We start from the raw sequence: 70293 nt of genomic DNA, 5'->3' as shown, positions 1-70293 counted from the left end.
ACTTGAAAGGGCTCCACTCTGCAAAGATGAATGGTTTGCTGAGCCTGCTCCGGGCTCCGTCCGAGGGGCTTCGGCATGAGTAATTGGGTGTGAGAAGCACTTGCTCACCGGGGCCGGAGCAGGCGAGCTCCAAGGAGGGGGAACGCGTAATGATCGCTGGGGTTATTTATTGTTTCGTTTCCTCATTAGCTTGGCATCACCTTAAGTCTCCAGCCGCAGCACGTGATGGCTTTGAACTGGCGCCCCGGGTGTCGCGGACGCTGTGACATGCAGTTTTGATGTGTGCCCCGCAGCTCCCGTAGGATTTCCGCTCTCCGCTCCGCTCAGCCCAGCCGTCCGGCTGGGGATAAATCACCCTCCCCTCCCCAGAGCAGCTCAGGGGTTTATTGGTATTATCTATCATTGTAGAGTCCTCGTCGGGACGCGTGCAAGCTTACTGTCTCTCAACAGTGAGGGCAGGATTTCAGTGTGCCGGGAGAGCTAAAACATGGGGAGCTAAAGCCTCGCGGGCTTCCCCAGGCTTGCTATTCATCACAGGCAGCCTGCGCAACTGGAGACAGGCCGTGGGATACAGCACGCCCGGCTCTCGCTGAAGGCTCTGGCCGGCAGAGGGGCAGCTCTGCCGCCAGCCTGCGCGCTGCGCCCCGGGGGCGGGGAGCGCGGCGGGGCCAGCTCAGCTCCCTGCGGCTTTTGGCCGGAGGCCGGCTGAACTCGCGCTCCTTTTACCTCCTCGCAAAGGGAAACGTCCCTTGCAGGCATTGCCTGGCCTCAGCGGCGCTGGGGAAGATGCAATGATGGAAGACAAGCCCAAGGAGAAAAGAGGAACTTGTAGAGCAATTACCACTTCGGGGACACCAGCACCAGTCCAAAACAGCTGGACAAATGCCAGCCCACTGCTTGCAAAGTCCCGTAACAGAGGACTTTGTCCAACGCGTTATGGACTTCAGCAGGCCATCTGCACAAAGGAAGAATGTCAGTGTCAACACCTCATGCCATTAGCCACTTTCATTCCTTTAATTTGGCACCAATGGTTCCCTTACCTAAAGAAAGCCTGAGCTGCAAGTGACAGAGACCACAGTCTGCCTTAAGCCACCCTGATGTCACTCATGATCATGACATGTGTCATGCGACTGCCATGATAAAATATAAGCTCAGCAAAACTACATTGGCAGGAGGATGCCAAGAAAACACCTCTGTGACTTGAGAAAAATGAGTAAGATCCCAAACTGCATTGCAGTAGCATTTACACTGTCCTTGCTCTTCTCCTAGCAGATCTGGTCTGCTTGAATTTTCCTTTTTATTAAGTAGAGTTTGACCATGTTCTGTGTTAATGGCTTGCTAGAGCATACTGCTTAGGGTGAGCCTTGGGAAAGTACCTACCAGCAGGAACGGGCACATCATCAAACCTGTCGGTAGACAGATCCATTGCCCAACCTCCTATACCCTAGCGATGATTATAAAACAATGGAATGAGAACTCAGTGGTAAAAGAAACATGGGAACTCCTCTCTTCCTCCTTTCAGAAAAACCAGCTAGTTAGCAAAAGCCAATGCAAAGAACTAAACATTTCAACACACAGTAAAAGGCAGCAGGCTTTGAGTTCGAAAGTCCTCTGCTGAGAAATTCGTATGCTCAGACACGGAAAACTGGGGACTGGAGGCAAGAACCTTTTAGAAGCTCCTAGGTGTTGGGAGAGAGCTCATGTCCTTAGCTTGTATCCAGCACGAGGGATCTAACACAGAGAACAGCAATAAGCACTTGGCTTGGCCATAAGGGCAAACACAATGTCAATGATGTGTCCAGGGTGATGGATGTAAGGGGCATTAGAAGGCAAAAAGGTGTTTTTAAAGCTGTGGACCCACTGGCAAATATCAGGTAGGTTTTCTGTGAGTGCCCACCCAGGAGGCATCACCCCGGCTTCTCTGGAGACAGCCAGAATTACAATGCTCCCAGACATTGTTCTGAGCATCCACCCTGGCACAACCATCCTGCAAATGCCTCTGTACTCTCTCCAGCAGTTTGCAAGCTCCAGATAATGCTGACACTTAGACTTTTCCCCCGACCTCTCCCTGACTCCCTTCCCACCTTCCCATCCCAGCTCCATGCAACACGAGCAGCAGATCTCCCCTCTCAGGGCTGTTTTCCCATTTTTTCCTGCGACGCTCTGTTCTGTCATATACCCCACATACGTGCCAGACTTTGGCTCCCTGGGGCTGCAGGCAGGGGGGCTGCATGGCATGGGTGCTACCCTTATCACCACACTTTCTCCCTGGGCCCCAAACCTGGATGTCTCTGAAATGCTCTGGGCGGCAGTCCCGGTTCTCTGCAGTCCCTCCTGCACCAGCAGAGCGGATCGCAGGGAGGAGCAAAGCCAGGTTTTGCAAAGGCGGCTCCGTTCCCTTCTCACTAGCCGTGAACACGCGCAGCAGGTCCGTGTCCAGGCTTCCTCTGTTGCCCCACCTGGAGCCACCCCGGCGAGTGCAGATGCAGTGCCCAGGTAACTGGGCCCTGGAGGGGGATGAAGAGGCCCTGGAAGCCTGCAGGAAGAGAGCGCTCCAGCTGAAATACCCAAGTGCACCTCTGATGCTGGATGACGGACACATGAAAGGCATCTATTTCAGCTCCTTGGAGCCAGATGCCTCCTCCTTCCTCCGCTGGGCAGAGAGCTGGCTCAGCATGGAGTTTTCTCTCCCATTTCCTAGGGATGTCAGTCAAAGCCAGGCTCTTGGAAGTTCAAGCGTGGCCAAAAGGAAGCAGATTTCAAAACACACCCCTCCCTCCATTCCCCCCTTCCTAGGCCTTTTGTTTCCAGTTCCCCCTCCTCCCATCAAAGAAAGAAACAAGAAAAGATTCTGGAGTCACCAAGCCATGATCTATCATTCTTTCAGGGGAGTTTCTTCTAATATTAATCAACACAAGCCTCTCTCCCCGCCTCCCCCGCCCCAAGGGAGCAGCGGGCTTGGAAAGCTCAAGCGGGTTTCGGATGGGTCTTGCGGCAAAATTCCTTAGTTCTCAGTTGGAGCGAGATGGTGTCGGGGCAGTTGCCAGGCTTTCTGAGATTCTTGGAAGATAAATGAGATTCACTGCCTATTGCCTAGCGCCGTGAAGGCATAGGACACCCAGAAACTCCACTGTTTTCTGCAAAGCAACTGGCGGCTTCATCCTGCAAATTAGGGCCAGAGTCCCCGCTTCGCTGCAATTGTCCCCAGCGAAGAAGGTGAGGCTCCAGCCGGCAGCTGATGACACCTTCTATATTTTGCTTTTCAACCCTGGACCGGATTGCAGAAGCATAAAGATTATCCTAAATATGTCAGCTGCTGACAGACCTCCGGGGTGGCCTCCCAGTGACACAGAGTGAGAGCACAATTTCTCAGGCCACTTTTTCCCCTTCGGGTCCCTCCCCTCGGTCTCTCGGGGGGTGCCAGCAGAGCGGCACAGGAGTGAGCTGTTCCCTCCCTCTGCCCGGTGGTGACAGCTCTGCACTGGGACATGAGGCAAGTTTGGGCTGTTTGGAGGGTGCAGAGGGACTGAAGTGAGGCGGAGAAGTTGCCTCGTCCTGCAGCCTCTCCCCCCGCTACGGGATGAATGCCTCTGGTGTTAAGCTCTGCAGATGAGCCAAAGAATGTCCTCAGCGGCTGCCAAGCGGGACACTCCCGTCCACGCAGCTCAAGATGCCGGCTGGCCTCCCCTCAGGCCAGGGCAGATGGCGAGAGGCACACACGGAGCTCCCAGCTCCTCCTTACCAGGAGGCAAAGCAGGTGTCCAGTCGGTGTTCAGTCTCCCGGGGAAGAAGGAAGGACGCTTTCAGGTTTCCAAGTAATCTCCGAAGAGGCTCCTCTTCCTTCCTCTGTACCGGGCTCCCACGCCACAGTGGGATGGGAGGATGGGGATGAATCCATTTTCTGCTGTGCCCATCATTGCTGATTTGGCTCTTTTGCAGAACATCATTTGCAAAACCTCGCACCCATGCTGTTGATATAATTTTGCCACTAGATTGACTCTAGTCCATTAAAACCACAGTGAAGGTGCTCTAATCTTTCACGAATCCTTGCAGGCTCTGCTGACTTCATGGATCTTGCCATGATCTCTGCCCTCAACATCCCTTTGACTTTTACTTTCTTTTGTTATTTAATTAGTATCAACGGCCATCAACAGCAAAATAGTGTGACCTCCTGCACACTTTGGTTAAGACAGCTAATTAATCTGACAGATAAAGATGGTAACCTGAACCTCCTCCACTACCGAGAGTAGGGACTGCCTCTAAACCATGCCCATGCGAGTGCTCAAACTGACTTGCAGAAGTCTCCTGATCGCAGATGATCTTGTAGCAATCCCTTCGACATACATTACCAGCAATAAAGGTGTCCCCTCTGGATCCTGATCCCCAGAACACTCTTGCCATATTTTATTCGCTTTTCATCTCAGACTAGAGGGAGATGATTTCACACTCCCTGATTGCTGATTTTCACTCTCATTGCTTTATTATCTAACCCTGCAAGACATTCTTTTTTTTCTTTTTCTTTTTTGCAAATATCAGGCTAAAGAGCCATAAATATTGATACGATGTTGAGGACCAGGTTGTAATTATATGTGGCCCGTTCTTCTTCCAGAGATCAGGACTGCCAAGGAAAAAATGTAATACTTAATGTGCTTTTGGAATTCCTTTTTAAACTCAGCGTCAAAATCTGCTGTCTCTGGGTCAGGCCTCGGTCCCTGCCTTTACCCCCGTGGGACAGCCTGGGCAGTCGGCACAGAGCCCTAGCCAGGGCAGCACAGCCCTCCCCGCTGAGGATTTGCCAGAGAAAACCTCACTATATTCACTACATACAGTGAATATACTAGTATTTATTGTTTGCCTCATGGTCTCTGTCATGGCTCACGGATAACCACTGATACAGAATTCCCCATCTCGAGGATCTTACGGTTTGGCTGCACTAGACCCAAATGCCTTTCAAGCTAAGGTCCAACCCTGATCTAAATTTCCATGAAGACTCTTCTGTTGAGGCTCATCTCGGAAGATTTTTGGGTGGATGTTTGAAAGATTTTCGAAATAACTTTGGAGAAAAGTGCTGAAACTGCATTGATTTTGGTGAAAATTCCCACAGAAAAATACTTCATATTAGAATTTTTTCCAGCTATAGAAATTGTGCTGGAGTTTCAAAAATACTATTTGATTTGGCTTGGTTTATCTTATTTATTGGTATGTTCTTCTTGTTTCCACTGTTTCGTTGCACATCACCACAAGCACACGCCAGAGACACACTTGGAAGTAGCGTAAAAAGGATAGCAAATATAATGTGGAAAGGAAGGAAGACAAAATGGTATTTTGAAATTTGACACATTTCCAAAACTGGAAGCAGTATTTTTCTGAAACAAAAGCTTTTTTAAATGTCTGAAATGATCTTAAAATTCTGCTTCGCTGAAAATCATAAACATATTAGTTTTCATTTTTAGTTTAGACAGAAAGGAAACTCATCGGTGACGACATCGCCTGTACAAGTGGCGTTGGGAGGCCGAAGCAGCCCTCGGTCTGTGTCTTTAAGAAGGAGGGATGACAAGAGGCTGGCGTGCAGCGGCTGTTAGCATTTCCAAGATGCTTTGTATTATGGCAGGACAGAAGAGTTGACAGTCTCTTCTCAGTTCTGTGGTTAGCTGGCTACAGGCATGCAGTCATTACTTTATATTAATGTGAGATGTGAACATTGTTTTGCTGGTTATAATTATTCTCCAAATGGTACAACCTTAAAAATTACAGCTTTGGAGAATCTCTTTCTCTGTAGTTCTTCCTGGGAGTCCCTGCCTGGGTCGGTTCCCAATAATGAGGTTTTCTAAGGGGGCTGGGAACGTATTGATTGATTTATTTGCTTTTGGATGCTAATTAACTTTGATGTTCTGCAGCCACGCTCCTGGCTGCCATACTGCATGCAGGGGCCGGGCCTCCGTTTAGGAAAAAGACCACAGCGGGGGTCAGATGGGAGTGAGTATCGCTGGTTTGTGTTGCATTTTGCTCCTAAGCCAGAATTAGAAACCTTTCTGAAGAGCCCTCTTTTCCCAAGACCTCCCCCCCGGACAGGAGCAGGGACGTCCCTGTGCACCAGGCACTTCTAATACGGCCAAGGCAGACGGAGACCCCCCGGCGTGGGGCTGCCCACCAGCAAACCGGGAGTGGGCACTGCCCACGCCCCCAGAGGCGGCTGTGCCTTCTGGCAAAGGTTGTCCTGCAGCCCCCAGGGCCCCCGGCTTCCACCCTGACCGGAACAAAAGCAAGGCAAAGACATCTGAAACAATTGCTTAAGCAGTGATGAAAGGGATCAGCCTCCCTTTATCTCCACAAAAGACACTGTGTCATCAGTCTTTGCACCATATTTCAGCACCATCCTCTCCACCGAGCCTGCCAGCGAGGGGCTGTGCGGCTGCACAAGCAGATGTGGTGATGGGTTCAGCGCTGCTGAGTCTAAGGCTTGGACGAAAACCAAGCCGCTCCTCTCACACAGGCAAGAGCCATCAGCAGTGATGACCTCCAGTAACACTCCGCTCTCAGCGGGACCTTAACCAGCGCCGTCCCTCCCGCCACCGGAGCCCCTCAGCACACGTTGAAAGGAGGCTAGAAGCCCACCCAAGCCCTGCTAGGCCTTGGGCTCGTGTTGCTGTGGCACACCAATCCTCCGGCCACCGGCGGGAATCTAGGAAGGAATGTAGGTGGCTAATGCCATGCACTGACGTCCCCTCCTCAGCCCAAAGGACCGGGAGCCATTTGCAACCATACCAGAAGCGGCTGGCCTTCAGCTAGGGTCCAGAGTGCGCTTCGAGGTCCGAGTGAGGCTGCAACATCCAAACTGCTTGAATGATGGAAGTGTAAGGACTTATTTTTCTTCTTTCCTACCTCTCTCCTCACTCTCTTTTTGTTTTGTCTTAGTGCATGGCAGGGCAAAGCGAAATAGGAACAGAGGGATGTACTCATTTCTTCCGGCAATGGAGAAGAGAGATGGCCTCTTTTGCAGAGGAAACAACCCTGTGCTTAATACCATTTTAAGAGCCGTAGCATTAATGTTTACATGATGCTGCATCCACTAGAGCAACACATGTGATACCCACATTTATGGTAGCAGGCTCCTCAGCCATCGTTTGCCACACACATCATAAGTCAGCAAGACCTCCTGCGTGCTGCTCATGGAGCTCTGGCTCCGTGCCTCTCCTCCAACCAATTTGTACCATACTCTGAGTATTTAGCAGCTTGCCACAGTGCAGAGCCAAGCCATAAATCCGTGGGGGAACTGTGCTATAAATGTCCACTTGGACCTCCGCACTGCCAGGATGAAGCAGGCTGGCCCCTGAGGCCACTGGAAAGCAGCCCCGTCCCTGCTCCTGGTCACAGAGTCACCCTTCGAGCAGAAAGGGCCAGGTGCCTACTACCGCTGCTGCTTAGGAAGGACCCAATCTGCCTGGAGCATGGTGGTGTCAACCACAGGACACAACACGTTGCCTTTCCCTTCAGTTGTGTCCAAAACTCTCGGTAGCGGCCTGTTACAATAGGTGACATAAGGGTTTGAGACCCGGACACAGCTTGGTAGCTGTTTTTTGATCTCACATCTAAAAAGCCAGTCTATAAATGATGCCACAGGAGAAATGAGTGAGGAGAGCCCCAGTTAAGCTGGACAATTCACTCCTGAGCAGGATGCAGAGAGCCTCACTGAACTTAAAGTGAGACAACGGCAACTCTGTCCCGCTAGGATGGATCTAGCACAGATAGATGGTCCAACGGAGCAAAGTCAAACAGCTTTCATGCTGCAGCAAGAGGTGGATAGATGAGAAGGGGCAAGAAAAGCCATGGAGACACTCCTCTTCAGACACATACTTCCCATTAATGTTAACGAAAGGTTCCTAAATAGGATGCCGATGCCTAGATCCTTTAGAGGACCTGGGATCCCGGCAGTCACTGATTTCTGTCAATTAACTCATTTTTTCTGCTGGTAGAAATGAGAACAGAATTTAGGTCATTGCTGTCAGAGCACTCAGTGGGTACATGTGCCACTGTGCACTCAAAGAATAGATATCTCTAAATACTGGGATGGGTAAATTTTATTCTCAGCAGCAGCAACGAACCTGATTGCTTTCTGCAAATTACTTCGCAAATTACAAAGAATTACTTTAGAAATCTCTGACATAATTTCATCACCCTTTTTTGAGCACCCAGTTGGCGTCTTTCATTTTACTTCATTCTCCTTCCTCTTCCTCACAATTTCTATCTTGAGATGGCAGGTTGGAAAAGTCTAGCTATCACCAGACCCATTTGTCCTTTCTTTACCAGCTCCTCTGGCCAGCTGCGCATCCTTCCCCCTTTGCTTTGTATTTCCTGTTACACCTTTAGGATCTGCCTTTTCCCAACTCTGCATGATGTTGGGCCTCTTGATTTCTGGAGCATTTTAGTACTTTGAAACCCTTTGAGTATATTCCCTTCCTTGGGTGTCTCTGAAATCTGTTTGATCTGCTAGCCGTACTTCCCATTACCGACGGTAATAGCCAAACTTTGATTTCATGCAGGCCGATGCTTTCCGTGTTACGCTAATCAGGACACAGCAATACAAGCCACCTCTGTATGTTCAGTGGCACCTGGATGGTTGATGCATGGCCAAAGTGTCTTAGTATGGTTTGTGGTAACATGTAAAGGCCCATAGTTTGCATAAAGCCCAGGTTTCAGTGCTTGGGCTCCGGGAACACTGAGCTGGCTCTCAAAACTCTCGTCTTGACATTTCACATTGTGCTGAACGTCAAAAAGTAGCCAGGACTGAAGTCCTGAATAAGAGCAGCTCTTAACCCCTCCATGTTCAGAGGAAAGCAGCTCCTGGAAGCCAAACAGCTGCTGCATCCCCCCCACGCTTCCCTTGTCCAAATCTTACAAGTGACCAAAACTCTCAACTTTACTTCCAGAGATTTTCTGAATCTCTGCTGGCTCTTTGGGATTTTTCTATCTCCAGCTTTCTGTTGACTGATAACAGAACCTGAAACCATAAAGGTTATCAGTTTCCAAGTCCCTGTCTGCCCTGGCAGATCCATAAGCTCTCTCAAAGAAAACAAACAAGCCAGCAGAGCAGCACTCATTTTTATTCCTGCAAGGAGGACCAAGGAAATCAGTAGCCTTTTGTCCTCCTAAGCCTTCTAGAGCACCTCAGAGAAGCAAAAGACATTTACTCACAACACTCTCCCTTTCTCTCTGTATCTCTAATCCCACCCAATGGCTGAGGCAGGCGTGTGGGATGGGTGAATCCATACCTTATGGTACCCGTGGCAGAGTGCAAAACTGCCTCAGTGCCCGAGAGCAGCATGCTGACCCCCAAAGAAATGCAGAGATTTCCAGCAACGTGACACAAATGTTCCAAATCAAGCCTCAAGCATCATCCATCCAGTCTCCACCACAGTCCGAACTACGTGAGAGACTTTGTGAAACAGTGGCAGCTGAGCTGGACTTACTCTTTTAGCCGCCATAAACTGCACTAGAAATCCAGCTATTGGCCAACAATCTGAGCTGTCTGCAACGGATGACTGGGTGCTATGGGATCGTTCTCCGAGCTCTCAGACAATGAAAGGACTGGTTTTTTCCCAAGCCTCCTCACTGACTGCCACATTTAATGAAGATACATATTGGGACAGTCAGCACCTTAGGTGGTGAGACCATCAGTTGTCTTCTGCAATGAAAGGGGCTCTTTTTTTCACCCTTCTAGTTACTGAAGCTTATTGAGAGAGACTGCAAGAGATGAATTATCCCAGCTGAAAAGTCTGGGCCTGTTAAATCTTGTAGGGTGGCTAGCTGGGCAGCACTATTGCAACACGAAGATGACTCAGCCACATAGCATCTTTGTTGGCATCCCATTAGCTGCTGCGGAGACGATTATTTCTTTATTGCTAAACAGAGTCTGTCAGTGGCTTGGGGCACTTCTGTGAAAAATGTAACAGAGGCGGAATAATAATTCAAAACACGCCGGACCAGAAAGCCATGGCTCATCGTATCAGGCTCCTTCTGCCTGAAAATTCAACCAGTCCAGATTGTTCAGGGTGGGTGAACCAATGCCACGGATGCTTGTGACTTCACCAGAAGCAGCGCACCCTTCCAGGAAAGGATCCCTTCTCATGCAAATGGCCTTACAAATACAGAAGCAGAAGGGAGCAGAGAAATTCTCCGAGTGGAAGCTACATCAGCAGAACTGACTCAGAAGAGAAATTTGCTTTTCAAAGTTTTCCATGAGGCGTCAGCTGCTCTTGGGTGAAGTGATGCTAGCAGGCAGCGTCCCAGTTACTTTCCCACTGTGGGAACCGAACCCTTTTAAAACTGTTTTGACTGTAACTAAGGAATTAGAGAGATGGATGAAGCCAGCCGAAAGTGTGACAATCTCCTAAAGGCGCACAGATGGTGAGCAGACCCTGGAAACTGATTCACTTTGAGCAATCACTTTCCTGAAGCACATTTTGGACAGTTTTCAACCTCTCTGAGGACCTGAGCAAACCCGTAACTTCTCCGAGGCAAAATGAGGGGCAGGGGCGGGAGAGAGGAAAAAAGCATGATTTTTCCTTGAAACGCACATTCACACATAGTTATTTATTTACTTGCCCTTTGACATCGAGAGAAGCTCATCTCTCAGAGAACGATCACCCGTGGCTCAGCCCAGATGGAGGTGGGATACAAATTCCATTGCCAGTGCTAACCATGAAAAGATTTTCCCATTTTACCAGAAACCACAATCTCCCATAGTTCCCAGACTGCTCAAGTGATGTATAGCTTGGTAATTGTCCTGAAAGATAAGGGAAAGCCTCCTCTGCGGTCGCATTTGATATTGGCCTGATGTATGGGATCGCTCAGTGCCGGCTCGGTGGAGGGTGTCTAGAGACAGCATGGAGTATGCCTCTCTGCCTTCTTCTTCTCGCTGGGGAACCTCTGCTGGTGGCAAGCAGGATCCTGAGGGTTGCAAATTGCTTTCCCACATCTAACATCCCTTTCATAGCAGCCTTAGTTAGTTTTTGGCATGAGGAGGAGAGTTAAAGAGTTGTTTATAGCTGCTCCGGAGCCTCCTCCGCAGTGCTGCCACCCCTGCGGCACCCCTGCACCAGGGACTGAAAGGAGCTGCTGAGGGCAGCCCAAAAGGCTGTGAGGAGTGAAATGGGGCATGGGGGGGAAGTTTTGCAAGTGGAAGAGGAAGAAAAGCTTCTGGAGAGGGAAACCTTCACCCACAGCAAGTGGCAGAAGCCCCTTTTCTTGGGTCAGTGGAAGTGACACTGGACAAACCCTCAATCGATCACCTGTTAGAAACACTGGTTGTGGTTAATCCTGCCAACCAGACAGAGCCTGATATAGAGACCTTCCAGCGCGGTGCTGTATAGAAAAGATGGTCCACTTGAGATTTTCAGATAAGACTCTGCGATGCTTAATTTTCCACTTTCCAGAGAGAAGTGAGGATCCTGTTAAGAATTTGGGATAAGATTGTCCAAGCAATCGGGAGGAGCAGCCGCTAGATGGCACGTCCATCCTTCTCCAATCTCGGTATCCCACAGCCATGAAAGTCTAGGATGTCCCGCTCATCCCACGCAGGCACAGCAAAAGGACGAAATGTTATCTCAGCATCTGCTCCAAGAAAACGCTGGCACACTTTGCAGTTATTTTGCATTGGGGCTCTGCAATCTGATGAACATTCCTCTGTGATTTTGAAAGGATTTAAAAATAAGCTGCACACAGATTTTGCAAACTTGCTCTCACTGGTTTCAGTGGAGATGTACTAGGACTGCAAAGAGCATTTATGTGCAAAACAGCTCGTAAAAGGAAATATACAGTGCTTTGTTCTCCCACAGGAGGGCTAGTGAAATATTTGGGTAGAACCCACATGAAGTAAGAAGTTATTGGTAGATACTATTTTCCAGATCCTCAGCTGCTGTTATGTGGTATACTTCCCTCATTTATACTAGCTGAGAGTCTAGTCTCTAGGTCTCCAGGTCAGAATTAAGCAAGACACCAAGAGGTCTTTGGAGAAAGGAGCTTTTATTTGAGGGGACTGCCAAATACGTTAGATTTGGACCACTTTCTCCCAGAGATTTAATTTCAGAGGAACTGGCAAAACAGAAAAGGCCCAGAAACAGGAGTGAATCAAGCACATTAAGGCATTTATGCTGTAAGCCACAGTGTTTTCCATGTGTAGCAGCAAGTATCTGAAGTCTTTCAAAGCAGAGAGTTCCAGTGTAGCTTTTGTCATTGAAAAACTGGCTTGCACTATACAGAAATCAAAAAGGAAGCCAAGCTTAGGGATTTCCCTATCAAGTCAGTCTTATGCACCATAAAGAAGTTTGGTTCTGGTACAAAAAGGCTAAAATCACCTTCCCCCCCCGCGCCGTAATTTTTCTACTACAATATGAAGAAGGATTAGAAGTACTGTACAGGGTTTTTTAAATTCTCCCTCATCTCCTCTGTCTGTGCACAAGGGCAAAGACCGTGATTTTATTTGATGTTATTTTGAAATTATCCCTTTTAAAAATGCTATTTTGTGAATTCAGTAAAGTAACACTTTGTTTCACTTGCATACCTGCAAACACCTCTAGCACTTGTTAGAGGGTGAATCAAACCAGCCCTAGCTCTCTGTAACACGAATTAGATCAAGTTGGACAACGAATATGTTACTTCCATGAAAAAAAAACCAGCAACCAAAAATAAATATTTGAATTTCCTAAACACATTTAAAACTGATGGGGAGCATACAGCAAAGCCATACAGCTGGGAGGGGAGGAAAAGGGAGTCTCACCTTTTGTGATTCTCTACATCACTGATCACTATGGAGTCGTGGTGCCCCACTGAAACTTTGGGGTACTTCTATGATGCAAATAACAAATAACCGTCCCCAGGAGAGCACTACTGGAGCTCCAGCCCCAGATTTGAGACTAAAGAGAGACACCCAGTGGACGAAAGGCACAAGATCAATTGCAAGTCATCAGTGGACCTCAAGGATTTAATTCCTACATGCGGTTCGCTGCAGCTTTACGTGCATAAATAGATGATGCAGGGGCGCATTTGGGCACCTCACTGTCCATGTGGGCATTGAAACATGCATCTGGGTGAGAAAGAGCAGGGAGGCAAAGGTGGAAAAGAGACTTCTTTCAATGCAAGATTTAAAATTGGCTCTATGTAGCAAGGAGGTACTTGGACGCCTTCGTAAATGAAATTGAAGGGAATTAAGTCTCTAAATACTTTTGTAGATCTGAGCTTATGTAAGAAGCATTAGTGTCATAGGATTGTTTGTTCCACCCGCCTTGCTCCTTCAGGTAAATCGTGCCAGTGTCGCACACATTTCCCTGAGAAAATACCCAGCCTGCCAGTGCCAGCTCCTGAGCTTCCATTTAGTTTGGCAGACCTTGAACTGGGTTCTCCTTCCTTGGGTTTTCTAAAGTGTCTACTTTACCTGGACAGAAAGGGATGACTTCTCAGCAGTCTCTGGGGCTGTGGGGTGTGGAATTAATATTGCCTAAGCAGCAGCATCTGTCCCGGCACACCCCCAATGCATATCAACAGGAAGCTTTCCCCATTGCTGGGTAATGTTCATTCCTCTCAATCCAAGGTAACAGGCAGTTTGAAAAACTGTCAAGAAACAGATGAGTGTTTAAACACACTTATTGAGCCTTGTATCACAGACAGAGCTGGTCCAGGTCAGCATGGGTGCCAGGATTGAATCACACACGACATCTGCCCAGATGTGCCTGTGTTTCTCTGGTGCCAATTCTGTTCTTACTTTTTGAAAGACAAGGGCAGATCCATGCAACTTTGCATTCAATTTATAATCTTAGGAGGAAAGTAGTCTTACTACCAGCGCTCTGTCTCCTTCCTACTCTGCAGAAAAACACATATACTCATCCAGGCAGTCTAATCTCAGAAACACTGTTTTGGAAAGATATTATGCAAAATAGCTCCAAATCTTGTGGGAGGGATCTCATGGTGCTTTGGCATTTCATAACCTCCCAGTGCAAAGCTGGACATAAAATCCAGAATATCACTTCAATCCGTAAGTACTAGACCAAAACAAGGTTGTAAGTGGAACCTATTGTGCTCCAGCAGGCTGCCTTTAGAAACAAGACCCTACTTGGTTCCTGGAGGAACTGTTGGAGAAAGTTAGCCAGACTAGGCCGCGGTGGGAAAATTCTAAGTCATGCTGAGAAGGGAGAAAAGAAAGTCATGCTGACCTTGCTCTGTGCAGATAAGCAACTTTGAGAAAGTACAGTATAAGAAAAACAGGATGGAACCCGGACCACGTAGCAGTAACCGAAAGTAGGAGGAATATGATAATGTAATTTTTAGAGCTAAGCCAATGATTGTGAGGCAAGTATGCATAAGGTAGAACTTAGTGTATAAATATGTGTAGGGTTTTACAATAAAGTTGAAGCTGGCCTTATCACTCACATTGAGTCGACTGCCTGCCTTCCCTCGCTCGTCGCAAGGAACGGTGGATGTTCTTGTTGCCCTCCTCTGAAGAGGAGGTTGTGATTCAAGGTACGGACTCTCCTTCAAAAGGCACAAACAAGACGCTTTGCATCTCCGAGGAGAGCAAGCAGACTGGAAGAAGCAGAATGCTTCTGTGTAAGAGGAAGAAGAAAGATTTTGGTGTCTAGTGGAAGCCTCAGACATAAGGTCAAGTTCTTCAGGAGTTCATCCATATCTACATGTCTTTAAAAGGACTGAGCCTGAATGCTACCTCTTTGGAATTAGTTTCTGGTTGCCAAAGATGACTGCAAAAGGCACAGAGAGGATTGTAAAATGGGGTTAAGTCCTAGCTCCGCCAAGTTCCACAAAGTCACACTATGGATATTGTTAGGCCAGGCATGCCCAGGTGCCGAACAGAGCTCAGCAGCACAAGCAAGAGCTCGTTAGTGACTGGGATGCTTTTTTAAAACTCATCTGGCATTTTCTGTCTTATCTGTCTCAAATGAGCAAGCCCATGGCAACAGTCATGGTCTTTTCTCAATCCAGAGATGTCTGTGACCTGCTCACACTCTATGGAAGACCGTTTGAGATTTGGTTCCATGAGGATTTTAAAAAGGGGAGAAATTCTGGAAAGCACAGGATGGTAAATCTTGATGATTTGTTCCAGCAAATTTCCCATCCCAAAGGTCAGATAGACATCCAACTCGTGGGGCACACGCTCCCATACTTGCTCATGCTCAATGGATCACAAAAGCTTAGAGTTCAGAAGTCCCGAAGTTACTGCCTAGGAAGACACATCGCTGTGTCCTGCATTTTCCGGTGCCCATCGAGGGGGGAGCAATCTTTTCTTGCAAAATACCGAATTTGGGAGTGCAGTCGCCTCTGTAATAGTCAGCTGTGAGGGACCCCTACCAGGGTCCAAAATAACCAAGCTACAGAGGAATCTGCTTCCCAGTTATGTGGTGCCTCTGGCAGAAGAGTTTCCCTTTGGCTCGCCCAAGTCTAGCTTCTGCTGGAAAATTTCAATTGCCTGTATTTCTCACTTCAACCAGGGGAGGGCAACTGGTCATCAGGAAAGTTAATTCAGTTTACTAAAGCTGACTTGTTCACTTTGAAGTCATAAAACTCAGAATTAGTAAAAATAGTTAGACCTGAAAAAAACCAGGCTACTTTAAAAACATACCTTTTGATAAACTTTTTTTTCCCCTAACGTTAAGTTAAAATAGTCTCCCCTTGCCACACAAGCCCCAGCAACCACTGCACTTTTATTGCTGTTCTCTCTAACCATTATTCTTTGTATATGATTAATCTCTAGCAAATCACAACTTTTGGCAAAAAAAAAAGAGGATTCCACTTACAGTGCCATGAAAGCACTTCTGTCAAATTAGACTTGACAAAATCTGTAATTTTAAATTGTGCTTTGATTCTATCTATGTATACTGTGTTATTAAACAGACACTAACTGTGAACTGTAAGTTGTTTGATCATGGTTTGTTTTTTTTTTAACTTGGAATTTAAACAGAAAAAAACCAGCAACTCTTCGCTCTATTTTTGCAGTCTTTCCTCCTTATAAAAGCAATTTTGAAAGAACATTTTTTTCAAAGTTAGCCAGTTTGTATTCATAATTAAGCATTCATCACTGTATCACCTGAACCCCTCAATGTTTTGGCCCTGTCAGCACAGAAATCCTTCCCCTCTTAGAGTCACAGTAATGTGTGGCCAATTCAAAGTCACTTGCAGGGGAAGAAATATGCAAACGTTATAAATCCACGTGTCTTCCTCTTTCTCTGTCCTCCCTAATGCCAGGGACTAATTTTCTGCTTCTGATATATATAACCCTGGGCAGCAACCTGTGCCAGCTGAACCCCAGACCCCTTTTTTTCAGAGGTCCTCTGAGACTAGAGAAAAGCAGTGTGGTCCCTTCCACTCTGCAGCTTGCTGCAGAACAACCCCGAGACCTTCCATCCCTGCTTCACAGAGTGATGCGAAGCGCTACCTATACATAAAATGGTGGGAAGTTGCTTGCTTGCATCCCTCTGTTCCAGAATGGCTCCTACCCAGCCAAGCATGGTTTTACCAGCAGAGAATGAGGAGGCTGTGGCTCCCTCCATCATTAGCAGCCACCCATAATTAGTAGCCCCCCATGCAGTACCTGTGTTTTTTATTGCAGAGCAGTGGGGCTCTGAGGACTGTGCAGCTTCTGGCAACCCAGAGCAAGGCTGCAGAGGGCCGGAAAGGCGCAGCACAGCCAGCTCTGCGCAGGGCATTAGTATTCCCCTGAGCCTGAAGGAGACAGACCTGGTGTACAAATGAGTCAGGACCTGTACGGGGCTGCATCTCAGGGACCTGGACTTGTGTGCAGACTTGCCGAGTTTATCCACAGAATAGGCCATGACTCGATTGGGTAAAGAGATTAATGCCTTCTAAAAAGAAAGCATTCATTTGACAGGGAATGGTGGTTGTGTTTGAAATGAAGATGGCCCAAGGCAAAAACAGATTGCTTGGCTGAATGACCTGTTGGCTGGTCTCTGGCTGCCTTTGAAATGGTATTCGGTCTTCAGCCTTACATGCCACATAATGGTGGGTTTCTCCAGCCTGCCTGTTTTCTTACAAGCACTTTTGTCTAATCACTAGCTGAGAATCCAGCCTACTGTGTACGTTGTAAAAGATGCTGTTTATACTTGGGCTTTTATTTGCCATCTGTGCACAGCTCAGCTGCAACATCTCTGCAGATCTGTTTCTCCTCTGTTGCCAAGTCCCCATTGCAAGCCCTCAAAAGAGCATGATTCACTTCAGACTTTCTAATAAAATTCAGGCTCTTTGCAAGCTCTCTTTTAAAACTTCTCCCCTGTTCTCAGCAAATGCAGTGGTATAGACTTAATGCTTTTCTACAGACTCACTGATTCACATCCGAGTGGCACTGAAGCATAATCAGTTATACAGGCAATCACTGATGCATATATACCTCCACACTGCCCTGGCTAACATATATCCCATTCTCAAAGCCATTGACACAAATTCATTCAGGCACCTGAGCTGCTGGCACATACACAATCCATTTGCACTGCACCTTGTAATCACTTTTTATTTTAAACCCATTTTCTTTAAGAAACGGCCTTTGCGCTAATCCTCGGGGAATATTTTGAGCCCAGGCTTCCTTCCTCAAAGTAGGACGCTTTTGTAACAATCAGAAACAAGCTACATGCTCAGTACCTGTAGGCTTGGATACTCTGTCAGTGCACAGATGAGGAAGACCGAATATAAGAACAGGCAGACACTACTTCACCTGCCGCACAGAGCCTTGCATCTTTATAGGAGAGCATTCTGGCTTACAGGGTACAGGCATAAGCCTGACCAGATGTATAAATTAAAGACAAAGCCTGTTACAGAGAGAGAAAGGGGAAAGAAAAAGTACTTTCAATATTCTGTTTGAGAATAGGAGTTTTTTTACTGAAGGTTGATTCTGCTTGAAAAGAGATGCTGGAGTGCTACCGATTTCCAGAAAGACATGTAGTCCCCAAGACTGGTTCTATATGAGTTTTCAGATACTGGCCCAAATAATTCTGATGCAAAATTTGTCCTCGTCTTGGACACTAACAACTGACCCTACAACTCTTTTGGTAAGAGAGAGGCGCCTGAGCAAAGTTAGGTTTATCAGACAGTTTGCAGGCCATGGGTAGCCTGGTATTCCTGTGGACAGCTGCAGAAGTAGAGGTGACGAGACCACACCTACAAAAGCCCCTGTGCAGAGCGAGTCATTTCAACTCCACCTTATCGTCGCTGTTCTGCTTCAGCACCCGCCTTTCGACCACCTCTCCCTGGCCGAGCCCACGTGCCAGCTGCAGCCGATGAGCCCGCAGTTACCTGCGGTGGCACGGAGGAGGGCACGCAGCCCAGGGTGCCACATGCAATGTGCGTGGCACTCAGCGAGTGGCACCCGCTCTCCAGGTGCAGCCCCCTCCCACCACCCCTCCTGTCTCCCGCTGTCCAAGATGCATGAAGGAGGACTTATGTAGCCTGTGCTCGCCCATTACACACCCACATGCTCATCCCACCAACAATGTAAGATGTCTGCACGGTGATATACGGGCTAGCGCGAAGGCTGCAAAAGGGGAGAAGGATGTGTTTAATCCTGGTACCAGAGGAAGAGAATGGAAGCTGCAGGTTTGAACTGGATGGGGCTCTGAACGCAAGAATTAAAACCAAGTGCATGCAACAAATAAAGCACAGCATAGAAAAGGACCTTTAAAAATCTTTTCTTCAAAGTCTGGTGGCATAGCGAGGAATCACCCTGCAGGCACAGAAAGATGATTGAGAGGCATCTTGCAAGGACAGAGGAAGGTGGCCATTGTACACCTGTCTCAGTACAAAGGCCAAACTGGTTTTTGCTGCCCCCAGGAATGAGGACTGGGGCCTGGCGCTGCATGAGTTTGCTGTTCCTCCTCCTGCCAGGACAGTGGAAACCATGAAAGTGCGGAATGCTGCTCCTCAGAAGGGTGAGGGCCCTCCTGACCTTCCCTCATTTTAGGATTGGCTTGCCTGATTTGGTTTTGGTATCTTTGAAATGAGGATTTAAAGAGGATCACATTATCGTTACTATTAGATTGCCTTATCATTATTAGTTTTATTTTTGCTCTGCCGGAAGAGAAGAGGCAGGATCCTCTCGGGCTGGTTATGCCACACGCCAAGAACAAAGAGCCGGTGCTGTGAGCTCGCTGCCTGCTGCGCAAAGCGGATACCCTACACAAAGCGGGGAAGCCCAGGGAAACAATGCAATGACACCGGTCAGCAGAGTAAACAGCAGCCACAGCACGCTAGCACCTTACTGTCGTCACACCAGTGGGGCAAACGAGCTTAACGGGGTTTGGACGGGGAACAATGCGGCAGCCCTGCTCATGTTTACAGAGTTCACAAGGGCAGCAAAATTGCCCATTGGAAAAATCTCTGAGTGGGTCACCAGGCTTGCTTTCGCTTGGCAGAGAGCAACAGCGCGCACCTGGCAGGAGCAGGCAAGCTGTCAGTGGCCTTAAATATTAAGGTGCGTACGTACCTACTTGACAGGCCGCAAAGGGAGAGCCTTACGTGAGGCGGGCGACGCGGCAAACGCAGCGAGGCGGGACAAACGACCCTAGGGCAGCACCTGGGCTACCTGCCTAGGCGGAGCGAGATGAACTGATGGCAGCTGGAGAGGATGAGGCAGCAGCCCAACAGGTGAGAGGGGCCGACAGGAGCTCAGCTCCGAGGGGGAGTGGAAAATGTGTTATTTGGTTTGAGTATAAAGGGGACGTGCAGCCGAGCGAGAGGCCGTCCCACAGCAGGGCAGCGGGCGCTGAGCCGGGTACCGTGCGGAGCCCGGGCGGGCGCTGCGGAGGCGCGAAGCCGCCCCGGGCACGACATGGCCGCCAGGGGAGGCACCGGCGCTCCGCGGCCTCCCGCGCGGGGGGTGGTGGCCCGCCCTGGGGCCGGCTCAGCGCAGCCGCCGGCTCCGCCCCGCGGGGCCCGGAGCAGAGCCAGGGCCACATCGGCGTGAGGGAGGGCGGGAGCGCACCGCCGAGCCGAGCAGGTAGGCGCGCCGCGGCTGCCCTCTTTGTGGGGCCGGGGAGCGGGGCGGCCCGGGAGGAGAGAGGCGAGGGCCGGGACTCCCGCCGCCGGGCCCGGCGGCCCCGCTCCCCCCGGCCCGGGGGTCTCGGCGGGGCGGGGGTGGCAGGGGCGGGGACTTCCCGGGGGCTTTCCGCGGGGCGTTGGCGGCCGGGGCCGGGAGCGCCTCCCCCGGGCCCGGCGGGGCGAGAGTCCCCGCCGCGGTTAACGCAGCCCCTTCCCGGGGGGGCAGTCCCCCTGCGGCCCGGGGAGCCCCCGCGCCTCCTGCCCGGGCGGGGGGTAGTGCCAGGGCCGCGGGGAGCCTCTCTGGGGGCGAGTCCCCGTTGCTCGCAGCCCACACGCGTGCCTCTGTACGCCCGTTCGAACTTACATCGGTGCGTGAGTCTTCATCCCCTTGTGCAGCTGGTACATGGCCTAAAAAACCCCAAAATCATCACCAGGTGCGGCGGACCTGGTGTCACGCAGGAATGAGTCCTCCAGGCTGGGCGTGCTGTTGCTGTAAGGGGGTTTCGGCAGGCTGAACGCGCCTCAGCTGCGTACCGATGAGACTGGGCTGTGCTGCTGTCTTCAGTGGGACTGCCTTGATTTACTTCTAAGATGTAGATTAGTTGCCTCTGTAGCAATCTTACCCCTATTACAACTACAGAAATCTGGTACTGGCCCAGCCTGCTGTGTCCCTTTTTTGGTCCCCTCCCTTGTAACATCCCAGTGAAGAGAAGAGTTCAGACGAGCGCTTGCGTTTCTGCAGCTGGGTAGATGTTGGCTGTGAATTGTCCTGCAGTGTGACTGTTAGCAAATCTGTTGATACGGGGATAAGGGCTTGTTACAACCCAGGCATGCTGTTTCTGCCCCACAGCATAAAAGCTCTGCTCTGTATGCTTTAATGTAAAATGGAGCACTCAGTAAAAAAAAAAAAAAAAAGAGGGGGGGAGAAAAACCCAACATCCTGGAATCTAAATGTTGGCTTCAGGATGTAAAGCTAGTTCAGGATGAAGTGTTCCTATGTCTTGGACCAGCTCTAGCGTTTCCATCTTGTGCATGAGATGAGAGCTTGCACCTTTACTAGCTGTGCAAGGGAGGGACAGCCTGTGCTACTGCAGTGCTCTCGGAGGTGGCGGCTGGAGAGAAGAGCAGCTCTTGGAGATGTTTGTGCTGCTGCTGGTGGTAGAGGTTTGCAAGGATATAACCCATCCCAGTGCTATCGAGGCCTCTCGATGTGCAGCTTCTGAAAACCCGTGTGCTTCTGTGCAAGCGAGGGTGTACAGCTGGAGAGTGCTGTCTTGAAATCTGCTATCAGTGATACTTCATCTCCACAGAAGACTTTTTTTTTTTTTAAACTTTCTCGGGCACCTTGGGCTTGAGAAAAATGCTCTTCAAAGCTCGAGGTGTGAGCCTGCTGCTGTGAAGCATTCTCGCTGCATGGGAACCGTTGAGCAGAAGCATGTGGCTAGGATCCTTTTGGTGGATCACAAGGTCTAAGTGTAGAAACACTGCTCTGAAAAATCTAGAGGGGGTGTCTAGTGAGAGGAGCAGTCTCAGTAGTGTGCTGCTGTATGCTGATGTCAAGATAAGCGTATGACAAACAAGCTGTAAAAATGACAAATTACTCAGATCTTACTAAATACTTCATGAGCACTAAGTGGGAAGAAAGAAGGGCGCTGGTGGTACGGTCAGTGACCTGTTCTGCAGTGTTACTGCATGGGCGGTGGCAGACCTGCCAGAGTCCCGTCGCAGGACCTCTTTGTGGTTGCTGCAGTGGGGTGGCTTTTAACTTTCATGCTTGTTTCTGGTCCTTTGGCTGGAGCAAGAACTCCCACACCTACAGTTGTGCTTCTTTTAAAAAAAAAAAAAAATCCATGGGTGCTTGCTCATGTTGGGCTGCCACGTGGGTGAACATGACCTTTGCCAACTGCTCTGCAAGCCAATGTGTGGATTTGGAGTGGCTCAGGGAAGTGAGGAGCCCCTGCTCACTCCTAACATCCTTTCAGTTTACACCTCTTTCATAGAAGGATCTTGCTTCCAAAATAGCTTCGCTTGGTGGAGCCCCTCTGGGCCTGAACCCCTCTTGGCCTGGGCTTCTCCCTCCTTGCCGAGGGCTCTGGGGACTGCTGGGACAACATCCTTGTTCCTGTGCTGCAGGGCAGGGGTGGCGGGGTGAAGTCTTGCAGCGTTCGCTCAGCTTCTTACCTGTGTGCGACAGAAATAGAGCAAGACGCAAGCTCGGTGCCTGGAGAGAGCTCTCCCCGCGGGCGATCTCTGCGTGGAAGCTCCTCCCTTAAGAGGATTTAGCAGCTTTAATGATGTGGCTCATCTGGACTCTCTTCATTCCTGTTATTGTCGCTATTTTAGTTCTCAGGGGACAGGCAGGTATAGTGTGACCTACAACCGTAAGCTGGTGCAGGAGGTGCTCTAACAAGGCCTTCCCACAGCTCTGTGGAGGTTTCCTGCCCCTGCTACCCGAGGCACTCTCTGCTTCAAACTCCATGAAGTGCAGGGAGGGTTGTATGAAATGCCTCATCTGACTGTGGCTGTGGAAAGGTTTTATCCCTCTCCTGTGTCTCCGGTCCTTGTGTCACAGCTGTAAGGCAGCAGGGGACCATCCAGGACTGCAGGCATTCATCCAGTAGATGTTTAAATTGGAGAGGTGCAGGTGGGAGTTTTGCAGATCTCTGGTAACCACAGGTCCTGAGGTGCTTTCCACCTCAAACCATGGCTGTGGTTCTTGGTGTCCGCTGGCACTGTTACAGGGGGAAGCAGCAGAGGCAAAAGGTGCTGCTGCAAGGACCTCAGGCACCGATAGCACAGTTATGGGAAAGCCAGGGTGATGCTGGAAGGTGGGCCATGCCCCATGCTATCTGAAGTGGTAATTATTGCTCAAATTTAATGATGCCTGTGGCGTGGCAGCCACTTTCTTCCTGGTCTCCTTTCTGTTTCTGGTCACGGGTGAGTGGGAGGTGCTCGCATGGGTCTAGCAGGGCTTGGGCTACGGTTGAGTGGCTTGGAAGGCCGGAGGAGGTAGCAACGCTTCCAGTGGGCCTGTGCAACAGGGGATGATCGGAGCCTCAGCTCTTGCACTTCTTCCTCAGTTTCCTCTTTGGAAAAACTTGTGTGCATCAAAATTTACTTCTTACTGCCAGGAACTCTGGCCCTCACCTGAGAGTGCCTTAACTTCACCTCTCTAAAATAGGAGCACCACGTCTGCATCCCCTTCTTCTTCTTCCCTGCCTTCATTTGTCTATGAACATGGATCATGGCATCCTGGGATCTGGAGTCCTTATGTGCAGCAAGGGGTGAGCTGGGCCCAGTAGCCTTGCCCCCTGCTCCACAGTTGTCAGCTTTGATGGGCTAAGAAATAAACTGTGCTCTTGCACTGATGCTTCGGTTGGAGGAGTGTGGGATTGGAGCTTTCCATGGGCAAATGATTAATGACACGCGCGTGAAGGGATGGCTGCATGAGCCACCTTCCCTTTAGGAGCTGTGTAATGAGCTGCAATCATTACCTAACCACCTCCATCTCTTCCTGGCTCGTCTGTATTCTTAAAGAGGGAATGAAATGGAGGAAAGGCTAAAAATTGCAGGCGCTCTCTTGGCATGGTGAAAGGAATAATATGGGAGGCACAGCCGGTGCCAGCAGTTCCTTGGTCGGCTGCGGCAGAGCCTGTTTGCTGAAAGCTCTCTGGGCTATCAGGGCTCGGAAACACTGAAGCAGTTAATGACTGACTTGAACCTAGACGGGGCGATAAGTGAAGCCCAAGGAACTGCGTGCTGGAGATTGTTTAAATCATTGCTTGCGTGCGCTGACAGATTCAGAGCGAGCTAATTTTCTGGAAGAAGGATGAGGCGTTACTGTGGGCAGCTCTGCCAAAGGGACTGCCTGGTAGATGACAGCAGAAAAAGGGAATAAAACAGTAGCCTGTTGGGATGGGGACAGGGATCGGAGACTGCCGGCTCAGTACCCAGCGTGTGTCCTCTCAGACACAGCAGGGCCAGGGACGCTGGGTGGTTCAAGGCTCATCCAAAGTAAATACAGGGGAGAAAGGGAAGGAGACTAAGCTGAAGGCAGGCTTTCTCCTGTGGGAAGAGGCACATGCATGGGCTGTCTGGCTGACTGCTCTAGTTCTTTTTTTCTCCTTGATGGAGCTTCGAAACTGGGACAACACCATTTAAAAGCAAGTCAAATCAAAGTGTGGTGCATGTACTTAATTTCTAAAATTTGCTGCTGAGGTAAGTGGCCTGTCTGCCTCTAAGGAGCTCAGGAGCTGGGAAGGGCCAGCTCTCCTGTGCCACCGGAGCCTTGCACATGGGCAAAGGACTGGTGGCACTTGTTAAGGACACCACTGGGCTGCTGTGGTAGTTTCTCTGCAGCGCAGCCTTGAGCAAACAGGTGCATCACGGAAGCGCTTTACCCTTTACTGCAAAATTGTTGCTGGCCTGTAAGCAGATCACCGATCGCTTCCAGTATGATGCTAATCCCGTGGTCATGTGTACTAGAGAAATGCCGATCTGGAACGAGCTATATATGTTAGGATATCCAGCAGCCAGAGATTTGAAGTTATGTAGTGGAGAGTTCCCCTTGTAGGCAAAAATAATTCTGCTTCAGTCAGAGGGAGGTCTCTCGTACACAGGCGAAGGAAGGGGTGAGCTGCAGAGCTGCAGCCGTGCACCTTGAGCTGAGCCAGTCCCACAGCTGGAGTCAGGGACTGCCTTTGGTCCCTTCTGCTGCTGCTCCCCAGCCGTTGCAATGGAGGCAGGTTGGGAAAGGGGAGGGAGAGGAACTAGCTTACTGGGATTTGCTTAGCGGAGCCTGAACTTGCTGTAAAGTAGTTTTACCTGTTGGGAACGAATGAGACTGTTTCCCAGAGTGGCCCTGGAGAAGAGGTTATGGTCACTGGATGTGGCCGTGTCCTCCACCAGCACGGTCCTTTGGCCACTGCCCCTGTGGTCCCTGAGGTTTCTGTGCCCTTGCCAGGATGGGGTCGAGGGGCCACACAGGAGCTCGATGCCCTCAGCTCCTGTCTCTCCAGGAGAGGCTTCATGCAGCAAATTGTCTGTCTAGTTTTGAAAGCAGCCCGCTCCAGGACCCTGGTTTTGCTTGGGCCGGCGTACCGGACTGCCACAGGTTCGAGTGAGTTGCCTCTAGGTGTTTTCTGTGTTGGGGGGCTGTGGGATCACAACCTGTGCTGTGTTGGTGTGGGGCGTCAGGAGTGGCAGGCGAGGCAGGTATGGAAGTGACATCTTGGCACTTGGCTAGGACTGCAAGGGCTGCTGCCGTCATCCCATAATGTAAGAATATGCAAATCCTAAACACTCAGAGCAGGCACGTCTCCTGTGATAGACGATTAGCAGTTTGGTTGGGAATCAATTGTGAAATCTAAATTAACTAGAGGAGCTCTACTATTGCACAAAATGGCTCCGTGCTGTAGTTAGACCTTTCCAGGGGAGTTTCTGTACCTTTCATGGCATTTCAGTTTCTAGGTGCTCTAGTCTTGGGGGCAAAAATACCTGTGTTGGGAATGCCTTATTCTCTTCCCACCTGATTTTTTTCTGATTTCTCTTTGGTCCTGCAAATGGTTTGTTTAACATTACTTGGAATACGTGTGGACGGAAATTGAAGAGAGGTTCTGTATTCACTGGTGTCAGTATCGAGTGGTTTTTTGGACTTTGGTCCCCAGAGCTAACATGCCTGCTTTCAGAAGGCACCATGCAGAACTGCTCTGCTCCTCTGCTTTCTGCTTGTAATCGAATAATTTGTAGAGTACTCTTTGAATAGAAGGGTGGCATTCTGGCGGGTGTGGTGATAGGACACCATCTCTAGTACTGCAGTTGTCATTTTTCTGGGGCTTGTTTCATGCTGGTGGTGTGGCGCAATCAAAGCGTCCTCTTGACCGCTGCGGAGCCAGTCATGTGTCTGCTGTGTGTGTCAGCGTGGACTGAAGCTGCTGGTGGTGAGTCAGTCTTGAGTGGCTTCGCTGGAATGTCCTCAACTTCCCAGTGTGCTTTACTAAGTAAACTCTGTCTCCTGTCCTCTCGCTCCCCATCTTCCACATCTTGTGATCACGGAGCTAGGCTCCCTGTGCATACAGAAGCGTGGATCCAGAATACTGTGCTGGACTTGAATTGAGGAGACTGCTGACCTGCAGGTTAGCAAGGCTGTTTCCCCCCTGCTGTTGCCTTGCATTTTGCACTGACCAAGCAGAGATGGGAACCATTTTGCAGCATCTATGCTGGATGCTTGAAGAAACTGGGGCTTAAAAGGCAGGCAGCAGTTCTAATCATGCTCATCTCTGAAGTCTCTTCTGTGTGGGGGGGAAACCCAGACAAAACCCAGGTGCCTGGATGTACTTTCCCCACAGTCTAAGAAGCTGCTGGGCTCTTCTTTGCATTCAGGTCCCTTTCTAATGCAGGTTTGCAGAGACACTGCACCTGGAATAACTAAAGAGCCCTCTGAGTTGTGCAGTAAATCTGCCTATTCCCAGAGGAAGCTCTTTTAATTAGAGAAGACTTCTGCTCGGCAGCTGCTGTGCAGGACAGTGCTAGACCACATGCGGAGAAGCCCTGGTGAGCCATGTGAAACAAGGTAAAGGCACAGCCCTTTTCCTTCTGCTCCCAAGGGGTCTGCTGCACCTCCCTGGGGACGCTGCACGGGAATGGGGGGGAGGCTGTGGGTACAACGGAGGTCCCTGGAGGCTGGTGGTGAGGGGGAGTGAAGCCCCATGGGGCAGGTCAGCCTCGTAAGCGAGCCCCAACCCCTCTGTGGGACTTTCTGCAGGAAAATGGCTGCTCAGCAGGTCCCTCCCTCCCCCCTTGGATCCTCTAAGGGTGATAACACCAGCTAAAATGGGGGTGGCTGTGCCTGCTCCCGGGGGGTGGGAGGTGATGCCCATGACCGCTGGCTCCTCTCCTGCCTGACGTGGGCGGGCCCGACAGGTCGGAGTTTCCTCTTGCCCCTGGTTGTGACTCGCGACTTCCTGCAACGAAACCGAGATGACCAAAATGCTGTTGCTGAAACTGCATGGGAATTTCTTAATGTCAAAAGCAGCATCAAACTGGCTGCTACCTCAGCAGAAGAGGCTCTTTCAGGGGAAGGCTATTTTGAGGAACAGCAAGCTGCTTTAATGCTCGAGTCCAAGACCTCAAAGGCTCCTTTGATTTGATGCTGCAGTCCTGCTGGTGGTCTCAGAGCCTGGGTGTTTCTGCATTCGTTCCAATCCATCGTGTTGCAGCTTTGGAGGCTGTCACGGCAGCGGTTTAGACTTGATCCTGTAGTAAAACAGTAAGTTCCTGCTTCGCTAGCTTCAGGCAGATGGGAAGCCTCTTCCTAGCTCAGCTGTCAGCTACAAGAACGAACTACCAGTGTGTATACAAGTAGATGGCCGTGCACCTGGTGGTGTCCCACGGGAACCTAAACAGTTGCTCCTTGTTTGCCCAGAAGAGAGGCAGCCTTTGCTGCAGGGTGTTTGCTGTCAGGAGGAACAGCCTGTGCAGCGGTGTGTGAGCTGAGCCGGGTCAGTGGCCGTGTCGCTGCGGCGCGGTCCGGTTACTCCTGTGCCCAGGGTCTTGGTGGAGAGCCCCGGCGTCCTGCGGTGGGTGGCTCTCCTGCTGGCGGTCTCCCATCGGAGGAGGAGCAGGCGATGGGGTTTTGCTGGGCTGGGTTTCAAGCCGCTGCACTAGCAAGGGGTGGGCATGTATCCTGGGAGCAGAGGGAGCCTTGTGTCGCAGCCCTTACCTGGCTGGGTAGCATGCATGAGACCTCTTGCTGTAATTTGCTGTCATTAGTATGTTTGGGTTGATTAAAAATTGTAGAAGGGAAGTGAGGTAGAAAAGGTCTCGGGGGAGCGGGCTGTGGGGGGAAAGAGCACAACATGGTGGGGCAGAGGCAAGTAAGAAAAAAAGATGTCTGCAGCCCTATTAAAAAGTAATCTTAGCCTCAATTAGGATTTACTAATTAAAGATGAAACAGCCCTGCTTTTTCTTTCCCTTCTGAAATGGGAGCATTTACCTCTGCATTGAGGCTTATCTGTTATTTGTAAATATCAGTTAGTTATTCTGGATAAAAGTTCTTTCTTTTTAAAATAAATACTTCTGAACTACTCTTTTTCCATCTCATTCTTCTAGCATTGCTCCATCAAATAGTCTCCTGAAATATTTGTACTCTAAATTTAGAAAAGGAGACCCTTTCAAGAAAGTAAAAGGGCCACCCAGCCTCCCTTGGTTTGGGTTCAGCTGAACCCGTTTTCCAGACTGCTGTGCGTAGAGCTGCAGACTCCAAGGAGGCTCCTCCTTTTCCCAAAACAGACCCAGCTTTTCGAAGTCTTGCTGTCTATTTTAACTGCCAAATTCCTGGGGAACTTATCCCATATGTCTGTTCCTCTTGGCTTGAAGCAGCCCTGTCCATAACCTGTGGTGCTTGGAGGGCTGGATTGATTATTTTCCTTTTCTTGGATGGTGTTTGCTAGAGAGGTGATCTTAACTGCAGGTGGCAGGTCTATAACTGAGTAATGTTCTCACATTGCTCCAGTGAAGTCTGCAGGGATTACCTGCCTGGTTATGCAGCATTCAGCAGGGCAGCAAAACACCTGCATGCATCGCAGTCCGCCCCGGCCTCCAGGACCATCTTCACAGCAGGGAAACCAAAAGCTTTTGAGCATCTCTTCCAGCTGGCTAAGTGTTTTCTAGAGGCCCCCTTTTTTTGTCTGCTGAGATTTCTTATTGTGGCATTTCACTTCCTAAAATGCTTAGGCTGGGAACGAAGCGGCTTCACTGCAGCTTCTGTAACAGCTTGTGCTGCGTTACTCTTGTTCCTCACAGCGCTGCCCTTTGCTGCCGTACAACGCGGCTTTCTTTTCCGCTTTCTTCCTCCTGTAGGAAGGGCTTGGAGTGAGGAGACTGCTCTGCGAAGGTAGGAGGAAAAAGTGACAATGCTGCCGTACATCTCAGACTGTACAGCAGCCCCTGTTGGGACCCTCTCTTCCAGAGTACAGCACGAAATTGCTTCTGAGCTGCATCCTCAGGGTGATCAGACCAGCGAGGGGTTTGGCTGTTGGGGCCAGGTGCTGCCACTCGCCAGTGTGAAATATTTGTATTATTCACATTGATATTGGAGGGGGAAAATGTGGTTGCAGGTGGATATATTTGAGTAGAAGGGAATGACTCAAAACATCTGTGTGTTCTAAACTTGTACTTTAGGGCTTTTCTTGTCCCCCCCCTGCCCTCTCTAAATCATCATTTTGGAAGGAGGGGCTGCTTGAGACAGAGTCCCTTCCTCTGAAGCTTTTTATAGTTCTGGCTTTCTCTTTTCATTCATGCCTGCTGATAGTGTCGGGTGGTATCTGTGGCATGAAACTCAGGATGTTGTGAAATGTTCATCCTCAGACTGTCTGTGACAGTGCTCATCTCGCCAGCAGGCAGAGCAGGCTCCGGTGGGGCGCGGGGTCTCCTCTGACCCTGGGGTGGTCTGGAAAGTAAAGCTGCTCCTAGGGCAGAGAGTGCAGAGTCTGGGTCCAGCAGTAACCTTTCGTGGCTGCGGCACCGCTGTTGAGCAAATGGCTCCCTACCATTGAGTCCACTGAGTTTGGAGATCCCTGGCTTAGCCGTCCCTGTCTACTTGTAGCAAATGGGTTTGCTGAGTTGCTTTCCCTGATATACGTGTCTGGGAGAGACCGTGAGATGCTCTGTGTGAGAATCTTGCAGGAGTCCTGTTCTTCTGACGCTGGGTACTGGCAGCCCTGCAATGGGGTCCTTCAGGTTGTAGCATGGAAGGGCCGTGGTTACGGTAGGGCAGACCTTGTTGAGGGGAGATGATGATTACAGCTGCTGATCTGCGGTCTTCTGCTCTAGAATCACACGTAACAGTGCCAACATAGCAGCAGGGGAGCAGGAGTGGTTCGGTAGCCACAGGCATACAGACAGCTGGTAAATGGTGAGGGTGCCGCAATTAGCAAATGGTGTATTTGGCAAAAACACGATTCTTGAAATCACAAATAGTAAAGGGACTGTTTCTGTGAACAGGCTAGAAGATGCATCCCTTTGTGGGCTGAGGCACTTCTGTGCCAGCAGGGCTTCTGTGACTTTCTGGTCATGCTGGGTCTGCAGTAGTCTTCCAGCTCTGCCTGATCTGTGGGGCTAGAGGGTTAAAACCTGCACTTCTTGAGATCAGTGCCTTGCTATCAGCAGAGGATCTGATACAAAGCATGTGACATGATTAAAGTAGACTAATAGCCTGTCTCTTCTGTTGTTTGAGAAAGCTGACTTAATTCTACAGCTTCACAATCATTCGGAATAACAAGCCAGAGGTCTCTTTTTTGTTTGCTTTGTGGTCATTTTGGTTTTTGTTGTTTTTCTTCCTTTCTGCCATTTAAGATCATGTGGATGGACCCTCGGGGGAGAGGTCTGGAGGAGAATCCTGGTGCCAAAAGGCACTTCCATTCTCCAGTGGGCTGGTCCACCAGCAGCATGGGACTTCAGTGCTCTGGTGAGCACTCGGCTAGCTTGGCAGGGTGTCCGGGCTCCTCCAGAGGCTTAGCCTGAGAAGCACGAGGGAGTGCTCATCCTCCTATGTTCTTCTGGGTAGGAGATCTCTAGCACTTGGCTTCTAGCAGTGTCTGGCGTCAGCTATGGAATGAACTACTGGAGAGCCTCCTATTTCTGGGAATGGTGGTGCATGAGCCTAGTTGGGCTCAGCTTCCTTCCCACGCTGGGTGCTGGTGCCCGGGCTCTGCTCAGCCCTGTCTGAGGAGAAGGGAGCAGTCCCAAGGCTTGGCAGGCAGAGGGGAGGTGGAGAGAGAGGGTGTTTGTTTAATTGCTGTTCAAGTTGCTGCTAAGCTGGGGAAAACTTCCTGCCCTTGAAGTAAAACTACTCCCTCTGCACCTTTACTACATCGTTGCTGATTCCTGGAAAGAACCAAACGGAGTAGGAAATCTCATTTCCCATTTCAGGCAGATGCTGTAACTTCTCAGAAACATGTTTGGCATGGGTGTGCTGAATCTAAACACCCACTTGTTATCTGCCCTAACATCTGAGAAAATGGAAGTAACTGTGAAAACCTGTTTGGTTTGAAAGGGAACTTTACAGTAGAAAGTCCTTGACCTTGACCTCTTGCATCTTACGGGAGGAGGGGGCGGAAAAGATAAAAATCAGTTATACTACCTGGCTCCTACCTCAGTCTGGCAATCTCTGGTGCTGGCTCGTAAGATGGAAAAAAAGCTTGTGTTAAGGCTTTCTTCCTGGACTGTGGTAGCCTTTGGGTGCTTCAGCAGGGAGGGGAGGCTGTTGGGTCTCAGGAACCTCCAAGCCAACTGGTGTTGGGGAGGGATATTGTGCGACTCCTCGGAGGAGATTTGTTGACCTCCAAGGCATTGCTTGCTTGAGAAGGGAGGCTCGGGAGTCCATCCCGTGCACGTAGTCGCACCGGGGATTTCCAGACTGATGAGTCTGATGGCAACGGCAAATGCTTAGTAGCATCCTCTGCCTGCTGGAGAGAAGCCTACCCGAGCGCGAGCCAGAGTGCTGCTCGTCTGTGCCAGCCACCCCGCTGCCGTTTGGGGTGCAGGTCCTGCTCAGGGGCTTTGCTCCTCCGTGGGGTGGTGCGGGGCAAGCCGGCATGGGGGACTGCCTTTGACACACCCGCACCGCTCCTGGGCGGGGAGCTGGCGGAGGCATCCGTTTCAGAGGTTAAGTTTACAGCGTAACAGCTCCGAGTACAGAAAACAAAGCTGAGCTGGTCTCGTTTTTTGGAGCCATTAAAGAGCCAGTGTAGTCAAGTGACGGAGTTGCCCAACCAGTTTTGTGAAAACTATGCGTTTTTACTGCACCTTGTGCTGGTTGTAGTCAGTGTGGAGACCTTTTTCTGGACCCTACCTGCAGTGTTTGTTGCACAAATAACATTCCAGTATGTGGTAATCCAAAAGAGAAAGTCCACTAAACTGTCCTTTTGGCTTTTTCTTCTGTCTGCTATTTCTGGTAAGCTGTGGTGTGGGTTTTTTGTTTGTTTTAGGGGGAGAGGAGAAACAAATTACTTCTGGGACAGGTTGTTGGTTTTTTGGGTTGGTTTTTTTTTTCCCAGTTTTTTTGGCAGACTTGTATCTCTGGTCTTGCTGAATGGAAAGATTTGCTTAAATCGGAGAAATACTGTCCTGCAAATACCGTCATGCTGTGCAAGCATGAGTGGATAGACTGAAAATAGCAAAGAACTTTCTCAATTTGCCAGTTGTAGGGACCGAAGACCTACTTAAATGTTGGCTCTCAAACTCAAGTGTGAAGTCCAGATGTTCTTAAAATCTGATTGCACCCCTTGCAAATATAGAGAGATCACAATGGGCGCTTCTAAAACCTGTGCTACTCTTTGATACCGAACTGTGAGTTGGTTTCTTTTTAGCAGTATGATAGTGGTTTATAAATATCTAATCACTTCCCCTCGAGCACCAGAATTGCATTTCTAAAATACGCATTTCCTTTTTACAAAATGCACAATGTGCTTGCGCTGGTAAAACATGCTGAAAAACCTCTGCTGTCCTAAACAGTCCTATGAGTGCTTTCTAATCTAGGGTCTCACTGGATGACACTGTCGCTTGTCAGATTATTCACACAACAATATACTAACTACAGAAGTCAAACGAAAAAGCTTAATGTCTTATCAGGTGCACCAGGAACCAGTCTACCTTTTCAGTGTGAGTTGATGAGTTTCCTCAGAAAATCATCTCGTTTCCTGAGAAATGTAGTCATTCCAGTGGTATTTCTGCAGTCCTTGCAGCCAACTGTTGCCTTGCTTTGGTCTGCTCCCCTTACTCCAGGGGTAGCAAATGTGCAGGGACTGCATGCACACTTGAGCCTCTGGCTTGCAGATGTCTTGCAGATGCTCGTGTTAGGGTGTCACCGTACATGTCTGTACTCCTAAGTGGCGAGATCAAAGTTTGTTGACAATTAAGTATTGTGCTGCAGTTTGCAGGCTGATGTAGCTGTGCTGCTACCTCTGACTTAGTGCTTAGCCGTCGAACCATCTCCTCTAGCTTGAAGGCAATTGTTTCTACTTAAGATAAGAAGCAACTGTCTGTAGAGTAGATGGAATAAGAGATAGTCTGTTTCCGCGTACCTTCTTTTCTTCCCTTCTGTTTCCAAAGTTTGTATTATGTAGAAATACAGTTTTCTACCTTGCCTTGACACTTTCCTTCAGAAAGAAATTGTAGCTGAATCAGTGACACACACACATAAATAAAAATAATCTCTGCATCCACAAGTGTGGCCTGCGTGAGAGGGTAACTCTAATTAGCAGCCTTAATTTTTAGGATCCAGCTTCTCCCTCAAATCCCTCCATTGTAACTTTAAAAGAAGAGATGCTGTTTGGAAAATCTCCATGACAAACACGATCTTGTTTATGTTTTCAAGGTCATTACACAGTTGGTATTATCTCAGTGGAGCTTAAAGAAAAGTTCAGTGAATTCAGACCTGGGTCTTTCATTGGCTGTGCAGTTGCCTGCCAGAGACAAGATGTACTTCCCAGGTGTACCAAAGTCCAAGGCCTTTGAATATTAACGTCAACAAGATGAACTCCTTTGGATATTCTTTGTATGTTAACGCGGCTGTAACTTGCAGTCTCTGCCCTGAGGGCAGTGCTGTACCTGGTGAACAGGAGACTCGGTAACTCCCTCATTGTTCATTAACTGGTACTGTTGTGTGAAGCTGTCCTGTCTCATCACTGATGATCAGGAGACTTTCTCATTGCCAAGTGCTTGTTCTTCATGCGCGTGGATAGAGAAGCGTTCCCGGCAGCTGGGCTTTGTGGTGCAAAGGCTCAAAATGCTGCAAAAGATGGGCTGTTTCCTCCCCTGCTGTTAAAGATCGTGGCTTTCTGGGCTGCCCCTTCCCCAGCCTCTCCTGCAAGCCGGTGTCTGGTTTGGAGCTGGAAGGGGAAGTGACCACTTAGTGAGCAACTTCTGATCCCCAGCTGGCTTCTGTGGATCTCTAGCCTGGTATACGGCTGATCTGGTTCTGGTTTCTGGATTGGGATAATACTGCAAAAAGGAACTGCACTAGCTTTCAAGATGGCCTTAACCTCATGCAAATTGGCGTGCAGCTAAATACCTTCATGGAACCAGCGGCTTGCTGATCCATTCCCAGGACAGGTGCTAGCTGCTTTCGTCAGAGGGAGCCAGTTCTGCTGCCTGAGTGCATCAGCGGGAGCTCCTCCTTCTCCAGGGCTTCTTGGTCCATCTGTCTACAAATGAGCCCAGCTAACCTTGGTCACTGTTGTGGTGTGAAAAGAAGGCAGGGAGGTGAGACCAGATCAGGGAGAGCTTTAGAGATTTTCAATGTCCAGCCTGGTAATAGTATCTTGAGGGAAACAACCTGTTGCAATATATAAGGGTTGGGTCGGCATGGGGAAGGTGGTGCTTGCCTGCTGTGCCAGGAAGCACTTGCAGTGCTGATGATCAACTGAGGCTGCTTTGGAGGTTGCTTCAGTGGACCAGCTGAACTTTCATCCGAAGGTCCCACCTGCCGCATCGGATGCGAGATGTGAAGGATGGGGAGCCTCAGGGTATGCTGCAGAACCTTCGTTCACAGCGCTGGCTGCTGCATTGCTGCATCTCTCAAGTTGGAAGTTTCTCCTTCGGCAGGGAGGAGGGATAGCAGAAGGGAGGTGACATACCAGCCGTACAGGGCGTTCAGGGTGTTTGTGGGGGCAAGGGGAATAGCAACTGGAAAACCAGTTCTGGTGCTGGTTTGACCTCATCCTAGCCTGGGAAAAGCTAGTAGCAGCACATGCTATAGGGTCTGCCTTTGTTTCACACTTCCTGGGGTTAGAGCCTGAGGGGTGGAAGTGGGGAGCAACAGGCCAAAATACATAGAAACAACCTGCAGCTTCTTTGTAACCGACCATTTCCTTTCCTTATGGAAGAGGGTCTGGGGGAGAGGGGACAGCAGCATCTTCCAGGCTATGCAGATGCATTCAAATGTGAACCCTCTTCTACTTGGAAGAGGGGCTGACCTTCACAGCTTGTTGCTCTCAGGAGCACGTGTGCTCTCCTCGAGGGTGTGTGAGAACTTTGCACTTGCCTGTAAATGTAGAGAAGGTGATTTCCACAACTGATCTAGTCTGGTTTGTGTTGAGGTTGTTCCTGCTTGTCTCCTTTTTCACCATGCTCGTAAATGAGCCCCTTATTTGTGCTGTACAGTAACTTGGCGGCTGAGGTGCTTCAGCTGGCAGAGCTCATCAGGAGGAAACCTGCAGGGCAAGAGCCAGGGCGGTGCTGCAGAGGAAGGCTGAGCTCTTACCGGCAGAGCTGCATTGGCACAGGCATGTACAGTGCTAGCCTGAGCCAAGTATCATAAACTTCAGCGAGCACCAAACATGCAGAGCTTGCTAGGTGGAGGCAGTACAAGATCTAATTCGAGAGAGCAGAATTGCAATTAAAAATTAACTTAGCCTCTCTGTCCCTTGACTGATGTGGTTATAACATCCGTGTGTGAGTGTTCCCCCTCCTGCCTGGCTGGCCGGTGGTGGGGCCAGGAGGCAGAGGCGTTTGGCTCTCCCCGTATCACCTGCCCTTTGCCGCGGTCACCTTTTGCAGGAGGGGGGCTGGGAGCATCGTAGGCTCCTGCGACAAAAATAAGTTAATCTCCGAGCCGTGATGGGGCTCCTCTGCTGTCGCTAACAAAGCAGGCCTCTGTCTGCCTCTCCTCAGACACACGCGTCCTGGATTTTGTGCTCCACATACCGGTCTTGCTGTCATTGCTGTTGCTGGGAGAACGACAGGACTGAGAGTTGGAGGTGGTGGAGGGGGCAGGAAGCCATCCCGTGATGCCGGTTTAGCCTGTGCGGACTCGTCCCGTTCCTCCCCCATGGGGAACCCTGGGGTCCTGGATCAATTGATGCCTTCCTGGAGTTAGTTCTCCCTTCGGGTCCTGGGGCTGGTGCCAAGAAAGACCTAGAATCAACTACACAGAAGCTGAACAGGCTGTGTTGGCAACCAAGTTTTTATGGCACTGGTGCCTCAAAGCAGCAAACTGATAGATGTGCCTAAATAATCCTGCATATCTTTACAGGATGGGAAATGAGAGCCTGGGAGAAACGCCACTCTGCAAGTTGAGAGTACGGTCTCTTATGAAATCCTCTGCAGAGCTGGCATCAATCTGAAGAATGACAGGGAAAACTTGGAGGCATGTGGGCAGGATTGTTGAAAAGACTGGGTGTAGCTGCTTGGGGAAGAAAATTCAAATGGTCAAAGCAGTTAGGGTGGAGAGGAAAAGGAGGAAACAAACAATTGCAGACAGTCAGTGGAATTTAGAAGTTGCAAAGTTCATGTATTAAACCTTTGCACGTGTTGCTGCAGGATTTTAAGGCTCAAAAGTTGACCAACCTCAAAAGGCAAGTGGTCAGCTCTGGCTGCCACAGGCCACAGACAGCACTGGCTGGCAAGACTCAGTACTTAAGCCAGCCCTTCACTGCCGAGTGGCCTGTGGATATGCCCGGTTGTGGTAACTCCAAGCTCATCTGCTTCCAAATCTGACCCGTCTCAAATTTTGTTGAGCTGCTGCTTCTACTGTATGGCAGCGTTGCTAGTTTGTGCAGTTTCAGAAGGTAGGCCTTTGAGGAGTTTCATTAATGTAGTGGACAAAAGTAAGTTTAATTTTTTAAGGGTAGCAGAAGAATTGGAAAATCTGTAATGTTTCAGTGTGTGGAGCCCTGAAGTATCTTAAAAGCTCAAAGCAAAAGCCTAAGAACCTGGTTCTCTTTTGGCATGACAACTGTACTTTGAATTATTTTATGGCTAGGAGCTACAGAGGAGGTATATCTCCCTGTGACAAGAGGAGGGTGGTGCATAATGCTGTAACGCATGGTTGGGTCTTTGGGTTTTTTAATAAACGAAGAAGATGGTATGCCTTTAACAAATAGCTAGGAGTAGAAGAGCCTTGAAAGCAATCTTTTACTCTTGTCACCTCAGGCACGTCATCTTCCACACCAGCTCTTCTCAACTTGTTTGACTACTTATCTTAGATAACTATTGTGAAGATCCTAACAGCTCTGCAAATCTCTGTTTTCCTGACTAATCCAAGTAGTGTGGACAGAGTGCTAGCAAGCAAATCAGCAAGTACTGGGAGTTGTAGGGACAACTTGAAAGTAAGGAGGATTGCACCTGGGACTGGACATCTTAAGGTAAGAAGTCCAATGCCTTGTGCAGGAGGTTATGGTCTAGCTTAGTTCTTGGCTAGGTTGAAGAGTAGGAAAACATTTGTATCCCCCACAACAGACATTCATCATCGCCGAGGGACCTGGCTGCCTCAATGTTCTGGTTAGACTGCCAGGCTCCGCTTTGTGATGCTATTAAGAGGAGATGTGTTCATGGTGAAGCCAGCAAGCAAGCCAGCTGGATGGGAAAACTTATGTGGTAGTTATCCTCTCCAAGTGCAGTCTTAAGTGTTGGTGCCTGTCAGGATTAACGGCCCGAGGGGACGTATCTCCTGCAGAGGAGAGGAGGGGAGCACACAGTTTGAAGGAAGCGATGTTTGTGCTTGCCCCTGCTCTGAGATACCATTAGAGGGCACGGTACTCTTTGGGTTACAGCTGTTCTGTGACAGCAAGCTGGCATATGATTTGTGGTAGGAGAGCTGGTCTAACGTGAGCAAGGCTTGTTGAATAAACTTGCTGGCATTAACTAAGGGTAAAAATCTGCTAACAGAGAGCCTTCGCTCGCTTTTCGTAGGTTGGTAGTGATGCAGCTGCTGTATAGTGCATCTGTGCTGGAACAGAACCAGCTCATAGCCGGTGGCTGCACCTGGGGGGCCTGGAAATGGGAGTGCTGTGTGTGTGATATTTGGTGTAAGTATGGACCAGAACCTATTACAGGAGCTTTCCCTGGCTAATTTGAAGGACCTGCTTCTGGGTGCTGCTGGCTTTATGGACTCTGACCTGAGGAGTTAACTGAATAAAAAGTAACTGAGATGATGCTAACCTGGCTGTGCAGTAAGAGCTCCTTAGGTACAATGACCGCTATATAGATGGGATTTTTAAGATCAACCTGTAGCACAGCTGGCTGAGATTGTATTTCTGTGCTGCTTTCCCATCTCAATAGCATCTTGCTATGTGCTGTGCAGCAGTGGGCTTAGCACAGCCTCTAGCTATGGCATCCCTTGAAGTTAGAGCAGTAGTGTTGTCTTCAGCCACAGACTTCAGACTCGCGCTCTCTCCTGGTGGTTGGAGGGTGACGATTGCTTGGTGGGAAGACTAGCCAATTATAACAAGGCCCACATACCAGTTTAGCTCCAGAGTTAACCTAAATATTTAATAGGATTAAGCAAAAGCCTTTGATTGAAACAAAAGAACGCACCGGGCTCCAGTGACCCTCGGTACACCCAGACTGGCAGCAGGGAACCCTGCTGACCTTGCTCTCTGTTGGGGCTGGCTCTTCCCAAACCAGACTGGTAACCCCAGCCTAGTATTGCTCTTCCTCTGGCTGTTGCTTCTTAAAGCAGCATGGTCTGTTTTGAGCAAGGAGCTTGCTAGAGCTTGCTAGAGGTTTTCAGGAACTTAAGTCCTCTGTTGCCTATGCAGGAAACATAACTGAGCATGGGGGAGGAAGGAGAAGCAGGAAAGCTGACCTGAGACGTTCCCCCACCGGTCCTCATGTGTTACTCAGCTGTGCTGCTTCCCCAGGAGGAGGCTTACTCCAGCAGCCGGGATGGTCTGTGGGACTTTTTTTAACTTCTGAGCTCTTTGCTGTCAGACAAGTGAGAATTGGAGCAGCTTGCAGCAATACAGATCTATTTACTCCCCGGGTCCTGTAGCACAAAGACCTGATGAGGATCCATTGTTGATAAGCTGCCTAATTTGCAGTGTTAAAAGCAACCTTGTCATCTCTTCTCATGCGGGTTTACATAGGCTTCAGCCATGGTAATTGAGCAGAGTTAACTTCAGATGCGGTAGAGTACCTTCCCTCTGTGGTGAAGACCTGCCCTGGAGTTGGTCTCTTGCTGTCTGTATTGCTTGCTAGACACACCATGGGTGTGTGCAGTTTGCGTGGCTGGTACCAACAAACTAAAACCAGCACGTTGTCTTGTCAGTGTTCCCATGCTGGCTCGAACTTGAGGTTGGCTTTGGAAACTGGGACTTGTTGAAATCTTGCCTGTCTTGATCTTGCAGCAGAATTGGTAGTAGGTAACCACGGAGCAGGCTTGCTGGTCGCCATGTGTTGTCAAAGCATCAGGTGCCGAGCTGCACATAGGAAGCTTGATTTAATGCTGCCTTTTAAATTGACCTCTTGGCCTTGCTCTTCAGTGTTCCTTCAGCTGCTTAGGGGTCATGAGGAGATAAGATTTTCTGGGGGAGGGAGCTGGCCTTGTGAGCTCCTTCTCATAGCTCAGCCCTGCCGAGAAGGACTTGGGGGCACTGGCGGATGAAAATCTGGTCATGAGCCGGCAATGTGCACTCGCAGCCCAGAAGGCCAACTGTATCCCGGGCTGCATCGCCAGCAGCGTGGCCAGCAGGGCGAGGGAGGGGATTCTGCCCCTCTGCTCTGCTCCGCTGAGACCCCCCCTGCAGTGCTGTGTCCAGCTCTGGGGTCCTCAGCACAGGACAGACATGGACCTGTTGGAGCAGGTCCAGAGGAGGCCACAAAAATGATCAGGGGATGGAACAACTCTGCTGTGAGGAAAGGCTGAGAGAGTTGGGGTTGTTCAGCCTGGAGAAGAGAAGGCTCTGGGGAGACCTTATCGCAGCCTTTCAGTATTTAAAGGGGGCTTAAAAGAAAGATGGGGACGGACTTTTTAGCAGGGCCTGTTGCAATAGGACAAAGGGGAATGGTTTTAAACTAAAAGAGGGTAGATTTAGACTAGCTATAAGGAAGAAAGTTTTTACAATGAGGGTGGTGAAACAAACCAGAGAGGTGGTAGATGCCCCATCCCTGGAAACATTCCAGGTCAGGTTGGACGGGGCTCTGAGCAACCTGATCGAGTTGAAGATGTCCCTGCCCTCGGCAGGGGGTGGGACTAGATGGCCTTTAAAGGTCCCTTCCAACCCAAACTATTCTATGATTCAGATAAGTGCATCCCTTTTCTCCACCAGGAGTGGTAGCTAGAGTTCGTGTTTTGGTTGATGCTGTTAATGCAAAGTCTGTATAAATAGTGATGGAATTGCAGTGTGTTTGTGATTAAATCCCTTCTGTAACTGTTGATAGCCCTCTGTCACTCTCCAGGAGATCTTGGCAGTGGTGACTGTTTGTATTTGTAGTGACGGTGGTGTCCTGTTTTGCTGCCCTGAAAAGGCAACTTGAGTAGTCTATGGAGCACGTGCTTTCTGGGCATCTGCTCTGAGACCCACCAGATGATCCAGAGCTCTGCACAGGGCAAGGGTGTTGCTCTGAAACTGCCTGCAGGACCTGTCACTAACATAACTGGTTGTCTGTCTGCTTTCCCCTTAGGTCCCGTAAGTGAAAGAAGATGGGGTCTGGCTGCCTAAAAGTCACCAAGTACTTCCTCTTCCTCTTCAATCTCCTGTTCCTTGTAAGTATCGTGGGCAGTATCTGCAGAGTGGAAAGGAAGGCCTGGACTAAAATTAGCTGGAAAGGTGTTTTTTCTGGATGTTGGCCCAGTGTGTTCATTAAAGAAAGTGGCCAGAGTTTTGGAAGGAGGGAGGGAATCCCTGAAGCTGAGGGACATCAGAGCTGCTGTTCGGCTCCCAGATATGTTGAGCAGCTCTGCTCTTAGTACCCACCTGCTGTCTCCAGAGCACACAGCTCCCTTCCTGCAGTGGGAAGGGAAAACAGGAGTTATGGGTTCTTTCTGGAGGGAGAGTAGTGGTAACTACTTTCTCTGCCACATCTGGAGCAGCAGCTAAGCTGCCCCTGAGCAGCAAAGCTACAAAACCTGCCAAGTAATGGCAGTGCCCTCCTAAATAGGCCAGGCAAGCTTCAAAGAACAACTCTAATTTTGTTCGAGTCCCAACGGCTGGTTTTGATTTTTAACAAGATGAATTAGTCCAAGTCCCCTATTTGAAATGGCGTTGGGAGGTGGGGGAGACGGGGGCAGGCTGGCCTGGGAAAATGAGGCAGCCCACTGGATGCAGTTATTTTCAAGTGTGAGGCTCAGCAAAAGATGAGCTCCTTTTGGATCAGAGTGGGTCTGGGAGGACCGCACATGTTCTTGCATGCATCTTCTGTGAAGCTTAGATGTTGTGTGTCGTGTGGATGGTGATGGTACTGTTGGTGCTGCCCTCCTGCAGTGGGATGGTGTAGTGGGGAAGCATAAGGTTTCAGCTTTCCACGTATCAGCAAGAAGATAGCCTGCCTGATATTGTTACCCTTTGTGCAGTGTGTAAGGGGAAGGAAGGGCCAGGCAGGGAGGGAAATGGAGCACGATAAGGTGAGCACTGCTTTCTGGTCTCTGTCCCTGCACACAGCTTCACTCCTGCTTCCTGCATGGCTGGGCTGTGCTGCTGGCGCGGGGGCTTGAACTTGAGGCACATCTGGATCTGGTTTCCCTTGGCTTATTCTGTGGCTCCTTCCTCTCTGTGTTTTGCTTCTGTCCTAAGAGAAGTTAGCTCTGGTCTCAGGGCTGAAAGTCAGGGGTGCTTAGAGCATCCATGGGGAAGACTCTTGGGGGGAAGGGGAGAGGAGAGGTTTTTCAAGTGCCACTAGATCTTTCAGAGTATGATTTGGTCCACTTTAAGGATAGGAAAAATCCAGTTGAGTCCAGGCGTGTCCTCCTAGTGCAGGACTCCTCCGAAGACACATTAGCATCCAGGCTATCTCCTTTCCTGAAGAGGTGGTACTTTTTAAGCAGCATATAATTCAACCAGTCTACCCTGGGAAGCAGAACTGCATTTGTTAAGGCAGTGTTTGAGTCTTGCTGAAGTCCAGTACCTGGCCCTGTCTAGTCTTCCTTTATCCCTGAGCCTAGGCCCAAGTTCACTAGCTAACCTCTGTATAAAGAAAGTTTCCTTCAAGAAAGCCAGCTTAGCATGGGAGGAAAGGGGAAGGATGACAGCCTGAAATACTACGGTGCCTTACAACACTGTTGCTGTCTTTGCTGGATGCTGTCAATGGTCATTGTGGCATCTCTATTCCACATTGCCCTCCTCTCCCCTCTGCGGAGCCAGGCATGGTTGCGGGCAGCCTGCGGGGATAGCTGCGGTGTCAGGAGACAGAGTTGAACTGCTTCGTCGGGCTGACCCACGTCTGTGCTGAAAAGCATTTTCCTGTATTTTGCAAGACTGGGAGGATGGCAAGCGCTGAATCCCTCTGTGGGTCTCGGGGAGGCTTGAGCGCTCCTGCCTGGGTCGCGCGTGACGGGAAGCTGTTTTGTCCTGTGCACACCCGACTCCTCCGGTGTAGCAGCCAGCCCCTCTCCCTCGTGGGGAAAGCTGCTCCGATGCACTGAGCTGGAGAGTAGCAGTTTTAGGGTGGGATGTGAGGAGGTCTGTGCTGACCGAAGCGAGAAGCTGCTTTAATAAGCTCTTTGCTAAGCCTGCCATGCAGCATGGGCACTGCTCAGGCTGCTTTGTGCAAGTGAGGTCTCTGAAGCCACTGTGTTTTGGTGGGGAGCTTGATACTTGTCTAGAGTGAAGGTTTTGAGCGTGCTTCTGTCTTGACTGATGGCGGGCTTTTTGCGTGTGCCAGATGTTGAGGAAGGTGGTATCCATTACTCTCTCGCTGTCATAGGAAGTAGTTGACATGAGAAGCTTTTTCCGTTATGGTTGTTCAAGGTCTGAATGGGGGGTGGATTCTTGAGTTTATACAATGTCGATAAATATTAATCTAGCAGAGAAATTGCTTGTGTTGAATTGCTGTGAGCTCCCAGCACGGACAGGTTTTGAATACCTCATGCTAGTTTCCCAGAGCTGCTGAGTTTTGTTGAGGAGACTGCTTGCACAAACGTGATGCTGGTGATGGAGCTTTGTGTCTGCTCTGGACCTTGAGCTGAGTCTCTGTCATGGCACCCTGTGTAGGCCAGCCCTTGCTATTGAGGTGTGTTCTCCAGCCTTGCTTGGAGCTGATGAATTAAGCCTTTAGAGACATGCTAGTGCCTCTTTTGGAAGTTAGTCAGTCATTGAAATAGCACTTCTCTACAGCTTGAGGTCTATGAGAAGGTCACTTGCTATAGCTGAAGTAGTTCAGGGACTTGGTGGTATTTTGCAGTCTTGGAGCCTTACTTCAGGGAAGGGTTTGACCTGCTTTGATTAAAGGGAAGAAGGTTATTTGGACTGCTTGCCTACTTGCTACAAAAGATACCAAAAACATAAGCTTGGAGTATAAGCTTAGTTTCTCTAATCAAAACTTAACACATCTCTACCTTCTTGGGTAGCAGACATGGGCCACAGCAGATGCTTATCCTTAAAGGGAAAACAGTTCTGTAAGACAAGTTCAACAGTCTCTGGAAACTGTTTGTTTAGAATATATAACTGTCTGTCCTACTTCTAACCCTTCTGTAAATGGAGCAGAAGGCTACTCTCTAAAGCAAAGCCTGGAGTTTAAGAGCCTTTCTGTTGGCCCCTGTGCCAGCTCAACGTTACCTCGCGCAATCTGAGTGTGGAGGAAGGCGGTGCTGGGGCAGGACAGCCGGGGACCCCCAGCTGCTCTTTCCAGAAAGGTGGAAAAGCTCCATCACAGCTGAGTTCTTCCACGCCCCTCTTCACTGGGCTCTGCTGAGGGAAACTGCTGGTCCTGCCTTGAGGGAGCTGCATCCTTCTGGCTTGGGTGTGGAAGGGGGTCTTGCTGAAATCAGGGGTGAAATCTCTACCCCCAGGATGGATGGGAGACGCCTGTCCCCCACTTCAGGAGTTTAAACCAGTGGAGCTGGAAGGCAGATGTGATTTCTTCTATGGAGGGTCTGAAGCCAAGCCGGTGGCAGAAGCAGCCTGACTATGCTATGCAAACTCCTGAAGATGCTGAGCAGAGATACTATCCTGCTAGGAGGTAAATACACTGTTGTTAATAGGACAGTGTTTTCTCCCTGTGGTTTATTTTCTCCCTGCCTTCCCCTTTTAGTGTTTTCCACAGCAGCTCCTGGCAAACGCACGAGTTGTGGACTAGAGCAAAGATCAGACTGAAAACAGGCCTTGGATAGTCTGAGCACCTCATAACAAATAACTTCCAAGGAGCTCGGCTCAGCAGCTGTTCTGTGTTTTGTCAGTAACAGCAAAACTTAGGTGACATTTCAGGGTCAGCAAGCCAAGAGAGTTGTCACATACAGCCTGGTTTGCATCTTTGTTAAGACAAATATTTTATTAAGACTATAGTTTAAATGCGAGACTGCCTCAAACTGTAAATTCAGCAGTTCTTGGCAATACCAAGTTTGAGAGGAATTTTTTAGGCGCCGCAGCTGTTGCATGTTCAAGGGGCCTTTCTGGTTTGATCAGCAGATTGAATGCTGTGGTGCAGCATGTTGGGACATAAGGCAAGGGGGAATTCTTGTTACTGCCATCTTGTCTTTTTATCTTTTTTTCTGGGATACAACAGCTGTTTGCTTTCTGCAGCTGAGTCAGTCTTCTTCATCCATCTTCATAGATGGGAACTTGCTTGGTGACTTTCTAATCCTATCCCCAGAGCTAACTACATGTTGTGCCCCCTGCCAAGCTAGGAAAGCTTCCAAGCAGCTTATTTCAGACTGTTGCTTTATCTTTGCTCAGAAAAGCTTCTTTGTATGAGGAGCTGAAGCATAGTGTAAACTTTCAAAATGTGGAGCCAATGCCTGTCCATACAACCCTTTCTGCCAGCTTGCTTCAGGTGGTGGTTTGGCATTTCCCTTGTCTCCCAAATATCAGAACATTCTCTAATGAAGCACAGAATTGCAATCTCTCTTCAGCCCTGTTGGTTTATTTAGTATTTCTCTTTATCCTATCTTGAAATCCTGCTGGTGTGAGAACTGCTACTTGCAGTTCATGTCCTCTGGAGGCATCTCACTTTTACTACTCGTCCTTCCCTTGTTTCTTCAAAGTCTGTTTTAGATCTTTGCACAACAAGTGGTTTCCAGCCTTTGCCACTTCTAGTTGGCTGAACAAGTTTCAGCTTCTTATCAAACCTGCAGACTTACAGGCTTCTCAGCATAATTACTTTATTATGGGTATAATGGTGCTCTCGTCCCCAGAATCATCTGCATGCAAACACGTCGCAGTGTAGTATAAAACATGGTGATACCTGGAAGCTGAAACAGAGCATGCTTTTTTTCCTCTTCCCCTTCCCTTTCAAAATGAGATGGGAAAAACTGTGTGTCTCTTGCCTTCTCAATTCAATGTCTGGATTCAGCTGAGTCCTCACAGGAACGTATTGCTCTACCAATCCTTGCCCTAGACAAGACTGTGTGGTGAGTGAGGCAGAGACCGTGGCTGATGTTTCATAACGCTTGACTCTCTGTTGATGGTAAGATGTGTTGGCTTGAGGGACTGGGGTATTCTGGCATAAAGCAGTGGCCAAGCCAAAATGCCTAAGCTTGGCTTTGGAAGGGGCAAAGCACTTCACTCAAGGGAACCTGCATGCAAAGTGAATGCTGCTGGTTTTTTTGCATTTGTGGGTTGAAGCCATACTATTATAACAGCCTGACAAGCCAAAGATTTCCTTTCTGGGAAGGTTCCAGCTGCCAGATATCTCATCCTTTGGCAGTTGGCTCCCAGCCTGGTCCCATAGGGTCAGGGATTTCTCTATTAAAAAATCTTCAAAATCATATGCTAGATGTGTTTGTCCTTCCTCTGTTCTTCACAGAAGCAGTGCACTTACCTTTTGCTTCTGACAACAAGGTTCTAGCAGCAGGACGTCTCTTCCTCAGACTGTTTTGTCCTATACAACATCATGTACTACTAAAATACCGTGTGAAGGACTGCCAGGCAGAACCCGGGGCTCCTGTGCAGTTGGCTGAGGCGCTTTTCCTGGAGTCACGCTAATCCTGTTTACTCTGGGAGGAGTACTGTGGGGGAGGCGGGTGGGAACAGCAAAAGAATGGTTGTTTTTACTCTGGAAGTATGGAGAATGGTGACTGCTGCTTCTTATTTGTCTAAACTACTAAGCCAGCTATATGTGTTTTGTTCTTACTCTTTCAGATTCTGGGTGCTGTGATCCTGGGTTTTGGAATATGGATTCTGGCTGACAAAACCAGTTTCATTGCAGTTCTGCGTAAGACCATGTTTCTTCATCTTCTTTCTCCTGAATTGATTCAAGTCCGGGGCTGTGCTTGACCACGATGTAGTGCATACTTTTACGCACAGTCTGTGACATGGTGTGTAGCAAGATGGGACTCTATCGGGGACAGGGTGAAAGGGAGCAACCCTGGAGACACAGCATTCCTCCTGGTCTTGTGGATTGCAACACCAGGGTCAGACTGAGTGAGACCGTTGCCTCTTCACCCAACAATCCAACTATTTAATCTTAAACATAGGGACTAGTATTTCATCCTATTTTCACTGCATGCTCTGTGTTTCCACAACAGCTTCCTTACTACCACTGTGTCCAAAGGCCCCCAATGCCTTCATGTAGTTTGGTGTGTGAGTCTCCTATGCTCCCGCTGCTTTCTGTAATGATCTATTTCAATTTGACTGTTTTAAATGCCAAAGAAAGAAAGCACCTGGTTTTATTGATGCTTCATGTACATTGAAAGTAGCCAGTATGTTCGTTCCTAAGCAGTAGAAGATGTAGATCTGAGGGGGGATGGAAGGTGTGGGTCTGTGAAATCTTTAGTGCTCTGACTTCTAAAACATGCTCAGTTATACACACTTCATGAGACTTAGCCTGGCCATCAGAGGTGTTCTGTGTTGCTGCATGTGCAAGGGGCTAACTTCCTCCCCTTTAAGTCAGCCAAGAGCATCGACTTGAGTCTTGACAGAGGGTCTGCTTTCTGCAGAAACCAAAAAACTGAGCTGGCTTAGCAGAGCCTGGGCTTCTCAGGGCTGTAAGTGACTCTCACCAAATGAGTAGCTCAGCTGCATCTTTCACAAGCTCTGCTTCCTTTCTGCTTTTTCCTAGAGGGGGCTTGAAACAACTTTTCTGCTTGGCAGGTCTGGCTACCCATTGCCACTACCTCCAGAATTGCTGACTCTGGCACCAGTGTCAGATGCTGCAGGAGGGCTGCCTGCACACTGCTTGCCGCCCCAGGGAATGAACAGCACTGGCATTCATAGCCCTGTTCCCAGCTACGCTGATCTTGCAAAGGGCTCTATCACCCCAGTCGTGCTGAACACTCTGGCCTGGCTTTGGAAGGTGCTGGGTGGAGACAACACCCCCACTAACGCCATACACACAAATACTGCTGCTTGCTCTGTTTGTGTGCTGTGGCATCTGGCTTGCTACCGCAGTACTAAAGCGCAAAAAGCACAAGGGGTGTTGGTTAATAAAGTGGGGGCATGAGCAGAAACGCACTTTTAATACAGGCAGATGGAAAGGAGCTTATCAGGGCCTGGCTATTTGCAGCACCCCTCGTGGTCTGAGGTGTGTTTGGTACCGGTGGGCCAGCAGCTGTTCCCCCAGGCTGATGGTGTTACTGCCATTTGTGGAGGTACGAAGTCCCTGAGCTTGGCTCTGCTTCTTCCCATTTTACCCAGAATCTCTGCTAACAGAGCATTTAAGGATTTAGCTTCCTTCCTGGAGATTTCCAGCATCAGCTCTTTCTCCCTGCCCCCTTGCTTCCTTTCCCATGCCCTGCTTTAGTAACCCAGGCATCAGGGAGGGAGCCGGGCACGGCAGGGCACTCCAGCCGCTGCCAGAGGAGCCTGTTGTACTTGCTTGGCCGCCTGCCCAGCGCAGGGGAAAACGCGGAGTGACAGCAAACAGAGCAGGAATCGTCTTGCCAGCAGAGCCTTCTCGCAAGGCAAGACGTATTGCAGATGAGGAATGCAAGCATGGCTCCTGTCCCCCTGCCACTGTCACTTCTCCAAAGGGCTTTTGAGCTGGAAATACCTTTTTCTGTCTTTTAGTGAGAAGTTGACTAAGCAACTGCTTTCTAGCACTGTAGAGGTGCTGCAGCCTGGGTACTTGAACACTTGTATGATGGCTGAGCAGATTTTGGGGGCGGGAATAATGTAGTCTTCTGAAGACCAATTTTCTAAGAGTGCTACTTCAGTAAATGCTTTGCAGTATCGGCACCTAACCGGCACAGCAAGGGTCCCAGGACTGGTGAGGAAGGAGGAGCAGGATCCTGGTTTCTGTGGCATATGTCCAGCCAGGGAGAGTCTGGCCTGGAAATGAATCGGGGCTGGAGAGTCTGAAGTGACCTGTGTGGCAAACAGCTCCGGTTCATTTTTTGATAACTGATCTTTTCCCTCTGTTTGGCATGTTCTAGGGAAAAAGCTTGGAAGCTAGTGACTTGCACCAGGTATCAGAAGTGGGGGGAGGTATGTGTTGGGGGGAGAGTATTAGTCTGGATTCGGTTACTCTCTCTTAACCTATTTCAGGAGGAGCTCAGAGGAAGTTTACCTCCTGGGACTTCTGTCCAGGAAACTAAATGCTGAGCTCTAGGAAGATTATTTTCATTAATCACTGGACATCCAGAATTCCCCTACACTGTGCAGGTTTAAGAATGTCTCTTAATGATAAAGGAGGTTTCTGGTTACTATTTCTAGACAGAGTATCTCTTCAACTTTTATGCCATAATGCTTGCTTCCTCCAATCCTATTCTGCAAGAAATAATCCTGTGACCAACCCAAATGTAAGAGTTTGTTTCTTCTGTTGCTCGCCGTACTAAATGTTGAGGGGAGAGGACTGACAGCACCAGCATGTCTGAAATAATATTACCTAAACTTGGTTGAAAAACTGTTGAGCTTTCAAGAGCGCAGTCATTTCAGACACAATAGGAGGGGATAGATAGGAGGATAAGTAGCTAATTTGGGCATGATACCTGTTCTGATCCTGGAATAGCATCCATTTGCAGGGGATCATACACAGGTGCTGCAACAGCCCGCAGTGAGTGCCTGGCCATTCGACACTGACTTGTCAAGTCACCTGTTACATCATCTGTGCTCAAAACGAGCTGTAGCTCTTGCATCATGTTTCCCTCCATGGAATTTGTGTGTCCCACTGTTGACTGCAAGCGGATAAGTAAAAACAGAATGGCTGGAACAAGGAATATGCATTAAAGTGAAAAGCCAAACCAAAAAGGGTTTTTAGGACTTGGAAAAAAGCTTCCCTGAAGATAGCAAAGGGAATTGAAGCAAATAGGCAGTAGCTGTGGAGTAGAATATACTTTATCTTACACTTGCTCAGAGTGCATTCATGAGGGAGTTAAAAATCCAGTAAGCAGCTAACTTTTTCCAAATAAGGTTCATTTGTTTGGAGTGACTTTGAGTCTTCCAGGCTCTGAGATAATGGAGACCTGCAGGTTGGCTTTGAAAGTCTTCCTTCATCAGAAGACACCCAGAAGCAGCCTTCTGTCCCCATGTTCAACACACCTCTGTGCAGTCCCTTTGTAGAAGACAACAGACTAATATAAGTAGATATGGAGGCAGTTCTCTAAAAGGTGATGGCAGATGTAGTTTTTGTCAGTAGCTAATTTTGTTCCCTCTCCTGGCCCCTGCAGAGATGTCTTCTCCCTCCCTGAAGACTGGCGCATACATCCTCATCGGTGTTGGGGCTCTCACCATGCTGATGGGGTTCCTGGGCTGTCTTGGAGCAGTTAATGAAATCCGATGTCTCTTGGGTCTGGTGAGAGAATTCATGCTATGTTTTAGATTCATGCTTTAATACGTCTCCTGCAAAATATCTGTGGATTGTAGCTGGGGCTCAGGTCTCTGCTAGGTACTTAGATCCAATTCTTCTGCTAAGTCAACTTAGATCCAATTCTTAATTTGCACACATTAAATTCTCCAGCAGTCAACAGGCTGCAGCAGCGGTTCCTCAGACATTACTGATGATGAGCTAATAACTCTGCGAAATGAGGGAGGACATCACTGACACTTTCTGCAAACAGTGTGTTGAGGACTGCCAGCTGAGGAGAGATGTCCCAGGTGACCTGGTACCTCATCCCCCCACCCCGATTTCCCCTTGGCATTGTGCTCTCAGTGGTGCAAGGACAAGTATCAAGGGCAGTGAGAGAGAAGAGGAGGAGTGACAGTGTCCTGCTGTGCTGCAAAGTTCAGCTTCTGTGCAAGAGTCGAGACAGACTTGACTAGGAATGTCCTGTATGTCAGAACTTCTCTTCAAACAGTTCATCTATAGGAAATTTTCTGGCTGTGGTGGATGAGCTGACACTAGCTTCGTACACCTCAGCCTGCTACTTGACTCCTGCTTATTCAGAGCACATATGTATAGGAAACTAAGTATGGCCACACTGTGTGTCCTGGCATTAGGAACGTCTCCTAATGTAATGGTAGTAGCTGCCACCATTTAAAAGTAACCGCAGATGTCAAACTTTCCTTAAAAGCAGTTTGCTGGTGAATCTTAAATTTAGATCCTCAAACAAATTAAATAGCATTTTTTAAAAAGGTAATTGACTTTAAAAATAATGTAGAAAAAAAAGTAGGTTTGTAAAATTGACTTTTCTTGCCGTGGAGGCTTGGGGTAGGCAGAGTCCAACTGATGGAGGTCAGAGTGGACTGGGAATGGAGCTGAGGGTGGGAGAGGGAGTCCCTGCTGGAATGACACGTGCAGAGAAGGTGCTTGTAAACCCTCTCCTTCCTGAAGTCTTCCTGTTGGCCTGATGGGAGAAGTGCTGACGTGCACTGGTCTGATGTAGATGCTTGTACTTAAGTCTTTTACTGGGGAGAGCATTGTTGATAGCAAGCTTGTCCGCAGGCAAAGGTGTTGGCTCAATGTTGTGACTTCTCCTGTATATTAAAACTTACCAAAACTTGTGCTGTTATGTACAGACCTTTCTAAAGGCTGTTAGTAGTCATATATTCTCTTTTGTTTCCAGTACTTCACCTGCCTGATGATAATCCTCATAACTCAGGTTGCTGCTGGACTGGTCATCTACTTCCAGAAAGAAACGGTAAGTGTTTCTTACTGTGCATGTTTTCCTTGGTCTTGATTTGGGGGAACAGGAGACACCTGGAAATTGTTTCTTCCAAACTGGGCTATACTGTTAGCAGGCATAACGGGATTCTCCTTTCCTCTACCCCAGCTCAGCAGCTTTGCTGTACAGTTTGGTTCTTCAGTATCTGCCAGCCGCAGTAGTGCTACTTTCTCAAGGATTATGAAGCTCTGTTTGGTATGCAGGCTTTATTTTTGGGTAGTGGGAACAGTAAAAAGAAATTCCTGAAAGGCTTTTGACCCTGCCTCCTCTTGATCCTGCTGCAGACTACTATTTGGGCATGTAGTAGCAGTGATTTCTACCATGTTGCCATCACTGGTGCCTTGAGGGGTTACCACCCTGAGTGATTGCTTTTCTGACTGGCCTCCCTCATGTCATCTTGGTCCACCCTTTCAGCCCTTCTGCATCTGTATCTAAAACTCTCCTTGGAAGAGCGGTCCTCTTTCCCCAAGAGCAAACCCAGGTATCTGACAGTTGCTGTACTACAGCTTGAGCTTAAAGCCAAGTGGTTTAACCTTCTGAAGTGGATCTCTTTGTCAGGGATGCAGTTGCACAGTGTATGCTTCTAGAGCTCCAATAGGCTTGGTAGTGTAAAGGGAATGACTTTTGAGCTACTTAAGTGCATCGCAACAGCCTGTCCTGGCTATAGGTTCCCTGGCCAGGGCAGTGCCCGGTCAGGCCTCCAGCTGTTTGACAGCTAAACTGGGAGCCACATTAGAATCATAGAATCATTAAGGTTGGAAAAGACCTCTAAGATCATCAAGTCCAACCGTCAACCCAACACCACCATGCCCACTACACCATGTCCCTAAGCACCTCGTCCACATGTCTTTTAAATACCTCCAGGGGTGGTGACTCAACCACTTCCCTGTTCCAAGGCCTGACCACTCTTTCAGTAAAGAAATTTCTCCTAATGTCCAGATTATTTCTGGACAGAAATAATCCTGGACATCTCCTAACGTCCAGATTATTTCACACAGTGGGAGCAAGTTATAACTGCGGGGTCCCTGCTGGCTTCTGTCCTGGTTTGCAGGTTTCTGGTACCAGTTGTGGGTAACCCTGTCCTTTGCCACATAACTGTATATCTATACCACTGCACGGCTGTGCTTGCTTCTCCTAAGGCAAACCTCCTGCTAGGTGGTTACAGAAAGCAGGTGGTTGAGGAAGTTATGGATGGGGCCTGGTGGTGAAGTTTGGGGGCAGGGGGAAGGTGCCTGCCCCTGGCGTAGCTGATAGGAGCGTTGTACAAGTGGCTGTGGTGACTGTGAGCAGCTGTTGGCTGGGTTCCTTGCCAAATGTGGTGTGAATGTAGCTTGCTTTCTGGGCTGGCTGGAGCTGAAGGAGAAACTGAAACCTTGGGTAGCTGGTGTGTAAAGTTACAGCTTTAAACAAGCTGCTGATTCTCAACAAACGGCTCTGACTAATGCAGAGGAGGAGGTGTGGGGATGGGCATTCCCCTGTCATGGGGAAATGTGACTTCTTGGACCATGAAATTCCACGCCTCTGTGGGTATTTCTCCTCCAGCTGTCACTCTTCTCTAGAAAATTACGGCTTTTGAGCTGTAGCTCCTCATTTGAACCTCAGTCAGACCAAGGAGAGAATAGAAGTGCTGGCGGTTATTCTGTACAGCCCTTGGAGCTGATGTGGCCGAGATCATCACTTGTATGGATCTAGCAGAATGGTAGGGGAAGCTGGGCTTTGAACAGATGCTCCTGTTCAGTCCTCAGTGACCAAAACTTATGGAAAAGTTTTGGGCTGCTGCTTTGCCTCCCCCCATGGGCATTGCTAGAGGAATGCCCCTTCAGACTGGAATTGCCCAGTACTACTGGGAGGATGTTGATGCAACATCCATTTCCCTACATCTGTTGGTGACTTGAAACTGTGGTGGGGTGGGTTTTTTGGGGGACAACAAAAGGGCTCTCCTAGAGCCCTTCTATTTCAGGGATCCTCTGAAGTACCTGCCTAGAGCACTAAGAAAAACTGTTTCAGGAAGGTCTTGGCTGAAACCTCCCACACGCTGGTTTGTGGCTGCGCTTCAGTGATGCTACGCATGTTGCTCCGCTTCACTTGATGTATGTCATCCCAGAGCAGCTCGGAGCACAGTGAAGCAAACTGAAAACTGCTCAAGATCCAGTCCCTAGATGTCTATTGTGTTCTTCGTGTTTATTTCTTTCTGACTTCAGGAACTTGGTTAGATATAAAACAAGGAATAACAAGGAAGAGTGGAGGAAAGGATCTTGGATCCAGAATGTAGCAAGACAGTACTTGCTCCTTGACTTCTTGTGACTGAAGTATTTATTTCTGCACTGCAGGAGAGTAGACAGGATTATTGTTGTATTCCTCTCTACCTGCCCTTTTCTTGATTAGTAGCTACTGAACAGATTCACTTGATTTTTTTTTTTGTTGGAATATCTGTTCCTTTTCAGTGTCAAAATCCTTCCCCACCTCTGACATATGAGTATGCTGAAATAGAGTTAGCGTAACTGTAAAGGGCTGAATCTCTTGAGAGGAAGGCTGCTGCTTTGCCTTCCCCATGGGCATTGCTAGAGGAATGCCCCTTCAGACTGGAATTGCCCAGTACTACTGGGAGGATGTTGATGCAACATCCATTTCTCTACATCTGTTGGTGACTGAAACTGTGGTGGGGTGGGTTTTTTTGGGGACAATAAAATAGTAATGTCACAAATGTTGCAAATGGCATTCTGCTTTGTGAGCTGGATGTTGCTACCCACCCACATCTAGTGGATCACAAGCCCCTAAACATGTGAGAGCCTGGGGGAGGTCTCCCCTGGCCTAGTTCACACAGTTCTCTCCAGCTTGGCTCTAAACGCCTTGAGCGAAGGAGAGCACTGGTCTTTTGGGAATTGCCCTACTTGCTCGCTATTGTTTGCAGCAAACGGGCCTGTGTGACTGCGTGCAGTGACTTGCCTGGGGCTATGGACTATGCATTAGTTTCAGAATCTGAAGTGACTTGGGGGGGAGGGGGGGTGTGAGAACCCCCCTCCTGATGTTTTGAGCCTATTTTCGTGTGCAGGCTAGATGCTAATAAATGCTGGGGGAAGGATCTAGCTTGAGTCTTGGGCAGAGGGACAGGATAGATGACTGATGGTGTCTGACAGTGGAAGAAGCCTGCATGCTTCATTCTGCGGCTGGAATCAAAGACCTATGTTCTTGCCTCTGGTGTTCAGCTTTCCCTAGCTCCCTCGGCAGTGAGCCTGTGTGAAGGGGAGACTGAGAGCCCTGCTGCTTTCTGGCAGCGGCCAGTGGCTTTGGTGCCTAGGCTTTGAATGCCCCCGCTGTGGGGCGGCGAGGTTGTGCCTTCTGACTCCAGGCTAGCTAGAGCTGGGAAGCAGCAGGAGCCCAGAAAGCAAGGGTAGCGATTTCTTGGAGTCCTGACAGGCATTAAATGGGTGAAGATGGTGAGGATGTTGAAAGCCTGCCGAAGTGTTCAATATGCCTTTCTAGCTGGTTGCTCTTTCAGTTTTCCTCTGCCAAGTGCGGAAGGGCGATCAGCTGCAGGTGCCTGTGTTTCCCCTTTGGGCTGCTCTGCTGGTTGAACCCACGAACAAGCTGCCCCTGTGAGTGTGCTCTCCGGAGCTGTGCCGTTGTTTGCGTAATATTCCCCCTTTCTCCAATTACTTTCCGAAACACCTAAGAATGCCTGAGTATTTCTTTAACTGAAATGCCTCGCTTCTTGAAACCAGAGCTGTTCGTAAGACATCTTGCCTGTTCTTGTGCAAGAGTAGAGGAAGAGCAGAGATACAGCTTCCCTGTGCAACTGTGGCTGGGGACATCTAGTTCAGGGCCTGTCTCTGCTGTGGTGGGGTCCTGGGATGGAGAGGAGAGGCACTGCCTAGGATTCTTGCAGAGTGGCCCTAGGCTCCATTTGGCCTAATAGCTAAGGGGCCAGATGAGCCCAGGGTAGGACAACAAACCCAGCTCTCCTTGCCTCCCTCTGTGTGTGTGGTTCTGCAGTGTGCAGGAGCGGTGAGGGTGGGAACTCAGAGGTTCAGTAACTGATAAGGCTTATGGCAGCAGCCAAGGCCAATCTCATTAGTGAGAACCAGGTCAGGTTGCCTTGACTTGAAGGGAAAGAAAAGGGGAAGCAAAGTAATTAAAAGGGGAAGAGCTAGACATCATGAGAAGAAAGATCATGCAGCTCCCATCTGTCTGGCCTGACATAGCTGATCCCAGCGAGCCGAGCTGCAGTTTTCCTAGGAAGAAGAGTTGCTGATGTAGAGAAGCTTCTCTCTAGCAGTAGGCACTGCTTCCTCTTGCTAAGTGTCCCTGGGTCTGCCATGGTCATTTGCAATGCTTAACAGTAGAAGGAAAGGGAAAAACCGTTTCCATTGATCTGAAATATGCTGTAGCACCATAGACAAAAAGGTAATATATGGGATAGGAGCTTCCTAGTGCTCAAGCTGATGTAACTCTGTCCCATCCCTCAAGCAGTTTAATGACCCTTCTCTTTAACCTCTTGTGTTCTGGGTCTGTCCTTAGCCGTAAGAGCTGTCCTCATGTACAGGCTGGCTGAGAAGAGCTTCAGAAGGAGGTGGGAGGAAGAAGATGTAGGATTCTGCTGGGTAGTAGCTTGCAGTTCTCATCAAACTGAAAGGTGTTGTAAATATCTCTGGATAAGGAATGGGGGTGAAGGGATGATTTGATACACCTGAGCTTTCTGATAAGAGTGTTAATGAGTGGTTTAGATAGCTGTAGTACTTCCTGTCTTAGTATAGAAGCAGCAGTTGTAGGCATTTGGGGAGAGGTCGATCAATGCCTTGTGAAAAAGGGAAGTTTCCACCAGCTGTGTGTCAGAAAACCCAGCTGCATACAGGAGCAGAGTGACTCATGCCTTCCCTGAGCGGTGGAGATGAACTGCAGTGACTGAGATTCTGGACCAGAGTCTTGCTTGCACTGCAAGGTTAGAAATAATGTTACCTGTGAGTACTTAAGGCGGTGTTGGCCTTTGGCTTCCACTTATCTTTCACCTCTATCTGGTCTGGGGCAGGCAGCAGTTGTTCAGCCTGTGTCTCACAGGATAAGCATACCCAGTTCTGTTTCCTTATAGCTCATCAGGTTTGTAGCCCTTCTCTGTGCCTGGGCAAGGACTTGCTGGGAAGTACTGGTGCTTTGGCTGTTGCATTGCATAGCAAAGCTGCTGTCTTGCCTTCCCTTCAAGACTGAGGCTGTATATATTGCCTTATCTGTACTTGTTACTTTTTGCACTTAGCTTTTTTAAGTGACCGAAGCTGCATATAACACTTCTGAAGAGATATAGCTTGTGCTTTGTATAATTGTTTTACTACTTCCCTGTCTCTCCTGGAAGGATTTTCGTGATGCATACTAAGACAGTTTCTGTTCTCTGACTCTGGACCACTGGAGCCTATAGGGCTTTTTGTTTGTTTTGTGGCTGCCAAGCATCCCAAGTTTTTCTGTGGTAAATCTCTAGCTGTCCTCCACACATTATAACACTTATTTGCCCAGGACTCCACAACTTTGGTTCCTTGTGAGTTAAATTTCCCTTTCTATTCTGATCTTAAGTGGATGTGTGATTGCTCAGTCTGATGTATGAACTTCTCTGTGTATCAAACGTGCTTCCCATCAACACTGTAACAAGCATAGTGCTGTACTAAATAAGCAAAGGAATTTATTCCAAGCCTCACCTTCTGAGGAACCTGGGTAGCAGTCTCCCATCTGCTTAATAAGCTTGAGAAGAAACTGATTGGTGGAGGAAATGGGGATCTAGAATTAACTCATTTTCTGTAGAATAACTTACCTCTCACACAGCAGCAGGCCATGTAACATTGAAAGCTAGGGTGGATTTGTGTTTACTTCTGCCTGGAAAAAGACTTTCTTAGCAAGAAATGCCACCTGGTCATCATAGTGGGACTTTATCTTGGTAAAGCCATTCTGTTTTTCATCCTGTTGATCATATGTGTTGCCTTTTCTCAAAAGCATAGACAAGACTGCAGAGTAAGGTATTTGAAGGTCAGTCTGTGGGATTTGTCACTGCCTGGTTGCTTTTTTTCCTTTCAGCATTGCTTTGTGTGCCAATTAAATGCTCATTTTCCAATTATTTTAGTCACGGTTCTATCTGTCTTTTTGCTGTAACTTAAAAATAGCTGTATTGTGGGAGTGTGATAGCCTGAGCACCTACTACTGTTTCCTTTGGGGAAGGTCTAAGCAGAAGCTACTGCCCATTCCACTTTTCCTTTGCAGTGCTTGTAATCTCTATCTGCAGTTTGTCTCTGCTCTAGCCTCATTCACGGGAGCTAGAGCAAAGCAAAACGTTTTCATGCTCATGACAATGATAAGGCCCTGTTTTTCTCCACTGTGGGGAAGGTGGACCCACAGCAGGACTAACACAGGTGATAGGGAGGGGTGTTATGTACCCTAAGCCCCAAAGAAGAGGCTACAAAGGATTAACTAATCTAACTCTCCTGCCTTTTTTCCTTGCCAGCTGAAGGAAGAGTTGTCCCGCATAGTTGGAAGTTTGATTGAAAATTATGACCCTTTGAATGATGATGAGAGGAACTTACAAGATGCATGGGACTATGTGCAAACACAGGTGGGTCATGGGGGGCAGCAGAGGCAGATGATGCCATTCGTCAGTGCAGTAAATGGCCTTTAAAACTAGCTGAGGACAGGGAAACAGGTATTGCAAGAGGTAATACTGTAGCACATTGATCTGGCTGATCTATAAAGTTGCCTGTGAGGTTTGGTGCCTGCATACTAGAAAACTGTCTTGCTTGCTCTTCCTAGGTAAGACCCTGAACCATTCCTCTATGCTGGCTGTCAGGACTAGCTAGTATTGGCTGCACAGCCTAATGCATCTGGATATCAAATGGTTCCCCAACACTTCTGTCTGCAGGGCCTCCAGAATACTAGCATGTGTGAAAACCACAGTGCATGCTATTTTTGTAGCAAGTAAAGTCCCTAGCTTATTGCCACACAAGTCAGCAGCAGTGCCTGCCTTACTGCTTGGTACATGTTGCTTGCTTATTGTGATGGCTCTTCTGCAAGTGTCGGCATTCTTGGGAGCCATCCAACCACCCATGGTTTCTGTTTTAGCATCAGGGTCAGCGCTTGAGCAACTAGGTCAATGTTCAGGCACACTGGAGTCATGATAGCTGTTTACTGCCAAACCACAAGCTTGAGAGCTGGCTGGCTGTTGTGGTTAAATACGTGCCCAGCATGGGACTGGTGTGTAGTAAGTACAAGTAATAACATTTTTCTTTTGTGTGTTCTTTGGTCTGCAAAACACTGACCTGCAGTATTTCTCCTCCTTGGAGGGAGAATGGTTTATTTACGTTTTATCACTGTAGTTGCACCTCCTTGCTAGTGGACTCAAGGGAAGGCTGAGTGTACTGTGGAGAGAGGATCCTGCTTGAGCCCTTCTTTTATGTAGGAACAGAAGAACAAGGCTTTGTAGAGGTGGAAAAGTCAAGTGTTAGTGTATGAGAGGAATTAGACACCTAGAGTTAGCATTTGAAAGGGGGTGGGTGTTCTGTAGACCAGTTTTGGAGTTAAAGTCCAAACTTCTGAGGCAGATGTAGTTGCTTCTGGAGGCTGGATCTTCAACACTTGTTCGGAAACCAAATGCTTGTCCTGGTGTGGGTGTTCAGCTGTTTGTACCTCTGCTCTCATGTCTGTTATGTCAGACTGAAACATTACATTTCCTTTCTGAGCAGAAGGCGATTTTCCCTAAATGTCTACCTCAAGTTTGATAGCCTTTCTGCTCTGTACAACCGTGCAGAGAGGTACCACTGGGATCCGTGCTTAAGATAAGATCTTAGTCTTTGGACTTCCCGATGTGCTTTGCCTTCCAGCAACTGCAGTTTTATCATGTGGTTGTATAGGAACGTAAATGTTTCTTCGGATGGAAAACTTTCCTCATCCCATCTTCCAGCCAGTCCCAACTGCAGCCAGGCGGGTGCAAACTCGTCGTGACTCGCTGGGGCTCAGCAGCATGTCGACGCCATCGTGCGGTGGCTGCTGGTGTCCCCCGGGGGCCACAGCTAAGATCAGTGGTACCTTGCAATTGGGAACCAGAAAATTAAAAGTTCCTGCTTCATGTCCGCTCAAAAAATGCGTGTTACTCAAAGAAAAATAAAGTCTTAGCATTTAAACCTATGGAAATGGCATCGCTAGTGGAAGACTAGGTAGTAATCCTTTTGAGATGCCTTTCAATACACAGGATGTCTTGTCAACACATTAATCTCTTGCCTGCCTTGCTTCTCCCTCACCAAATCAATCTGCTGATGATGAACTGGAGGGACTGAAAAAAAACCTCTCAAACGTGTCACACAGGACAACTGCCCTCCTCCAGCTGACCCACCAGCCACATCTGTTTTGGACTTTTACTTCTGTTTAGCATTGTCACCTGGAGATAAGATGAGGTTTGCTAGTATTTAGTTTGCAAAAACTAATCAAAGTTACTCTGTAGAATTGATGTCAAGTTGCATGGCCTGCTGAAATCTGGGTACCTAGGACTCATGCAGTAAGGCTTGTGAAGGATTCATATTCTAGCATGACTGGTGTGCTGAACTTTATGGATGGGCTGTGCATATCATAGTCTACTATGCTCGAAGTCTACTGGAAGTGCCCTTTAACGCTTGTCTTTCTAGCAGAGTGATTCTTTGGTGGGAAATAATGCCCCTGTCTTCTGGACGGCCCTATGCGTAGGTTATCATCTGGTAACAGGGGTGAGGTTCTAATGTAACTAATTCATGCAAATTGTATGGCCTGACTATTGTTGTTACATGGAGAGCTCCTTCTACCTCCACTGCCTGTTTGTTTTTACGTGCAGTATGTTACCAGTGCAAAGTGTAAGACCATCATGATCTCTCTGCTTATTAGATCGCCTGCTGTGGCTGGACTGGAGCAAAGGACTGGGAAAAGAATGAGATTCTTATCAACCAAAGCATGACTGCATATCCCTGCTCATGCTCCAATAGCTCCAAGGACTTGCAGGTAGATACCGGTTTCTGTAATCTGGATGTCCCCGTCAACGGCACTGCAACGTATGCTGACTGGCCTGTTCATGAGCAGGTATGTCTGGGACCTGTGAAGCTTCCACTGAAGTTGCCTTGTCTTTGTTCCTCTGGGAATTATTTAGAACATTTTTTTCATGTCAGTATTGTTTGAAGTACCTGTGGAAATGGGGGCAAGGGGGGACAGGGATCCTGCCCTTCTCTGCTAAAGCTATTGTGCTCCTTGGTGTAGCATGTATATACTGGGATAATCTCTGCACGCACAAGGAGATGTTTTATGGATTTTCAGTCTTGAGATACTTAGATTTGTGTTTCTTTCCCTTGTGACCATGTTTTCCCCATAGGGATGCATGGATGGTGTAGAGAAGTGGTTGAAGGACAACCTTGGTATCATTCTTGGGGTCTGCACTGGTGTTGCTGTTATAGAGGTAAGTCACTCCCTGACATGAACCTATACTGTCTTACCATGCAGACTCTTTTAAAGGTAAAGCTATTTTTTCAAGTAATAGACACCTGGTTTAATGGCAGTGCAGTTCTAGCTCTTGGTTGTGTCTACCTGGAGCTTTGAACTGCTGCTTTCATTGGTTGGATTAAAAATTGAACAAAGCCCTGTCTACTTGTGGTTCCTGCTGCTGTGTCTGATGCTTGGCAATTCACTGCATGCATAACCAGGAAGAATGAGACAAGCAACATCCCACCAGTGAGACCCCACTTGTTGCTTTAAAAAGCCTGTAACAGAGATTCTGGATGAAGGCACATCTTTTTGCAGCAAAACACTTTGGTCATCCCGATTATTGCATTTTCCTTGCATTGGGGACCAACTCTGTTCACCTGTGTGGTGTCATTAAAAGGAGACCACTGTATTCTGCTCCCCTGTACCACCCTTATCTGTCTGGTTGCTGATTTTGTTCCCATTCTTCATTACTTACTGCAGCTGCTGGGGATGATACTGTCCATTTCACTCTGCAAGAACATACACAGCGAAGACTACACCAAAGTGCCCAAGTCTTGAGTTGGCTGACTCCAGAACTACGGCACCACAGAGAAAGGAGCAAACAGAACATTCTTGCCTCAGACCCAGACTGTCCAACCATTGACCATTATTCCTGTGACATCCCATTTCTGATACCACTCTGCTAAGAACTGTTAGAGCTGCAATACAGCCTGATCTTCTGGCAATAGGGCCCTTGGGCCACCTGCATCCTGCCTCTGGATTATTTCTACTTCGAGAAGCAGAACTTAACTGTCTCGTATCACATGAGACACCAATTAACCTGAGGGGACAATGCTTTTGCTGCCTGCTCCATGTTAAACAATACTATTCATATCTCCATTCTACAACCCATTGGGCCTAACATACAGTAACTCCTCTCCCTCGTCGTTCTCCTCCCGCACATCTTATCCCCTACCCCCAGAAGTCCCATCTCTTTGTCCCATGAGCCAGGATTGCTGTTGAGATTCCAGTGCTTTGGTAGCTTCACCTGCTTCACTGACTTGTGGTGGTAACTAGTCGTGCTTTATAGGCCTTCTCCTCCCTGGCAGTTAACATGATTCGACTCCTACTAAGCATTCTTCCAGCCTAGGCTGTCGTCTGAAATATTGAGCGCTACCCTCATACTCGCTTCTCCCGCTTCTGGAGTCAGCTATGCCTTGCCTTCAGCGGAGCTCGTCCCCTTGAGGCTGCTGAGAAGCCACCGGGAGGGAGCCAAGCCTGCCTGTTCCTAGTGTGGCTTGGCAGACGGTGGTGGTGGTGCTCAGCTGCTTCCGGAATGGGTCCCTTGGGTTCTGGATTTGACACTTATATTTTTCTCCCACTTGTCTCTTTACCTTTTCTCTCCCCCTAGCACTGCTTTGCTGGCTCCTGTCAGCTTGAGGGCACTTCAGAGACTGCTGCATAGTGTGGCCTCAGCCCCAGGCTGGCTCTGCTGGTTGCATTCTTGGGTTGCCAACTTCTATAGAGGTTATGAATTAACTTGATTCTCCTCCTGCCCCCTTTATGAACATAAAATTTCTTAGCTGTGGTTTTTAATTATGAATATGGAGGGATCTGACTGGATTGCTGATGCTGTATATTGGAGGTATCGCTGTTATCAGTGCCCGGTTTAGGTTCTGTAGTTTGGATGCAAGGATAAGTTGCTTTTATTTCAGTTGTCTGGTCTTCTGACTCCACCGTGGTCTGGAGCCGTGGCTGCATCCTGAGCTCTGTCTCAAGTGTAAGCACTGCAGCAGATAAGTAGCTGGTTCTGCAGTCGTGCAGGCTGGGTGGTTTCTGTACTTAATGGCTGGGCTGTGTGCTCTATTCAGCCGGTGGCCAGCAGCAAGGAGTGGTGTAGAGTGGAAGAAAGTAGGAAATGTATGTGGAAAACTGCCCCAGCTTCTTAGATAAGGGAGCTGGGTGCAAATCCTCAGTCTTAGAGGTGGCTTGGGCACAACAGATTTCCTGCAGTTGCACATGTGTGCAATCACCCTGACAGCAGGAAGCTGTAAGAGAGAAGTAGATGGTCCTTGCCTGAGACCTGATACAAGGTACTTGGTGAGAGAGCCTTTGCCTTACAAAGGTGGTCCCAAGACTGTCTCTTGTCAGGGGTGGGGTTGGTAGGAACAACCCTAGTAGCCCCAGCAGTGGGGCCCTGCTCTGTCCTGATCTCTGGACACAGCAGTGATTGTGGAGAGTAGATACAACTGGGCAACTGATTTTTACTGGAGGTCTGATAAGGCTTTGCTGTTTTGAGACACCTGCCCCTTCCTGCACAGATCCTTCAAGCTGACCTTTGCTATAGCAGAAGGCACCCATCTTAGCAGTAAAGCTTGCTAGCTTTTGTAGCACAAAGTCTATTCTCTAATGTGTTCTTATTTGTAAGATTCTTGTTCGGTTACAGATGCCAATGCTGAGCAGCAAGTAAAAAGGAGCCCATGCTGGGTTTCCTTTTTGTTTTTTGTCTGTTTTTAGCAACATCTTCCTACTGGAAGAAATGCATGTACAGATATAAAAATCTAGAGGGTGAATATTTCTGTAATAAAGACTTTGCTAAAAAAAAATATATCTCTGCCTACGACTTGTGCATTGCAGTGGTTTCCCCTTGCCCCCTCTCCACCCCCTTCTGCTTACTTGCAAATCACTGACACCTTGTTTGTTCAAGATAGCAAAGGGCCTGTCAAAAGCTGTTCTGAGGTCCATGTGTGGGATCCATGCAGACTGTGAGGATACTGCCCAGCAGAGGGAGGTGACAATTTTCCTAGGCTATATTCTAAAGTAAACTTTGCCTTGTTTTATGAAGTATGTCTGGGTGAGCTGACTGAGTGGTAGTTCCTTTGAATTACCTGCTGTCTCCTAAGCTAAGTGATCTCTGTATTTGAAGATGTCGCTTCAAATCTGTACGGTCTGCACTGTATGAAGTCATAAGCCTTGGGGACTAACTCTGACAAAACATAAGCTTGCTGCTATGCCCACAGCGCGTACAGCTCTTGCTAGCTTAGCTTCATCGTTTTTTCCTCTTCCCACTCCCTTTCAGTAGGCTCCTGCCTCCAGGCTGCTATTTTAAAAAAAAGACTTCTCGGACCCTGCCCTGCCTCTGCGAGGAGGAAGAAAGCTGAGGTAGCCATTTTTGTAGGTTGTGCCACCACACACTGGGCTTGACTCTTTGAAAAGCTCTTGAGAAGTAGATAGAGCAACTGTATGAATCTTCTTGCTTCCCTCAGCTAAGCAGTTGAGAAGTGGATATGAGCTGCATCTCAGAATTCCTTCAGATCCTGCTCTGTGGTGGTGTTTCTGGCCATTTGAAATGGCTGTCCTTAGAAGGACCTATGTTAGTGCACTAATGGAGTCTGGAGCTGTTGCTTTAGGAAGTAATAAGTAAGACCTAAGTCCTCATACATGTTTGAAGAAACAGAGTGAAGTTTGCAGAGAAGAAGGTGCTGGGGTGCTACCAGACACTGGTGGCAACTCGTCTAAAGTCAGGACTTCAGTTACCCTGACCAGCTGAGTGCGGGGTGAGAGGTGCTTAAATGGATCTTGGACCCGCAGTAGGGTGCAATGAGCTGTCTGATCTGTGAGTACAACTTGGGCCTTTAGGCTGTCCTGGGGTATGCTTGAGGAGGGCTTGGTTCGTGGTCATACAGGGTCTTCCCTCTTTCTGGTTGGTTTCCCAGAGCACCCTGCTTTAATCAGGTGGCAATGCTTTCCCAGGGCCTCATGATTTAGAGGGCTACACTCTATGGCAAAGCTGCCAAACCTGATCAGGAGGCTGCTAGGTGGGGAAGGGCGCTGCTGGTTCTCCTTCAGCCTGATGTGGAGCTGGAAGGAGAAAGGAGGGAAGGTGAGGACTGCCGCTTGTCCCCAGCTTGGGTCCCCAACTGCCCGAGCTCTGTGGAAACCACTTGCCTTTGGCCACTGGAGGGAGGTGTTCCACCAAGAAAACTCAGCCTGGGTGCTGTGGTATCAGCAGCATTGGCTGGTCCCTGGGGGACAAGATGATGACACTGATCGCTTCCTTCTGCTCCTAGTTACTCCTGGCAGCAGGGTAACTGAAATAACTTGTAATTACAAATGCATTCTCCTCATAAACGATTTGTGCTGCATGCTTGGCATTTTTAGGGATAATTTTCCTTCCATTTCTTGGAGCAGCACCCAGTTGGACGTTTTGTTGCATGTCTTCCACTACTGTATATGGGTTGTGCTTGCTTCTCGGGTTTCTGCCCTAAGTAGCTCTCCTGCTGCTTCTTTCCTTGTCCCCTCTTTCTCCTGTTTCCCTCCATCCTCAGTTCCTCGGTGTGGTTGGTCTGGGGGGAAGGAGGGCGTATTTGATGCCTAAAAACCTGAGCTAAAAAAGGATTCCAGGAAGAAAGTCCTCAGACCTTCAGAGAGCAAGAAACCTGCTGCTGCTCCTTGGGCCAGGCTCCCAGCTCATCTCCAGAGGTAAAGATTTGCCGCTGGAACTAGAAATCGGAATAGCACTCAGGCTTCTTGGGAGCTGCAGTGTTTGTCTAGCAAAACCCACAGCGCCAGCCTCTGCAGTAGCTCAGCACATGGAAGCATTTTGTGCGTAACCAATAAGCTGCTATATAGCTGTCCCAGGCCAATAATTAATATTGCGAGAGTATGGTTGTGACCTCCCTGTGGCCTTAAGCAAGGGCCCTAGTAATGAACTGGTGACATTCCTCATTGTGTGATCATGAGGAACTCGGAAGCTGCTATAATTCTTCCCATGAGGTGTTTTTTCCTTCTGGAAAGGGAAGAGGAGTTGCATTAGTTAGAGTGGGTATGGGTAAGCCTATAGGTTGCAGTGCATCTTGTTTTCTGTAATGGTTTCTGCAAGGCACGTGCTCAGATGTAACATGTGGCAGCCGTTCCTCTCTCTGTAACTCTCCCACGTGTGAGGGAGCCAGCCCTGCTGGCTTTGCTCAGGAATTGAGGCTGAATTCAGAAAAGGTCTGATTTCTGGCTGCTGCAGGACGGACTGCAAGTGGTGGTGTCAGACTCTGACTTGGTTGGGGAAGGTGAGGAACAGCAGCCGCAGGGGCTTGTTGCTGAAAAGCCTGAGGACCCTGGGATTCCCACAAATGTATTTTCACAGCCAGTTGCTGCCACTCTATGCCATAAATGGAGAACATACCCTCAATTATTCATGGTCTGGCTCTAACCCATTAGCCTCTGAGACTCTTGGCTCTATCCTTGGCCTTTTATTACAAAGAATAAACCTCAGCTAGCAGCCAGGGTTTCTGAATGACATCTTAAGCCAGGTTGACACTAAAAACTTGTCAGTGTAAAATCTACTAACATGGAAGTCTTCAAATGCTTGTAAGCTGGCAAAAACTATTAGTGAACCAAAGCTATTAGTAAAATGTTGCTAGTAAAGCTACTAAGTGTGCTTCAGCCATTATAAACAGTTTCTAGCAGGCCTGTGCTAGTAGAGTGCATGCAATTTCTTGCCTTGTGGCAAGAATCTCTTCCACCAAACATGGGAAATTACCTTCTCCTAAGTAGATTGTGTAACCCTAGCCATACATTCTTACTTCTCATAGGTATGAATTTTCTGGTTTCTCCCTTCTAAGCTCCTAATAATACAATTGGCTGGGGTGTGTGTGCTATTTGGCTTTTATGGGGAGGGATTAGAGGAACATTGGATGCTCTGTATCTGGAGAAAAGGTATTCTCAGATTTCCAGGCAAAAATATTACCCCCATTTAAAATAGGGGTTTAAGAGAAGGATAAGGCTCTAAGTAGTATGTGGAATCTGAGAGGGAAAAATCCTGCTTTAGACCCCAAGGATGGTATTTGCACACACTTGAACTAAATTTCTCCCTGGTGTCTTCTTTCCCATACCTCTCTTGCTAATGAACAGCATCATGAGGTGACTTGTCTGTCCACAACAATCCAGAGTTAAGCAGAAAATATAGAAACCTACTTTTGTAACCACAACAGGCCCCATCTCTAGGAAACTAGAGAGCATTTCCCTTCCCTCCTATGGGCTCCAGATGTTAGTAACTCCTGTTCCTTCACAACGTTGCTTTCAGCAACGGCAGCAGCTCAGGGGCTATCTTGGTATTGCCCTTTGTTCTGTGAGTGTTCACCAGGTTAGGAACTATTGGTTTACACCTATGTGAGGCCATCATGCTGCTGCTCCAGACCTGTATTGGATCTAGACCTCCTCCAGGACCCCAGTCCTCACTATGTCACCATAATGGCAGATCTTGTCCATCATGTGACTCTTGCCAGCATCACCTGCTGTTCATAACCTTAAGTGTTCATAACCTTAAGTCTTTTCCATGTTGTCTCTTCTTGTCTAAGCAATTTCTCTGGAAGTTCTCGGTCTGCAGTTCTTTCTGGATCTGGCTGCCCTGGCATCAGGTAACTAACTCCAAAACAACAGTTGTGACAGTGCTGGAGATCAGAGGAATGTGTGTCAGACTAACTTTTTTTCTTTTTGCCCTGCTTAGAGCCTACAGACTGGACATATGGAAGTTCTTCAGAGACAGCAGGAATCCCAGAGCATGTGATCATCTGAATTGCTTATCCAGCATGCTTCCTGGGTATTTTCTACACAGCGCTTCTGGAAACTATTTAGGATTTACTAGGGTGGAAATGTGAGGTCCTGTCAAGACCGTGTTATAGTATAGGCATGTGCTTTGGGCACTGAACTTGCAAAATGATGTCAGAATAGTATAACTCATGCAGTGATGTCTGCAGACAGCCTGGAACAATAACCCAGCAGAGAGCAGACCTTTAATTTTGGCAGAGGTTGTTTCACGATGCTCTTAAGTATTTGAAAAGACATTGTCCTTTTAATACCATGTTGTAATTAACTCTGGTTAGCACTGGTTGGGAATTCTTTTGGCAAAACAGGTTTTTCCCTAGAGGGTGTAGGTTCCTATAAAACAAAGTGTGTTTTGTTTATGGGGTTTTTTTCCTTGTGCTTAAACAGGACTGAAAATAGTTGGATTACGTCTGATGGAGGGGTTTCTTCTGCTTTCTTTGTGGTTGCCTCATAGTAAACGTTATGTAAAAGACCTGGAATTGGACGACAAAATAGGATTATAAAGCCATATTCTAAATATGTGACCTAAGAACAGGGTGTTATTGGTGTTCTGAGGTGGGATAGACTGAGGAGATGGGTACGGTTTTTTCCATGTGAATAGTCAAGAACGTTGGCTGCATGTAAGAGAAAGCAGTAATTTTTTTGCCTTTAAATCTGCATTTCTTAAGATCTGGGGGTTGAAGAAAAAAAAAAAAGGCGGGGGGGAACCCAACTGAAAAGAATAAACTATCCAAAATACCACTGTTGCCCCTAGGCTAGGTGGAATTAGACTAGTCCCTTTCAAGCAAAGGTGTCTGTAACAAATGTGCAAACCAGGTCCACTTTGACACACCACTTAAAATCAGAGAATTGTTTAGGTTGGAAAAGACCTTTAAGATCGAGTCCAACCATAAACCTAACGCTGGCAAGTCCACCACTAAACCTTGTCCCTAAATGCCACATCTACATGTCTTTTAAATTCCTCCAGGGATGGTGACTCCACCACTTCCCTGGGCAGCCTGTTCCTACGCTTGACAATCCTTTTGGTGAAGAAATTTTTCCTAATATCCAATCTAAACCTCCCCTGGCACAACTTGATGCCATTTTTTCTCATCTTGTCACTTTGGGAAAAGAGACAGTCACCTGAGCACTTTGTATTTTGGAGCGGCCCCTCTAGACCCCCGTGAACTCAGCCAGGCTTAAGCAGGGCAGAGCAGCAGGGAGATGGGCTCCACATGGTGTATGAGAGAAGCTGCCTGGAGAAACCAGTGGGTGCCCTTTCCGCAAAACTAATACGCTCTGTGTAGTCACTTGGGAGCGGGGTACGGTTTTGCAGGACCTTCAGCTTCAGTGCCTGCACGGCAGCAGGTGCGTCACGGTTTCACCTTGCTGCAGGTGGAAAGCTAGCGTGCCCCTTCGTGTGCCGGGGGGCTGGGGATCGGCTGGTGGAGGCACTGAACCGCTGCTGCTGCTAATGTCGTGCATGTGCCGGAGGGACTGGACGAGATCACGGGGGGAAAGTCCATCCAGGGCTATTAAATAAGCAGAGGCAGGTGCAACTTCTGCTTGGGGAAGTTATTTTTAAAATTGTACGCTGTGTAGACGGTGCACGGAGTTTGGAAGAAAGCAGCGTTCAGGTTTTACAACCATGGAAATAGCTAGGAAATCCCGACCTGACGTGGAATCCCCCCTGAGGTGATCCCAGCTGCCTGTGGCACTGTTCATCTGAGCGCCACGCAGATGTTTAACTAGATGTTTGCTCGGCTGGGGAGGGGGGAGAGGAAAGGGAACTCCGTGATGAAATCCACCCTAAAATAGGTGATACTTCAGTATTGTGGTGGAAACTGAAATGCACAAAAATGATGGCCTGCTGCTGGTTTTGTTGGGGTTTTTGTTTTGTTTTTTTAACACCCCTAGAAGTAACTTCTCTAAGCAGTTGTACCATAATTTTATAGACTGTATCGTAAGCTGACAATGCGGCTCTACTTTAGTGGCTCTGAAAAGCAACATCCCAGTGACTTGTATGGCTGACATGCTGACAACGGTATTTCATCGATACAGACTTGTAGGGTTTGGGGTTTTGTTGTCTGTTTGTTTGTTTTCTTGTTTTGTTTCTGAGTGGAAATGCACCAGTGCCAGGTCTGTATGAGCCTGTGGAAGTGAGGTGGTGTGGAAGCCGGGCCGGGGCGGTGTGGAAGCCTCCGGAAGCTTCCAGAAGGCGGGGGCAGCAGTGGGAGGGGACGGCCTGGGGAGGAGCGGGAGCCCTTGGGACACGGCCTGGAGGTGGGGGAGGTGTCTGGGACAGACGGAGGCGGCGTGGGGTTTGCCCTGACAAGAGGGAGCCGCAGCAGAGGGCAGGCCCCGCAATGAGCGGGGTGGGAAGGTGGTAGGGATCATTTCCAGGTGTTTAGCCACGGCCATTTGCCCTAGCAAATCTGGATGACTGTTTAGAAAGAGGCTTAGCTGTAACTTTTGTTCTCATTGGAAACCTAGTTTATGCCCCAGACCACCGCCGCAGGGCTGTGGTAAGCCAAGCAGGAGTCGTCTGGCGGCGGAGTCGGTGCGTCCGGGAGCCGCTTGCCTCCGTGAGCTGGTGAAGGATGAGCACGGCAGGGCCAAGGCCTCACTTCCCTGTTCGGCAAGGTGCCATGGACGTGGCAGGAGTGGAGCGCAGGGCAGGTCCCACCTGCGAGGGAGGTGTGCCCGGAGGAGCCTCAGGAATGGCACCCCTGCCCTGAGGAGCCAGCCGGCACGGCCAGGTCAGTTCATTTGCTGAGGAAGTGCCCAGCCGCGGTCTGGCCACGGAGGGCGGTGGGACGAGCTGCAGTCAGCCCTGGGGGGGACACAAGAGGCAGACTGCTCTGGAAGAGGTGTTCTCGGGAAGACGGGACCACGAGGGTGGCAGGGTGGCAGGCGGCTGTATTTCAGCTGTCGAGGTTTGCCACCACAGTTCTCGCCGGCAGTGTGAGGGGACAAACGGCTCCCACGCCTGAGCAGTAGCGCTCTGGTGTATGGCGGCTGTTGTGCAAGTAGTCAGCAGGGAATACAGAAACCGCAGCACCTCTGTCCTTAAGTGACTCTGCTGCCTTTCCCATTAGTTTCAGGATCAGTTTGAAACCAATTGTTTATAAAACAATCTACGAGGTTGCCAGAGTTGCCTTTTGAGTACTTCCAAGTATTGGCAGTATGTCTGTTGCTTTATACAATCTTGCCACAGATGTTATGAAAACAATCTTCTGCCTCGTGTAACACCTCGGGTTGAATGTTCTTTCTCATGCTTGCTGGCTCTTCCTGAAGTCCCCAGTAACTCCTGC

At 48.7% G+C, this 70293-nt stretch overlaps 1 protein-coding gene across 1 annotated transcript; it reads left to right on the top strand.

The window, feature by feature from the left end:
* Window positions 1-19895: 19895 nt before the first annotated feature.
* CD82 (CD82 molecule) lies at window positions 19896-63006 on the top strand. Its single transcript, XM_075152351.1, has 9 exons — window positions 19896-20005; window positions 40450-40531; window positions 46059-46131; window positions 49523-49647; window positions 50858-50932; window positions 57435-57542; window positions 59834-60025; window positions 60312-60395; window positions 60902-63006. The coding sequence occupies exons 2-9, from the start codon at window positions 40469-40471 to the stop codon at window positions 60977-60979; spliced, it is 798 nt and encodes a 265-aa protein (XP_075008452.1). The 5' UTR covers window positions 19896-20005; window positions 40450-40468; the 3' UTR covers window positions 60980-63006.
* The last annotated feature ends 7287 nt before the right edge of the window (window positions 63007-70293 follow it).

Source organism: Calonectris borealis, chromosome 5 (genome assembly GCF_964195595.1).
Source record: "Calonectris borealis chromosome 5, bCalBor7.hap1.2, whole genome shotgun sequence".
Lineage (NCBI taxonomy): Eukaryota > Metazoa > Chordata > Aves > Procellariiformes > Procellariidae > Calonectris > Calonectris borealis.
The sequence above is the reverse complement of the archived record's forward strand: the minus strand, read 5'-3'. Positions and strand labels throughout refer to the sequence as shown.

Bases quoted from the DNA above. Each gene is read 5' to 3' on its own strand.
- CD82 (XM_075152351.1), top strand. From the start codon at position 40,469: ATGGGGTCTGGCTGCCTAAAAGTCACCAAGTACTTCCTCTTCCTCTTC. The intron at 46,132-49,522 runs GTAAGACCATGT...TGGCCCCTGCAG, and splicing joins CAGTTTCATTGCAGTTCTGC to AGATGTCTTCTCCCTCCCTG. The intron at 50,933-57,434 runs GTAAGTGTTTCT...TTTCCTTGCCAG, and splicing joins TCTACTTCCAGAAAGAAACG to CTGAAGGAAGAGTTGTCCCG.